This window comes from Pinus tabuliformis, chromosome 7 (genome assembly GCF_031772625.1).
Source record: "Pinus tabuliformis cultivar Carrire ecotype Pingquan chromosome 7, CPIR1, whole genome shotgun sequence".
NCBI classification, from domain to species: domain Eukaryota; kingdom Viridiplantae; phylum Streptophyta; class Pinopsida; order Pinales; family Pinaceae; genus Pinus; species Pinus tabuliformis.
In genome coordinates, this window is record NC_142293.1 from 304979234 (window position 1) to 305051322 (window position 72089).

At 38.5% G+C, this 72089-nt stretch overlaps 1 protein-coding gene across 5 annotated transcripts; it reads right to left on the reverse strand.

Moving 5' to 3' along the window:
- Positions 1-12941: 12941 nt before the first annotated feature.
- LOC149247083 (uncharacterized) lies at positions 12942-34423 on the reverse strand. Of its 5 annotated transcripts, XM_089458118.1 has the most exons (6): positions 33575-34423; positions 33127-33254; positions 32766-32993; positions 32347-32556; positions 32126-32250; positions 31880-31923 (listed from the first exon to the last, which is right to left on the reverse strand). In XM_089458118.1, exons 1-4 carry the CDS (start codon positions 33745-33747, stop codon positions 32444-32446), a joined length of 642 nt encoding a protein of 213 aa, XP_089314244.1. In that variant the 5' UTR covers positions 33748-34423; the 3' UTR covers positions 31880-31923; positions 32126-32250; positions 32347-32443. The 5 variants fall into 5 exon arrangements, 4 of the variants coding, with proteins under 4 accessions (XP_089314244.1, XP_089314245.1, XP_089314243.1 ...); XM_089458119.1 differs by having other exon boundaries at positions 32126-32556; positions 32766-32990; XM_089458117.1 differs by having other exon boundaries at positions 32126-32556.
- Between the last annotated feature and the right edge of the window lie 37666 nt (positions 34424-72089).

Consider the following 72089-nt stretch of genomic DNA (forward strand, 5'->3'; position numbering starts at 1 on the left):
AATAACAAATACTAACATCTCTAAACAATGATTCAATAAGGCATTGTAATACATATGCATCAATGAGACATAAGTATAGAAAAACAAAACACCTTTTGTATTAATGAATATTACAACCCTTTACAAATCTTCACCTTGTAGATGCCTCCCAACTATCATGTCCTACCTTTTCCAAAAAGCAAGCCTTCAATCATTACTCAAGTGCATGGATGGATAATGGATCCTTAGGCACAAAGCAACAGCATGAGGGCATAACTAAGAGACTTAGAGAGTCAACCCAGACTCTATGGGAGGCAATGAATTTATAGGGTAAAGAGGTGGTTTGGGATTTACCAATCTAGGACTTAAATCCATATATGAGGGAGGATAAGCTCTAGGGATGAGAGATAAGAACTCAAAAGTAGAAGTTTGAGACCTTGATCCGACATTAAATAGTTAAAACAACTAGAGAATATTCGAAATTATTTTTTATTTTTACTGAATTCTAGGGGTCGTCGCACTTACAATGAGGGAAACATGCACTGATCAGCATAGATGCTATGTGTATAAGATGCAACATTGCAAGTTGCATGAAGGGAAAGTGTGATGGGGCAAAAAATTAGGGTTTTGAGTTGTTTAACCCAAAATTCTTGAGTTTTTGGAATGTTCTAAGGCTTTATAGGGGATGAATGCAAAGTGTTAAAGGATGATGATTGATCCGGGTTTCAAGCCATTTGATTGGATGTGAAAAAATGACCTGCAACGAAGATTGAAGTGAAAGGATGCACCTGATCAGTTAATCAACCATGCCTCGTGATCTATGTGTGTACTTGAAAAGGAAGCCAAGCACAAATCCCCACCTTCATTTGAGGTGGTTTTTGCCTCTGCAAAAGGAGCATCATCATATCCATTTCCTTTCTCAATAGATTTAAATTTACTGTCCTTTTTGTAGTTCCCTTCCTTTCCGCATTTCCAGCATATCTTTACAGATTTTCCTTGAGATTTAGATCTCCCTATAAATTTATATCTCCCACTTGAGAACTTATTTTTGTTTATATTCTAGGACCGTCCTCTCACAGACAAAACATATCCATTCTGGCTCTCCATATTTTTTCATCTCATCTCCTCCAATAACAAGGATAAGACTATTTCATCAAACTTCAAGGTAGTTGTATTACTACCTATTGCAACAACCAGACTATCCCATGAGTCTGGTAGAGAACACAACACACTGATGTGATTGTCTTCATCTGAAAATTTAATATCAATAGATAACTATTGACTTACCACAGTATTGAAGGCGTTTAGATGATTTTTCACCGAGTCTCCATCTTTCAACCTTAGGTTATATAACTATTTCTATAAGAACAGTTTGTTCACTAGATAATTAGATTGATACAAAGTCCCTAACTTGTCCCACAAAGCCTTTGTTGTAGCTTCCCCTAATACATTCAAAAATATTGAATCTGAGAGACACAATCATATTGTACTCTTTGCCTTCCAATCTAACTTCTCCAAGTCTTCTACCGAAATTCCTGTTGGTGTCATACCTAGATCTACCACAATATACTAATCTCTATCCACCAATAGATCCTCCATCTTGAGCTTCCACAGATCAAAACTTTGTCCATTGAATTTCTCAATCTCTACCTTTCTAGTATTCGCCATATTCTTTCACTGCAAGAATCAATCTCATGGATCTCCGACTATAACAAGGTTTACCACAAGTCTGAGCAAAATACCCCTTAGCAGCAAAGGCCTCCCCTTGAAGTTGAAACTGCTCTAATACCAAATGATTGTTAACCCTGTAAATAAATTACCCGCAAACAAATTATTAAAATAGAAAAATATACAATGGCGAGAACATATACACAGTTATTTTCTATTATAACTCAAACATGGAAAACCAAACTAATTTTTTATTATATTGCTTTCAATATTACAATACATATAAAAGCCCCAAGGGATAGATCAGTTGCTCGAGTTCCTGTTGCTAAGTAGCTCCCCTATCACGGTCGAGGTCACGGGGTCAAATCTCCTCGACACCTTGTAGCGGCCAATCTAGGGTGCTAGATTAGACTATATTTATTATCAACCAGGGTCAGTAAACTTCGAGGCATGCGTCTATAGTCTATAGACATAAAGGATCCCTAACTAAGTGTTTATTGTGATGGGTCACAGTACTTCTTTACAGAAGGTTAAGATATGTTTCCTCTCACCTTAACACTCAGATCATCTAACTTGTCTAACTGTCCTAAGGATACAGCATATCACTAGACTGAGGTTTTGATCCCCTTACAAGGATGCTATGCACAAAAACTCTGTCTAGTTAACACTTGAGCATTCATGACAAATTAAAAGCATATTGAAATCAAAAGCACACTAAAATTTAAATGCATGGAAAACAGAGTCTATGGAGATGCTTCAAAATACAACGATGGATCAAATCTCTTACAAGATATGGTTCAATGATCTTAACGATGAAATTTTCAAGCTATCACCATAAATACCATTTGTGAGAATTTCAAATCAAATTGACAAAATCATAAGCATGAAAATAACATCAAACACTATGCGTTCTATTCAAATTCACAAATTACTAAGGAAATGAAAATGACAGTATACTAGCTCCACGCAGGGCCCATCTGCGTTTCAATGGTACACTGAAGTAAACTCAAATGATGAGAATATTAATGCATAAACAATTCTGGAGTAAAGCCGTGACTATATTCAAGTGCTGTAGATTGTAATTACATCCAAAGTTTTGTTCTCAAACGATATACAGAGATAGTAATCGTAACTGTAATGTTAACAAAATAATACACAGTCTTATCCACCTGTCCCTATCGGGATCGAATGTACATTCATTGAGCAGTTGTTTCCGCTTTTACAAAGGAATGATTTTTTATCATTTCTAATCTAAACCGATTTCCAAAAAGAAACAAAACGAAACCGGTTTTGGGAAACTGTGGCTTTTACTGCCTTTGTAACCAAAACGTTGAGGTTTGACCAGAGTGTACCGCGTAACTAGGAGCTTTTGATTTGCTGTAGAATCGATTTTTCACCATGCTTGTACATTCCAGTTTTCATCCCTATCATTGCTTTGGCTTGCCTGTCATGCCACGTGTCAGATGATAAACCATTTACAGGATGTTGTGATTTCCTGTAACCTTTTTATTGAAAATTCCTAATTTCAAACATAAAAACTCATAAATTAACTTTAATGCAAACTAACAACTATAATGCTATTAATTAATCAATTTCAAGGAATATAAGGGATCTATGGAGGAAAAAGGTAGACAAATGATGATGTTTTTAGAAGGAAAAGATGGTAATGGAATGGTACCAACATCTCCCCCAAGCTTAATGAATTAGCATTTCCTCATGCTAATCCTGATGTGCTGCCTCTAAACTTTGTCCCTGCCTACACCTCTGCTGCTTTCAACAAGGCATCTATGTTCTTCTTAGCTTGGGCATCTTTCTGAATGTGGAGCTCATGCTTTAAACTCTTGTATTTCTCCTTGAGGGCTTTCTTTTGGTTATACCATTTGGTTGCCCACTTGCAAATGTCAGTTTGTTCAGCCTCGAGTTCCTTGATTTGCTCCCTCAACTTCTCATTTTTCTGTTGAGTCTCTTTACTCTGTGCTCTTAGCATTTCATTCTCTTTCTTGATGACTTTTTCCAGCATGTTGGCCTCCATCAGTTCTTCTTTTAACTTTTCAATTTGCTTTTCCAGCCTCCTTTGTTTCTTAATTGTGGGTGGTGACTCTTTTTCTTGCCTATTGTTGCTCTCAACCTCCATTTCGGCTTCTGGTCCAGGTTGTGAGTAAGCACTGCTCTCAATGTCCATCGGTGCAGGTGCATTCGATTCTGGTTGGTCTTCTTGTGGCTGGGTCTTTTGTGCTCTCCTGGATCTTCTTGTATAGGTAGTAAAAATTTTATTTTGCTCCGTTTTCTGGGCATCCTCTTGTCTCATTCTCCTCGTCCTCACACTACTAATGGGTGGAGGTACATTGCTTGATTTGCGCACAGGAATCTCTTCATCAATGTCATGCATAAATCCTGAGTGCTCTTGCTGTTCTTGCTCATCCTCTTCATCTTTGATTTGGTTGGCAGCCAAGAATTCCTTCCACGTTTTTCCCCTTCTCTGTAATTCAAATTCGATGAGGATTTTAATTAACCCAAAATGACATAAGCTTTTGTCTTCATTACCCTTTGTCTTTTGGATAGTTTTTAACATCTTGGTCAAGCTCTGCAAGAGGAAATATGGTAAACTAATGGTGCACTGCCCTTTTAAATGTAACAGTAGTTTGATATGGTATAAAAAGACTATGTTGTAGTGACCCTCACACGTAACAATTTTTTGGATGATATACACCATTTCGTCCCATGGATGCATCAGCCAGCTCCTAGGGACACCCTTCTTTCAGTTAACAGATGAAACCCTCGACCTGGACATGAATTGGGTCCATGATTTTTCTTTGAATTTTTTTGTTTTGGAGTATTTTTCTCCTTCCGGGCTGATCCCCAAGGATTGTGCTATGGTGTCTTCTGAGATTCTGAATGAAAAATTGCCTATCACTGCTTTCTCCCCATTAAATGTAAAGGCAAAATGTTTGGTCACTTCCTCATTGCTCCCATTAAACTTCTCCAAGAAGGGTAGCCATTGTTTTTCTTTTAAAATTGCAATGCAGTCATCGTGGTACTGAGAACTGTCAAATGTGCTTGGCTCTACCCTATTAGTCATTTTGACAGAGAAACCCCTGCTCTAACCCTCTTCGTTTATGCTTACTAATTTAACAAGGGTATTTTGGTGTGTTACCTCTGCTTTTCGCCCTACACAATTGACCTGGTGGCACCCTCTGTTCTTCGAAATCAGCTCCTTCAATGGCTTAAGCAGTGATCGGGTGACTGTCTTTGAATTATGGCGGAGGTCGAAACTTGTGAGCCCGGTTACTGTGCTTTCCTTTCGTAGCACTTGCTGTTCTCGGCCTTTGTTTTTAAAATCACAGGATTTGAATTGCTTAGTATGGAACGCCCTTTTTACAACTGGAAATAAAAATAGAATTTTAACAACCGATTTGACCCATTTCGTTATAATGATAACAGAGCGTACTCATATTTCTATGACAGAGGAGTGACTGTACTGGGTTGTATGAATATTATCATGAGAACGCCGCGAGCATGTATGGAGTACTGGAGTATAACAACAGATAGTTGTCTGCATGAGTCGACTTGGTCGAACAATCATGTTATAACTCAACGAATTCAAAACACAATGAATGAAACCGTGTAACATTTGGCTTTGTAATAGTTCACCACCTGTCCCTTGCTCATTGGTATTTGGCCAAATAAGGAGATGTTGGACCGATAGTAAAGTTTAATGGCCGATAAGGAGTTAATAACAAGGCTGGGAGGGTGGTATAATAGAGGATTTAAAAATCATAGGAGGAGGAGTATAGGGATAGGCTAGAGTGTTGGGAAATGACAGGAATTAGGAATATGACGAGGGTGATGGATATGTGGGTAGTTTTGAAATTGATATCATAAGCAGTCATAGCCATCACATTTAACACTAAAGCAATCTAAGAATTTAAATGTTAAAAATAAAAATTACAATAATACATTACACTTTTATTGGTTGATCAAAAATTGAGTTGGCATGCATAGATAGGACTAGTCTTTCTTGTTCAGATATGACTAATCTTTGTTGTGCATAACAGGTCCCTCTGAGATAAATTTGGATGCAACAGGTCCCTCTGAGATCTGGAGAATATGTGTGCAACTTCTTTGAGATCTGAAAAAAAACTATATATGTGTAGCTTCCTTGATATTTGGTGTTTGATGGAGCTTCTGTGACAAGCAACCTTTGAATCTCTGTTGAAACTTTGTTGGAGCTTTGCTGAAGTAGCTTGAGATATCAGTCTCTAACAGGTCCCTTTTATTTTTGTTGAATAGGTCCCTCTAATGTTGATGCTGGTAGCATGGTCTTCCGAACAGAACAGGTCCCACTGCATACTGCTCTTAAATAGGTCCCTCTGATTAGAACAAAGACAAAAACAACTTCTTTATTGAAATCTGAAGTGTTGAAACAAACTCTTTAAGAATTTACAATGAGGAGATGAGATAAGAACAAAATGTTGATGCTTCTCCCCACTAAAGCTTTGACTTGTCCTCAAGTCATTATTCAATCGATGAATCATACAGGAAACAAAAAGAAAAGGAATTCTTACCAGCCAAAGAATTGGTTTTCAAGTAAGAATTCTGGGTTAGAGTGTGCCAGAGTCTGGTTTTCACATCTAACCCATTTTTATTATTATTTTTTAAATTTTTAAATTTTTTTTTTTTAATTTTTTAAATTTCTTTTGAATTTCTAAATGGAAATGAAATGAACTAAGGCAGAGATACTACAGCTAAAGGTTGCAATATCTCAACCTCTCTTTGTTGAGATATAGTTTGAAGAAAATTTTGCTTGTTGATGGGCTTATTGTAAAGTTTCAAGCGATGACCATTGACAATAAAGGTGTGGCCTTCTCCATCAATAGTAATGAGCTTGACTGATCCATTGTCATAAACTTGAACGATTTCGTATGGGCCCATCCAATGTGTGGTAAACTTGGCTTTATGATATCTGAATTTAAAATCAAAGAGTAAAGCCCAGTCTCCTTCTTTGAACTGCTTCTTCTTGATATGTGCATCATGCCACTGCTTCCTTTGTTTTTGCATGAGGAGTGTTGTCTCCTCTGCTTGCTGCCTCATTTCATCTAGCTGGTTCAACTGCTGAATTCTTTCTTGTTGTGTTTTATTAAGATCAATTCCAAAATCTGCAGCCATCTTAAAAGTATGTATTTGAAACTCAATAGGAAGCATTACCTCTTTGCCATACACCAACTGATATGGTGTAAATCCTGTAGTATTCTTCCACGTGATTCTATAAGCCCATAGTGCATCTTTGAGCTTCTCTTCCCAATTCTTTCTTTTCATTGCCACAGTCTTAGTGATAATTCCTTCCAGAGTTTTATTTGTGGATTCCACCTGGCCATTGGCCTGTGGATGGTAAGGTGTACTTCTTCTGTGCTTGATTTGATATTTTTCTGTGATGTCCTTAACTAACTTTGAAGTAAACTGAGCACCTTGATCAGTCACTATCTCCCTTGGTACTCCATACCTTACAAAAATCTTTTCAAAAAGGAAATTTACCATTGTTTGTTCAGTTTCTCGAACTAGTGCTTTTGCTTCAGCCCATTTTGTTACGTAATCAGTACATACTAAGATGTACTTCTTACCATTGGAGGTTGGATTAATGGGTCCTATGAAATATAGAGCCCATTTTTCAAATGGCTTTAGGTGCACTTGGGGATGAAGTGGCATCTCATTTGTAGCTGTTGGCCTACCCATTCGTTGACAGCTATCACAACTTTTCACGTACTTTTTGGAATCCTCAAAAATAGATGGCCAGTAGTATCCAAGACTAAGAATATTGAATGCTATTCGTTTAGCTGCAAAATGCCCACCACACGGTTCATCATGGCAAGGTTTTAAAATATCAATTATCTCATCATTTCTTACACATCGTCTAATAATCATATCATAACCAGTGTAAAATAAATCGCCATTAATCCATGAGTATCGAGCACTTTGTTTGACTAGCCTCTTCTTTTCCTTTGGAGTAAAGTATGGAGGTGTTCTCCCTGTAGACAAATAATTGGCCAAGTCAGTATACCAAGGATTCACTATTGAAATTGCAAATAGATTTTCATCTGGAAAAGAATCTTCAACCGGAACAACCTCACCTTGATTTTGCAGTCTAGAAAGAAAATCTGCCACCTGATTCTCCTTACCTGGTCTATCTAACACTGTGATGTTAAATTCCTGTAACAATAATAACCATCTGGTAACTCTGCCACTAGTTACTGGGTTATTCATTAAATGCTTAATGGTAGAATGGTCAGTATGTACAAAAACTTCATAACCAGTTATATAATGTTAGAATTTATTCACAGCATGTATGATGGCAAGCATTTCTTTTTTTATGACTGTGTAGTTTTATTCTGCAAGTGTAATTTTTGCTAATGAAATAGATGGCATAGTGACAAGATTCCTCTTTCTGGCCTAATGAGGCACCTACTGCAGTATCAGATGCATCTGTAAAGATGTGAAATGGTAGGTTCCAGTTAGGTCCTTTTCAGACTGGTGTGGTTGACAACTTCTTTTTGAGTGTTTCAAATGCTTGCTAGCAATTCTCATTCCAGTTGAAAAGTACATCTTTGGCTAGAAGCTTAAACAAAGGTGAAGCTATTTTACTAAAATGTTCAATAAACCTTCTGTAATAGTTTGCATACCCAAGGAAACTTCTTACCTCTTTTTGAGTCTTCGGAATTGGAAAATTGACAATGATCTAGATTTTCGATGGATCAACTTTAATGCCTTGAAAAGAAATATAGTGGCCTAATACTATCCCCTCATTTAACATCATAAAAGACTTTTCATTGCTCAGGGACAGATTAGCTTCAATACATCTCTTCAAAACTTTTTCAAGGTTCTCTAATGCATGCTCAAATGAATCGCCATACACTGAAAAATCATCCATGTAAACTTCAACGCAATCATGAACTAAATCAGCAAAAATAGCTAATACAGCTCTCTGAAATGTAGCTGGAGCATTGCAAAGTCCAAATGGAAAAACATTATAAGCATAAGTGCCCCGGGGACAAGTAAAAGTGGTTTTGTCCTAGTCCTCTAAGGCTATCATGATCTGGTTGTAGCCACTGAAACCATCAAGAAAAGAGAATGATGATTTCCCAGCTAGTGTGTCTAGCACTTGGTCAATAAATGGTAGTGGGAAATAATCTTTGAGCGTTGCTTTGTTTAATTGTCGGTAATCAACACAAATCCACCACTTACCATTTTTCTTGGGCACTACTACCAATGGGGATACCCACTGACTGTCAGAGATAGGATAGATAAAAATGACTTTCAACAGTTATTGTAACTCCTCTCTAACAATATCTTGAAGCATGGGGTTCATTCGTCTCTGCGGTTGCCTCACTGGTTTGATATTACTATCGGTATAAATATGGTGAGTGCATGTTTCAGGGTGAATCCTGTGCATATCGGTATAGTCCCAAGCAAATGCTTTTTGGTATTTTCTCAATAATTGAGTCAATTTCTCTTTCCGAGATGAGTCTAGGTGAGTGCCAATATTCAAAGTTTTTCCTGGACTAATCTCTATGGTCTTACTTTGTGTGTTTGTGATAGATTGAATGGGAAAAATGTTGTGGAATGTTGTTTGCAAAGATTGAATGGTGCATGTTTCCTGAAAATTTTGGGCTAAAAGTTCATCTGCAGCATGATATTGGTCATTTCTCAAATTTTCGGAAACATCAGGCTGAGAAAGGAACAACTCTAACAAATCATCATTATTATGTTCTTGAAAATCATAGATTTGGTTTATGCTAAAAACAGATTGAACTTCTTCATTGTCATTTTATTTATCGTCAAGCCATAAATTGTGTGCTACTGCTGGTGATTGTGTTGATGGGTAAAGAGTGAGTTGTTTTCTTTCAGTTCCTCGTGAAATGATCATATTACCCGATCGACACCCTATGAATGCATCAGCAGTTGCTAACCATGGTCTACCAAGAATGATAGGGTGTCCTCCTAAATTGGATTTGGGTTGAAGAACTAAAAAGTCCACTGGATACTCCCAAGAGTCCAGCGAAACAATTGTGTCCTCCAAAATCCCTTCAGGAATCACTTTAGACCTATCAGCGAGTTCTAAAACAATTGTTGTGTGCTGCAAATTTGTGAGCTGGAGTGTTTTCATGGTTTCAAGATTCATGACATTTATTGCAGCCCCAAGATCTATTAAGGTGTTTGGAATATGTATGTTGTTAATGATTGTAGTGACTCTGGGAATACCAGGATCAACATACTTTTCCATTGAGATGGTGTTTGTCATAAGGCCAGCTAAATGTCCAATAACATGAATGGTTTGTGGATCAACCCTTTTCCTAGTGGGCTTCTTAAGGCACAGTTCTTTGATTGCTTTAGTATATATGGGAATGTCTTTTATGGCTTATAGTAGTGGAATTTTTATATAGAAATTCTTGAGCTCATCTAAAACATCAAACTGTGGTATAGACATTGGAAGTTTTGTTTGGACCAATCGGTCTGGAAAAGGTGGTGGATGCAATGGTTGCATTTGTTTATTTTTGGTGTCATCGTTTTGTTTTCTTTGATTTGAAGTTTCATTTTCATTTTCTTCGTTTTCTTCTTGTTTATCAGCTGTTGGAGATTCTTTGTGAAGTACCTTACCAGACCTCAAATTGATATTTTGCAAGGGTAATGTGGGATATGAGGTTCCCTCATCTACATTGTAGGATGGTCTCTCTTCTCTATTATTTGGATTTGATACAGGTTGAGCAGGGATTTGAGTAGGTCTGGGAGATTGTGAGTTAGATGGAAGTTGTAATTGTGGTGGATTTATTGGTGGAGGAGCAGGCAATGCTTGTTGAGTGGGTTGAGGTTGATGTGGGTAAACAACTTGCTGCTGAGGATATTGCTGATATGATTGAGGATATGGCGAGTATGGCTAATGATATTGTTGATATGGCTGCGAATATGGTTGGTATGATTGAGGATATGAATGATATTGTTGAGAGTATTGTTGAGATGGTCTCCATTGTTGTTGTGGGTAATTTTGGTGCTGCCATGGCATGGGTACATTCCATGAATTCTGAGCATACATCTGATCATGTACAGGAAATTGCAAATTTTGATTTGGGAACATACCTTGAGGTGCTGGTTTTGGCTGCCATGGTCTCTTTGCGCCCATGTAATACACATTTTCCATATCTGCATTAGCTGCCACATTACAATTCTGCAAAACCTTGACTTTAGAGCAATGAAATATATCATGGTTTTCAATACAAAAGGCACAAACTTGAATGTTTTCTAATGGGCAGTCCTTTAAGGCATGTTTCTTCCAGCATTTTGGGCAAAAGATAGCCATCATCTGATCTTCCTCTTCTTGTTTCTTCTTAGCTTTTAGAGTGTCAATTTGGGTTCCTAAGGTACTTAACAGATCTGTTTTGAATTCCTCTAACAGGGTCCCTATTTCAGCCCTTGTGACACTTGCTGAAGCAGATTTTGTGGCTTTGGATGATATGGTTCTTTTTCCAATTTTGGCTTTGCTCCTAGAATACTTTTCACAAAACTTGGCAATTTCTTCAAAAGGTAAAGTAGAAATATCACATTTCCCCATCAAATTAAGATCATCTAAGTATTCCTCTCGAATGCCTTTCAAGAATATCGTTCGAATCAAATCAAGAGGCATGGTTCGGTGTTTTGATTTTTGTAAATTGTAAACAAACCGCTCTAAGTACTCCTCTAAATTTTCATCCTCTTGTTGGTTCATCCTAAAGATATCATCTTTGGAATCTTTCGATCTACAATAAGGCTGGTATTTCTTTAGGAATATTCTTCTCATGCCATCCCAATCAGTTATCGCATGTTCACCAAGCCCCATGAACCATCTTAATGCTGATGCTTTTAATGTTGCTGGGAAGAGTCTAAGCCTATGGGCATCATCTGTGTAACCATATGTTCGACATACAATGTCAAACTCAAACAAGAATGAATCTGGGTCTTCTGAAGCCATGCCATAAAAGTTTGGTAGCACAGATGGAGGTATGTTTTTCATTTTTATTTCATCATCTTCTTGTGGTTCTTGAATAGGAAATATAAAGGTTGACTCTTCCTCGTCTCTTCGACCTTGATTTGGTACTGATCCATCTCCTTCCTCAGCCATTTTGATAGGTTCCTCTGTTGATTTAATTTCTTGTTCGGTGTCACTTGTTTCAAAGAGAAGATTAAATAAAGATTGTTGAGTCACTGTGCTACTTTCTCCTTGTATAGAGGATTCAGGGAAGTGTTTCTTCTGTGATTTGTGTGCTAATAGAATTTGCCTCTCAATGAGTGTGAGTCTTTGCCCTGATTTCTGTTTATCCTCTAATTTTTGTATGGTGACTTCCTCAGCTGGTGTTGTGTGTTCAATGTTTCCTAAAGGGTCTGCTCCTGATGGTAGGTTAGTTTTTGGATGGGGGGTTTTTATGAATCTACCTTTATTATCTCTAGATCTAGGCATAAGTAAACATGACTTCTAAATCTATGTTTTTGCTTGTTTTTGTTTATTAAAAAAAAAAAATATATATATATATATATATATATATATATATTTTAATTATTTTTTCTTCAAAATCCTCTAACTACGCCTCCCCGGCAACGGTGCCAAAATGTAGCAGCTAATCTAGGGTGCTAGATTAGACTATATTTATTATCAACCAAGGTCAGTAAACTTCGAGGCATGTGTCTACAGTCTATAAACATAAAGGATCCCTAACTAAGTGTTTATTGTGATGGGTCACAGTACTTCTTTACAGAAGGTTAAGATATGTTTCCTCTCACCTTAACACTCAGATCATCTAACTTGTCTAACTGTCCTAAGGATACAGCATATCACTAGATTGAGGTTTTGATCCCCTTACAAGGATGCTATGCACAAAAGCTCTGTCTAGTTAACACTTGAACATTCATGACAAATTAAAAGCATACTGAAATCAAAAGCACACTAAAATTTAAATGCATGGAAAACAGAGTCTATGGAGATGCTTCAAAATACAACGATGGATCAAATCTCTTACAAGATATGGTTCAATGATCTTAACAATGAAATCTTCAAGCTATCACCATAAATACCATTTGTGAGAATTTCAAATCAAATTGACAAAATCATAAGCATGAAAATAACATCAAACACTATGCGTTCTATTCAAATTCACAAATTACTAAGGAAATGAAAATGACAGTATACCAGCTCCACGCAGGGCTCGTCCGTGTTTCAATGGTACACAGAAGTAAACTCAAACGATGAGAATATTAATGCGTAAACAATTCTGGAGTAAAGCCGTGACTATATTCAAGTGTTGTAGATTGTAATTACATCCAAAGTTTTGTTCTCAAACGATATACAGAGATAGTAATCATGACTGTAATGTTAACAAAATAATACACAGTCTTATCCGCCTGTCCCTATCGGGATCGAATGTACATTCATTGAGCAGTTTTTTCCGCTTTTACAAAGGAATGATTTTTTATCATTTCTAATCTAAACCGATTTCCAAAAAGAAACAAAATGAAACCGGTTTTGGGAAACTGTGGCTTTTACTGCCTTTGTAACCAAAACGCTGAGGTTTGACCAGCGTGGACCGCGTAACTAAGAGCTTTTGATTTGTTGTAGAATCAATTTTTCACCATGCTTGTACATTCCAGTTTTCGTCCCTATCCATTGCTTTGGCTTGCCTGTCATGCCACATGTCAGATGATAAACCATTTACAGGATGTTGTGACTTCTAGTAACCTTTTTATTGAAAATTCCTAATTTCTAACATAAAAACTCATAAATTAACTTTAATGCAAACTAACAACTATAATGCTATTAATTAATCAATTTCAAGGAATATAAGGGATCTATGGAGGAAAAAGGTAGACAAATGATGATATTTTTAGAAAGAAAAGATGGTAATGGAATGGTACCAACACACCCTTGGGGTTAGGCCTTGCTAGTTTGGCTGACGGGTAGATCCCTTCAGATTTATCTACACGGATTTTCCCATGGATGTAGCGGCCACTCAGTGTGCTTGAACCACACTTAAAAAAATTACAATACATATATATACATGTCGAAGCATTTATAAAACCCAATCCATTAACCCTAGATTAGAAAATACCATGGGTGTTACACAACATTTTGTCACTGTCCCTGTACTCCCCATTTCGTGATCCTAGAGGACCTCTACAATGAACTCTACATGCTTTCCCATCATGAAGAAACTCCCATTGTGTCCCTCTTCATGAGCAGAACAATTCCCTTTTGCGTCATTTCCCAAAAACCTTTTGTTTTGCCTAGTTTACAAGATCGACGCTAATGACCTGTGTCCTCCTTGCACCGATATGCAGCGATTACAACTATCTGTATCATTGATCAGAGTGACTGAGCCTTTTTCTAGTCACGCCGATCCTCTTTTGGATACTTTTTTAAAATGGAGTCGAAGCTTCCAGCTCTAAAAGCTTCGTAATGAAAGTTTGGTAGATGGTTAGGCCAGAGGGAGCTAAGGAGGTCAGTTTGGGCTCCTTTCCCCTATTAGGATGGAACTACCTCAAGAGATAAGACCTTCTCTCGTGAGAAGAGGAACCATCTCCCCTCCATCCAAGCTATATAAACCTCCATTTTTCCAAAGCACAAACTAGTGTGATTGTGCTAGTTCTAGTTATCCTTTGGTTGAGGTTTTGATTTTGGAGTAATCAGCAAGTTATTCATAGTTTGTAGCTCTCTAGTTTGTGTATAAGGGATAATTGTGAGTTTGGTTTAGTGTGAAGACTAAAGGGAAGAGCCTTAAGAATACCATTGTTGGGGCCATCCATGGAATGCTAGCGAAAGTGTGAGGGGATCCGAATTTGTCGGAGGAGAACAACAACATTAAGACACCGGTTGTAATCTCTTCTTGAACTAATATAAATGCAAGTATCGATTGATTTCCTACATAAAATGTCATCTCACATGTTTATTGCTTAATGTTTCTTGACCTGTTAAGTAGGCTGAAGACAATTTGTATATTATCACGGTTGTTTTTTGCTGTTATTTACTTGTTTCAGGTGTTTGAAAGAAGGAAACGAAAGATAATTGGAGCAAGGAAGCAAGGTCATCACCAAGTGGGATAAGCGTACTAAAAGGTAGGCCCTCTTAGTTGATTCTTGCTTAAGGAAATCTTCCATAGAATGTTTTGTTTGTGGCTAGAACCGCTCTTGAGCTAGAGGAATTGTTTGTGTCTGCACTTAGAATTTTACCTACACCACAATGGACAGAAACCATCATGCCCAAAACCATGCGCAAAAACAATGCACAAAACCATGGGTAGGTCTGCAAACCTCCCCAGCGACCCCCTCATTGTGTTTGACACAACATAGCAACACATGGGGTTAGTCATGGAAAGAATATAAAACACCCAACAAAAATTATTATGATATGTTGCATAAAATGGTTTTATATTTAGGTTTAGAATGATCATTATCGCACAGTCAATTAAGTACATGTTTTAGTGTGCATCTATTTGAAGCATACAAACCTTGACTTTAACCCTATGAAATCTATACAATTTGGCATATTATTGCACAATAGAAATTTCTCTGTGCAAAATGAATGTTAATTATGAGTAAAAAAGTATTGTTTGGTCTGAAAAATTCAATTTGGCCTTGTAATGAAGTTTGGACATGCATTTTTGTGAAGTAGGCCAAAATTTCCTCGCTTCACTAAAATGTGTGTCAAGGCTTTATTTATTGGCCAATTTGAATGATTCAAATTGCAGACTATATATTTAATTATTTTACACACTTTTCAATCATTATATATTTACTTTGACCCTTAAATATTTATGCTTCATATTTCATACAAAATTCCAAGTTTTGTTTCAACTTGGATTATGTGAAAGTGTTGAAAATGAAACAAGAAAAATCCAGATTTAATTTTCTCTTGAATTAATTTAGGAGAAAAATTGTAATTCCACATCACAAGGCAACTTGTATGAGTTAACTAAGTTAATTTGACTTAGTTGGTTTAGTTAATTCTAGTTGAGGATCCAACTTGAGTTATGTAGAGTGTCTCCTATTTTTTATGAGCCCTCGTTGAGTTCATTTCGAATTGTAATTAATTAATTCAGTTTATCTTAGTTAAAGTCAATTAAACTAGTTCCAACTGATGGAGGAACTAGTAGGAGGTCTAATAGTGGGATGTTGCTTTATGTGTTCAACCAGTTAACTGATAATTCGGTCATAAATAACTCATGCATGTCAGATCTAAGAGTTACCTAGTTGAGATTGGAGTTCAAGGGCAGTGTACTATCAGTTGTATAATCATCCAAATTGTACAGGTGGTGCATGCAGTGAGAGGAAAGCCTATGATGGATTGCGTAATTCCAATTGAGGAATTTCCCTAACTAATAGGGGATAATTACCAAGGAAACAATGCAAGGAAATAAAGACATGGGTGAAGCAGAAAATTGGTTAAGTATTTCCAAAGCTTGTCTAGGAAGCAGTGAGACAGATAGAGATGGTGCAAAGGTTGCTCGGGCTTAAGCAAAGCATTGTAATCTTCTCATACTTTCTGACTAATGCAATATACATATAGAAGGGTTTTTTAGTTGTGGCTTTCCCCAAGAAATCATTGCGTAATGTGTTGATTGAATTCTTTCTCTTATATGCTTCGTGATTTCTCAATCGATTAATTGTTTTTGTTGATGAGTAGAGTAGATTCGAGTCTTTTGTTTTAGAAAATTACATAAGAAGTTTGAATCTACAAGGAATTTCTACATGGTATTAGAGCAAAAATCACACTAGAATAGAAGAATATGAGTTTGTCTTTGTAGGTGAAATCAAATTTGAAGGATCATTCTTCAGATCTAGTAGGATGTCGTTTTATGGATTAAGACTCAAATATGCCCTTGAGGGTAGTTCGAATTATATTGATTAGAAGGATAGGATGGAGGCAGTGTTGGAAGACAATGGGCTGAAGGAATTCATAGACAATGATATTCCTAAGCCTCTAACAATTGATGCTCAAGATCTTGCAGAATGGAAGAAATGTGTGGCAAAGGCGAGGAGGATCATACTAGAAGGAGTTCCAGATCATATTGTCTCGAATCTCCACGGGAAGGATACACCATATGCAATGTGGCAAACCTTGATAGACTTGTTTCAAAATAGCAGTGACCATAGGAAGCTGGTACTGAAGGACAAGCTTTGGAAGATCAATAATGGAGAAGGGTGACAAAATACCACAATACTTGAGCAGGTTCACCCAAAGTTGGATAAGCTTGAGAGCGTTGGTATTACAGTCGTTGAAGATGATCTAGTCAACCTAGCACTTCTAGGCCTTCCCAAGAGCTAGCACAGCTACCAGGATTCGGTAAATGGGAGGGAGCATCTACCAAAGTGTGAGCATTTGTGGTCCAACTTGGTGCAAGAAGAGATAAGGCGGAACACCAGATTTGGAACCTCATCTAAGCATGATGATGAGTATAATTATGCCTTGGATGGAAATACAAAGAAAGGGAAAGGGAAGAAATCCAAATCCAAAGGGGATTCCAATCAGGGTAGCAAGAAGGACTTGTCAAAGATTAAATATTTTCGTTGTCATGAGTTGGGACACTATTCCACGAAGTGTCTGCATAAGAAGGCCAACAAGAAGCCCACGGGAGGAGTCGCAGGTAAAGCTCTAGCTTCACAATTCGAGTTGGATTTCACCCTCATTGCATGCATGGTGATATTGGTGATGGGTATTGTTTGGTATCTGGATAGTGGAGCCTAATTCCATATGATGGGCAACAAAGAATTTTTAGTGACTTGGAGGAGAAGGACCTCCAAATGCACATCGAGATGGGAGATGATGGAAGGCAAAGTACGATCGACATTGGTACCGTTACTTTTTAGAGGGAGTATGGTTCTCCTCTCACATTAAAAGATGTGATGTGTGTTCCAAGTCTGAAGAAGAATTTAGTTTCATTTGCTATGTTGGAAGACCATGGCTATGATGTGATATTTAGCAAAGGAAAGGCTTTCCTTTCTCACATAGCCACAGGACAAGTGAAACAGATTGGTGTTTGGGTGAAGAAACTCTACAAATTAGATGTAGAAGACTGATGCTTTGAGGACGAAAGTAGAGAAGGTGCAAAGTCGAGACACGGTGAAGGTGCACCATGGAGACTTAAAGATCATGCAGTGGATTTCTATAGGACTTCCCAAGGGTGCACTAGAACGGTGAGATACATGCAAAGGGTGTACATTGGGGAAGTACACCAAAGCCACCTATCATGATAAAGATAGTCGAGCGCAAGCGAGCATTGAAATAGTTCACTCATATATGTGTGGACCGTTCTCGACGGCCTCCAAAACAAGACACAGATATTACATGATATTTATAGATGATTTCTCACGTAAGTGTTGGATTTTATTCATGCAAAAGAAATATGAAATGTTCTCTAAATTTTTTGATTTTAAATCACTTGTTGAGAAAGACATTGGCAGGAAAGTGAAGGCTCTCAGGAGCGATAACAATGGAGAATATGTGTCGAATGAGTTCAAGAACTTTTGTGCATCAGAAGGCATTTGACGAGAGTTAATAGCACCCCATAACCCACAATAGAATGGGGTGTCTAAAAGGAATAACATAAGTATTGTGGGAGCTGCACGGGTGATGTTACATGATCAGGGCCTACTGTTACATTTTTGGGTTGAAACATGCAACATAATGGCATATGTGTAGAACAAGAGTCCTCGTCAGCTTCTCGGGATGACTATACCAAAAGAAGATTTTTTAGGGAAGAAACCAGATGTATCACACTTCAATATCTTTGGTTCATTAGTTTACTGTCATGTTACAAAGGATGCAAGGAGTTGAGTTGGGCATATTTGTGGAGTACATTGATACACCTCACAACTATCGGGTGTACCTTCCATCTCATAGGATGACAGTTGTTTGTAGAGATGTGAAGTTCGATGAATAGAAGTCCATGAGATGTTCCCTTGAGAGGGAGCTTCAGTTAGATGCAGATGAGGAGCTTTTAGCTCCAAAGAAAGAACCTCAAGATGATGTGGCACAGCCACATGCAGAGGATAAGAGAGTGGAAGCACCCACTCATGTAAAGACATCTAGAGATGGAAGGAAGCGCACCAGAGAAGATGACAGATTGATTCATCATGCAAGAGAGAATGTGGGAGCACCCACATCACAGTGCATGTAGACGAGGTCACTAGATTGGTACACTAGTTACATGGCTCTAATGAGTGAGATTATAGGTACTGAGCCATCCTCATTTCAAGAAGCAGTGCAACAACCAGTATGGGTTGATGCCATGGTAGAGGAGTATGACTCCATTATTAGGAACAGTGTTTGGGAAGTTGTCCCAAGGCCATAAGACAAGTTAGTGGTAGGTTCCAAGGGGATCTACAAGTTGAAGCAAGTAGCAGATAGGAGTGTCGAGAAGTAGAAGGATAAATTTTTTGGGCAAGGGGTTTTCTCAGGTGGAGGGAATTGATTATGAGAAGACCTTTGCTCCAATAGGGACAAGTTAGTGGTAGGTTCCAAGGGGATATACAAGTTGAAGCAAGAAGCGGATGGGAGTGTCGAGAAGCACAAGGATATATTTTTTTCCAAGGGGTTTTCTCAGGTGGAGGGAATTGATTACGAGAAGACCTTTGTTCCAATAGCTAGGTACTCTTCAATCAAATCTATTCTAGTACTTTCAGCGCAGATGGGATGGAAGATACATCATATGGATGTGAAGACAACCTTCCTCAATGGAGTAATTGAGAAAGAGTTGTACATAGAGCAGCCTAAAGGATTTGATACCTTCAACAAAGAGTCACATGTGTGCAGACTCAAGCGAGCATTGTATGGATTGAAATAATCACCCCCTATTTGGTACACTAGGATAGATAGATATTTCACCAGGTTCGGCTTCACCAAAAGTGAAGTAGATGCAAACCTTTACCATATTGTGGTTGAAGGTAAATTATTGATTATAGTATTATATGTCGATGATTTAATTCTAACAGGTGATGAGAAGCTAGTCAAATCTTGCAAAAAGGATCTTGCAAGAGAATTTGAGATGAACGACCTGGTGCTCATGCATTATTTCCTTGGTATGGAAGTATGGCAAGGAGATGGGGAACTGTTTGTCTCTAAAGGAAATTATGCAGACGAGATACTTAAGAAGTTCCACATGGAGAGCAGCAAACCCATGAAGACTCCTCTAATAGGGAATTGGAGGAGGGAATATGCTACTTCAGGTGAAGTAGTGGAGGCTACTATTTACAGGCTATTTGTGGGCTCACTTATGTACTTGGTGAACACATGATCGGACATGTGTTTTGCAGTTAATCATCTTATTCAAGCAATGGTTAATCCAACCAAACTCTATTGAAAGGCGGCTAAACATATGTTGAGAAACCTCAGAGGCACCACTCAGTTTGGTATTTGGTATAGACAGAAAGAGGGAGTGAAGCTGCAAGGCTTCATAGATGCAGATTGGGCAGGAAGAACACATCAGGGGGAATCTTCAGTATTGGGTTAGCAACAATTTCTTGGTACAATAGGAAGCAGAGATCAGTTGCACTCAGTTCCACAGAAGCAGAGTACATGGCTGCTGGTCAAGCAACTTGTGAGGCTATCTAAATGAGGAAGATTTTTTTTGGGTTATTTGGTCAACAGATGGATCCTACAGTTATTTATTGTGACAATCAGAGTTGTATCAAACTCTCTGAGAATCTAGTTTTTCATGATCAATCCAAGCATATCGACATCTGATATCACCATCTCAGAGATTGTGTAGAGGAGAATCATGTTGTTGGAGTACATTCCTACAGAGGAACATGATGTAGACATCTTGACTAAGGCATTGTCAAGAGGAAAATTTGAATTCCATAGAGGCAGAATTGGGGTATCTAATAATCCTTTTCTTATTGAGAGGGGTTGTTGAAAATGCAACAAGAAAAATCTTGATTTAAATTTCCCTTGAATTAAATTAGAAGAAAATTTATATTTCCACATCAGAAGACAACTTGGGTGAGTTAACTAAGTTAATTTGACTTAGTTAGTTCAATTAATTTGAGTTGAGGGACTAACTTGAGTCATGTAAAGTGTCTCCTACTTTATAGGAGCCCTAGTTGAGTTTATTTTTAGTTGTAATTAATTAATTCAGTTTATCTGAGTTAAAGTCAGTTAAACTAGCTCCAACTGATGGAGGAACTAGTAGGAGGTTTAACAATGGGGTGTTGTTTCATGTGTTCAACCAGTTAACTGATAATTTAGTCATAAATAACCCATGCATGTCAGATCTAAGGGCTACTCATTTGAGATTGGAGTTCAAGGGCAGTGTACTATCAATTGTATAATCATCCAAATTGTACAAGTGATCCATGCAGTTAGAGGAAGGCATGTGACAGATTGCGTAATTCCAATTGAGGAATTTCCCTAATTAATAGGGGCTAATTCCCAAGGAAACAACGCAAGGAAATTGGGACTTGTGCAAGTAGAAAATTGGTTCAGTATTAGCCAAGGCTTGTCTAGGAAGCAGTGAGACAGATAGAGATAGTGCAGAGGTTGCTCAAACTTGAGCAAAGCATTGTAATCTTCTCATATTTTCTTACTAACGCAATATACAAATAGCAGGGGTTTTTCATTGTGGCTTTCTGCGGGAAATCATTATGTAATGTGTCGAGTGAATCCTTTCTCTTGTATACTTTGTGATTTATTGATCGATTAATTGTTTCTGCTAATGAGTAGAGTATATCGAAATCTTTTGTTTTAGAAAATTACATAAGTAGTTTGAATCTACAAGGAATTTCTACATAAAGTTGTGTATAGGTTTTGTTTCTGATTGCAATGTTATTTGTCAGACATGATGCAAGGCTATATTTTAAGGTTAGGTATTGTATAATTATGTAGAATTTATGGATAGTATTGCACTCCTCAAAAGCTAAATCAATCGTTTGATATCTTATGCGTTACCTGTGAAAAGAAATGGAAGACTTTTAAATACCTTGGTATTCCAATATCTTTGAAAGGGAACACTACTAAAGATTGGCATAACATAGTGCCAAAAATTCAAAATAAAATGGTTTCCTAGGGTGCTAGTTGGCTAAATTTGGCTAGAAGAGTCGTCCTGATAAAATCCACCTTATCTTCTTTATATATATTCCAAGGCTTAATCCTCTTTACTCCTAAAGGAATCTTGGGTTGGAAAGGCGAACACAAAAATAAAATAAAAAATCAACTTAGTTAACTAGAGCACAGTTAAAAGTTCAAAAGAGGAAGGGGGTTTTGGTTTAAAGGAACCTGTTTACATATAATTAGCTTTAGGGGAAAACCTAGTTTGGAGACTATTAACAAAACCCTCTAAATGATAGTCCCAAGTTCCACAAAAGAAATATCTTCCTTTCCTTAGAGAGATCCTTCAACATTACATCAAGCCCACAAGATGGCTTCCACAAGTGCTAATATCCTCTTCACAAAGTCTTCCAACAAGATCACAAACGCAAGGTTGATCCTCTCATTATACCACAGAATAGATCAGATCTCGAATCAATATATATGCCATAGATCTCAAAGTAATAGATCAAATCTCGAACCAATATATATGCCACAAATCTCAGACTTCTGAAGATTAGTATTATGAGAAGATCTCAAAACTATGACTTCGTATCATTAGTATAATGAGTAGATCTATAATCACTAATTTTAGATCATAAATGTAATGAGTAGATCTTACAAATCTCAGACCACTTCACATAGAAGAGCATATAAGTAATGTGTATTTGAATTGCATCAAGGAGAGACAATTAACCTCACTATATAGCCATCATGTGATCTGAATGAAAGTTTCAAGACAAACTTTTACAAGAAACAAGGAAGCAAAATAAGACATTAAATAGGAACCTAAAAAGGAAGCCAAAGTGAATGCTAAAAACAATGCCATAAAAGGAGAAAAATAGGGCGTTACACATAGGAAGTTATACATGAAGCTACTTCTAGAGCTAAAGAAGAGATTAAACTGGGTGTTTGCGATATTTAGTGTCGATTGGTTGTGATCAGTGAAAGCGCCATCACAATAAATAACACCAATTTTTTCAAAAAGGTGGAGAAAAATACACTAAAACAGTTAGTGGAAGTAAAAAGGGGAGCTAAAGAGGAAGCTAATCATAGGGATTTGTTGTACTAATTATAGTCTTGAAGCTGGAAGGAATACGATAAGACCTTCCCATCAAATTGAAGGCTTGGAAAATAGTATGGTATTCCCAACATAGTTTCTATAGTCTACTTTAAAGAGCATACAAAAGAAGAGTTTTTGACCCATAGATGTTTTGAATTATGATAGAGGCTTTTGATAAAAATCTAGAAGATGGGAATCATACTATTCTTTGTCATTGGACATATATTCTCAAATCGGGACTTATTATAGGGGATCTTATATCGGGAAACCACAAGAGGAAGCTCGAGAAACAAAGTTACCCCCGACTCATTTGTGTGCAAAGCTTGAGATATAGACAAGAATGAATAAGAGGGTGCATGGGCTAGCAAAAACACCCATTTGCAAAAAACTTATCCCCCATGCAAATATGATGTAGATCATGGAAAAAAAAATGAATTTAAGAGTTTTACAGAGAAAATACCAGGACTATGAGCAATACCGACTGATAACTCGTCTACATATGTCCATGAAATAAAAACACCCAAGAAAACCAATGATAGAGCATTCCCCTGAGGACAGTAAGATCTGAAATACTTCGATTGTGTTCAGAAAATAGCCCTCTGACCATTCACGACTCCAAACAACAGTCGATTAGGATGTAATTGAACCCAATTACTCGACAGCAACGACGTATGAAAAATCTGAGAGCTGAAAAACCCTAAACTCTATCACTTGTCTTACTTCACCTCTAAATTCATAATCCAACCCCAAATCTCATCCACTAAATTAAGGTATTTATAATAATAATTAATTAAAGATTATTTATAATTATTATTATTGTTATTAGTATCATTAATCATTTATAACAATAATTAATTATTATAATTTCTATTAATCATTTAGTTTATTAACCAAAAAAAAAGATAGAATTAACTCATAATAATAATTAGTCATTACAATACCTATTAATTAATTAATTAATCAAATAATTATTCTAATTAAATAAAAGTGTATTAATCTAATGAAATTAGTTATATTATTTATAATAAAATAATGTAACAATTAGTATTTAATTATAATATCGATTAATTAATTAAATCCAATAAAATTACTTATATTATTATAATAAATAAAATAAAAATAAAAAGAATTAATTATCTTTATTAAATGAGTTTAATTATTATTATAATATTTATTAATCAATTAATTAAATTTAAGGTATAATAATGAATTAAAATTTAATAACAAAAAAATTAGTCACATTATAATAACATTAGAATAATAATCCCCGGATGCGGGTGTAATTACTGCGTGTTAAACACAATGCATGCGAAAGAGGCAGCTGTCCACACACTTGGACGGATCCAGCAGTTTACAGAATGTGAAATTAAGGCTCTGGTCACAGCATTTATGGTTCATTCGATTCGAGATCTTCAGACAAGTGATTTAATCATGGCGTGCTCTCTGATGTTTGCAGCGGACATCTGCAATCCGGTTTTCCTCTGCTCGTTATGCTTTCCGCACCCCTGCGCGGCTCAGGGTGTATGGAAGCCCCTCTGGTTTCTTAACCTGGTTCATTATGCCTGTGTCTAGTTTTTTGTCTCTCAAGCTCACTACAATTCTCGCTTCTAAAACTCTCAATTTTGTAAAAGGAATGAAGCTTGCTATCTGCAAAAGTCTTTTTGGCGATGGGTAGGCTACGGCCCCCTCAGAGGTTTAATCCTCTCTGTAAATATTTTTTATCTTTTTTAATAGAATAGTCTTTATCCGGAAGAAAAAAAAAAAAAAAAAAACATTAGAATAATAAGAAATCTATTAATAATTATTTAAAAAACTATTCATTAAAGGATCTTTTAATAATAATAAAAATATATAAAATACAATTTACTATAAAGATTATAATAAAACTTTAAAACATGATTAATAATTATTAAAAAAAAAATTAAGCCGACCTCATCTCCTTAAAATCAAATTATCTTTTTACTATTTAACCTCTCACTAAGCTCTTCTTCTATCATCACTCAGAAATTGTCCTGGTGATGGATCCTTGTTGGGATTTGAAACGTTGAAAAGTATGATTATTACTATGGATACTCTTAGATTCAACTGGAAAGAAATGAACCACAGATGCCTCAAATCCAAAAGAAGTTCATTCTTTATCAAAATGTATTTTTTCTTGAATCTTCCAAAAATGATAAAACTATTTAATGATAGCTTGATCATTCAGATATATTCACTCATTGTGAATACATATCATGAATTTGATAATGTGATTCCACACCTTAAAGGAGGGATCCCTATCTTGGATCAATCTTTGAACTTTCTTTTTGAAGCAACATCTCCACCTCATGAAGTTCCAACCCCTTATCAAATCAAGAAGATCCATTGGATGATGTGATTTTAGAGGATTGAAAGGTTCAACCGTGATGTAACGCCATCTTAAGTAGCAGGGTGACCTGCACCATCTCTAAAAGGTCCACCTAATTGGCTCATTAAAACACTTGAAAGGGTTTATCCTTGTGGAGAATTTTTAGAAAATAATTGTGTAAGGGATTTGTAATTCGTCCAATGTTTCAGGTGGACACTCAACCCATCATCAATGTTCATCCTGATAAAGTTGAAAAGGCAGGAACTAGAGGTTCCAGTAGAGCACATGGAGGTGACTTAGATTATTCATATTCAAGTGTTTTAAATGATATAGATGTTTCATATGATTGTGCATTGAATTTATCTACTAATATTGAACCAAATACCTTTAAAGACATTGCTTCTCATGATGAGTGGAAAGCATCAATGTAGGAGTATAATGCTTTCATCAAGAATGGGACATGGAAGTTGGTGGACCCTCCACTCAAAACCAAATTCATTAGCTACAAGTGAGTCTTCAAAAACAAGTGCAAATCGGATGACTCACGTGAAAACACAAAGCAAACCTTATAGCAAAAATATTTGCATAGAAAGAAGGCATTGATTATGAAGAGACGTTTTCCCCCATAGCAAAATGGATTACCATTCATACTCTATTTACCTTGGTAGCATAGAAGGGATGAAAATTTCATCAAATGGAAATGAAGATTGCTTTCTTAAATGGAGAGTTGAAAGAGAATGTCATCATGTCTCATTTGGAGGGTTATGTTGTGAAGGGAAAAACCATTATCTCATCAAATCCTTATATGGCCCGAAACAAGCACCACAAACCTTGTATAAAAAATTAACTAAGCATCTTCTAACATTGGAATTCAAGCACTTTAATCTTGATGATGCAACTTTGTTGTCAAGAAAGTTGGAAAACTATTGTGTACCTTGTAGTGTATGTAGATTATCTATTGATCACAAAGAACAACGGAAGCTATATTGCATCCATAAAGAAAGAGTTGAAGGCTTTGAGATGATATATTTGGAACACCTTTACTACTACTAAGACATTCAAGTGACTCAAAATCTAAAATACAAATTAATCTATAAAAGTACGTTGGAGAATTGTTGAACAAGTTTGACATGAATGAATGTAACCCTCTCCGCTCCAATGGAACAAAATTCGAAGCTACATCAAAAGAACAAGATGAATTTGAGGATGCAAACAAGTATAAACAACTTCTGGGACATATTATCTACCTTACCTGCACTAGGCAATATATTTCATTTGTTGTTCGGATTCCTTCTAGCCTTATGCAAAACCATGTGAACAACACTAGTCTGCTACAAAATGAACTCTAAAATACTTGAAGGGAACTCAAGACTTTGATCTCAAGTATTCTAATGTGGACGACTTTATCTAATTAGATATTTTGGTTTGGACTTTGATGAGGATAAGGAAAAGAGTGTTAACTTTAGGCTATCTCACAAGTCTTAGATCAATAGTTGTCTCTAAAATGTCATGCAAACATACAAATTCTACAACAAAAGCAGAATATGTGGCAGTTGTAGAAGCAACAATGGAGATTGTTTGGCTTAGGAAAATGTCTAATGATTTGCAAAAGAAACAAGTGAATTCTACTCCCCTTTTGGTTAACAAAACTTCGATAATCAATTTGAGCAAAATGCCAAATTCCATGATCGAACCAAGCACATCAACGCAAAATATCCTTTGATTCCATATCACATAGAGGCAAAGACTATTCATGGGACCAAGGCTACAAGAGATGCATTTCATGAATCCTCTCTTATAAATTTCATGTTTCTATTATTCACAATTACAATCCATCAAATACACAATTATACCATATAAGTGAAAATAAAGAAAAAGTGTGTGGCTTGCTAGTCTTTGAACTTGAATTCAAATGTACACCATATCATTAGAAGGCTCAAGCTTAAGCATATTATGGATTCTTCTTCAGATACGTGTACAGGTTGATAAGGATAAATTCCATAAGCTATAAATATCAAATTTCAATGAGAAAATGAAAATTCAAACCCAACAATAAATTACTTGCTTATGATAATAAATTAACCAAAACATATCTCTTTCACCTTTGGAAAGGTAAAGCATTCATTGTTTACTTTAAAATTCTGCATAAGCCAAAATTTCACTGGGATTCTAATACATTATGTTAATTTTGGAGTATGATTATCTTGACATGAAGATCTGATCCATTATTTCAAGGTTTTCACATTTTAGAAGGTAGAGCAAAATACAATTCCTAAACTAGGTCAAATTCCAAAGGAATGAATTTGGAGCCAAAGGAGTCAACGAGTGAATCACACTTTGTAAAATGAATGAACAAATCACACGACGAGAAAATTGCACCCTAAATATAGAATAATAAAACTTCCAAACAATGAACAATGGTAGGTTGCATTTCAAACAATGAAGGAATGTACGTCACATGCAAACAATGAAGGAATAATCCACATTCTAAATAGCAAGTGTAAATCGCACTACAAATAGTGAACGGGTAACTTGCAATGTGAATACCAAATGAGTAACCAATCAACCAAAATTTAGAGTGGATTAAGGGTAAATCATGTCCAAAAATCAAAGGAAAAAGAATAAATAGCATTCAACAAAAATGAAGCAAAAAGGGCAACTTGTATTTTATTATATTCAAGTTAAGCAAATGTGATGCCTTTAATGAGGAGAGTGTCGTGGATAAGGTTATAACTACTCAAGCTCAAGATCATGATAGGGTCACTAAGTTGCATTCAAAAATATGAAAACTAGCTAACAAAGGCAACTACGGTAATCTCACTTGAAATTGCAAAAAAGAAAACAACTCTTACACTAGGTTTCCCCACAATGTGATTTATTAATTTCCTAGGACAAGATCATGAAGGATCTAATCCTTGCAAATCCTATTGTGGGGAGACCAATGAAGGACCTCTTCTACCCTTAACTTCACATTAGGTTATGATATTAAGGTGCACCAAGCAATTCACCCAACCACAAGGTTCAAAGTAATCTCCACTAGTGTACATTCCTTAGCACTAGTTGCTAATAATTCTAGTTAATGCAAAAGACTCTCTAAATGGGAGGCAATGAACTATAACCTAGCAATAAAAGATAAGCTGAAGAAGCATTCTTTACATTAAATCATATTAGAATGGATGAAGCAATGAGCTTCCTGAAAGAAGAATGGGTTCTCATAAGCACATATGGATATGTTGTGCAGTCAACATATCCTTAGAAATTGTGAATAATAATACTACAAAGTTCACATACACAATTTCTAGCATGCTCTTGCATGTTATTATTAGCATATCAGTAAATAACGGTGTTATATTCTCAACTCTTCCCTCTTTCTCAACTTTCCATGATCATTTTCTCAACTACTCTTGTAAGGACATATTAGCAAATTGCAAGCCTAGGGAAAGATTAACCATATTACAAACCCTACACTGAAATATGAAGTTGAAAAATACTCGAACTCCTGACAAATGAAGCTCTTAATAAAGGTCAAAATGTAACCTATAAATAGGCAAAGGGGCAAACCTGCGGTGGAAGACCTATTTTCATTTTTTTATTTCATTTTAATACATTTCTCTTAATCTTCTCATACTTTAATACTTCACTTGATCTTAATAAATTTCCTAGTAAATAAATAATTGATACATAGATACACAATTTCTTTAATCTCTATACCAGATTCTCTGAAACATTCATTATATTAATTTCTTATTATCAAATTGTATGACATAAAAGTTTCAAAAATTAAAAAATAATATTAAGAGTAATAAATCAAGTATAGGAGGCTACTACTGTTTTAGTCTTGCATAAGCTGGCCAAAAATAATGGCTGAAATGCTTATAAATTTTTTTCTCTTATATAATAAAATTTGAAATTCGCTTTACTTTTTTACTTGGAGCAAAAAATTTCATCCAACAATATAAACATCATTGGAATTTAAATTAATTATATAAATGAAAAAACTACTATCATTCAAGGGAAATAAAGGATTTTCATTATATACCTCAAGAATGAGACTTTGGCGTGGTCCCCTGCCTTCAGTTGCAGATAGTGGCTTTGCAAATGCAGATGAGCCTTCTGCACACCTCTGTTTGATCCCTCCTGCATCAGCCGTGGAATTGCGGGTGGAGTATGTGTTACTCCACCTACTTTGACCTTTGTCAACCAGACCTCCTGAGAAGGTGGATCATCTTCTTGTAGCACTGATTTAATTTGAGGTTTAATTTCAGGATCCCTACTGTCAGAGGTTCTTCCATCAGTTGCTGTTTTGAATTGTCTTCAATTTGGGCATTTACTAACTGATTTTGATTGTCCCACATAAAATCTAGACCGTCCCTTTAATCTCGAACTTCCATTTGACAATATACCACGCTCAGAATGCATTCCCCCTGTTACATGACTAGGACATTGGAATCCAAAGATTCTCTCCAACACCTTGCCCCCATCATAATTACTCCAAACCCTAGAAATCCCACCTGCACCCACTTCAGAAACAACACCGGTTTGTGACTACTCAAGGCCTTTGCCCAGCTTTGCTGCTTTTCGTACTGCCCTGCACATCAACGCTTCTATCTTGACACCGATCCTGGCCCCTATGCCAAATCCCGGTCCAATCTCTAACGACTACCATGCATTAGAATAAGAATCATTTTCTCTCCTTCCCACTTTCATGGAACCCCATTGATAGATCCTCAAAGCCTCAACTTGCAACTCAAGGCAGGTGACGGCGCCAAAGGCTTATTCTTCAGGTATATTTTGTTCCCTACCCTCTTTTCCCTTCAATGTTAGTACTAAAATAATGAAAAACATTTTATATGGAATTGAACTGCATAACAAGCATTAATGCAAAAATTATTCGGTAACAGAAGAAATTCCATTTGCAAGATAATCAACTCCAGCCTACATCTTGATGCCTTAATCTCCAATATTTCTCGTATATTGATTTTTTAATCTCATACATAAAAATAATTCAATAGATACGATTGTGCCCAACTCAACTCCCCTTATACGTTTAAGATGATCCGTATTTATGCAACCTTGGAAATGATGATAACACAGAACACCTTCCTCTCACCCACCATCTTGAATGATTCAGGGACATATAATATCAAAATCATTAATGCCAAATACACCGAAACATATGCCAACTTTAGAAAAGTGACATCTGAACAAGTGCTGTGCATCTTTATGATTGAGACTCGAGAGTACAGACAAATCACACCAACGAAATTCTGAATTACTCATGTGTAAACAGGATGGATGGATGTTACACATTATGTATAGCAGGGTAGCATTGAAGACGCAATTGTCTATAATGCGACTTTTTGGAAGCCTTTCTGGTGGGGTTTTCCGGTCAAAATCAGGCAGCAATTTATTGGAATTGCAAGTTTGATTGGTAGTTTCTGCACAATCAAAGCGTCCCAAGGGTTTTCCAGGGTGCTGAATCCAAATATGCAGTTAAAAAACCATTTTAACTGCAAAAAAACAAGATTTAACCTCAATTTATTCCGCCGGATTCCGTCACCGGAATCTCCAAAAAGTCGCATAGAGGGAGATTAGTTCTGCACATAGTTGCACAAAGACCCCCCAAACGGTTCCAAGCCCCCGCGTCCCGTATGGAAGTGCCTAGGAAGCTTGGTTGGAAGTGGCGCTTCCGAATTCGGAAGCGCCGCTTCTGAATTTTTTGCCGCTTCCTGGAAATTCGGAAGCGTAGCGCTTCAAAGGAGGAAGCGTACGCTTCCCGTACACTTCCGGAAAAGCATTTAGAAGATCGTTTTTTTTTCAATTTTTTTATTTTATTTTAGGTGAGTTTGCTTGTTGGGGGTGGGTCCACCTTGGGTTAGAGTGACCAATGAAGGCAAAAAAAATATAAATATAGCAGATGCTCCTTCATTCTCCTTTATTTTTCATTTTCATCATTTTACTTAAATTTTTAACATTACCATGAAATGACTCAGGATGTTTGAGAGTGGTTCCAGCCTCATTGGACTTCATATGGAGAAAATAGAATTTCATATCCTATTCAAAATTCAGCAGACTTAACAGTTTTCAGGAATTCAGGATCAATGGGATTGTGGCATTTCATTAGATTATATCAAGTATGAAGGTATGCGATTAACATTTAATCAAGAGCACCAAGCCCTATATGTACCCTAGTGTTGGTGGTGTTAATTGTTGAACTCCTTTGTCACGCGGCACGCCCTTAGCAAAAAATTACCTTTCAATCAAGTCAAAATCATCGATCAAGCATGTTAAGCTTTTTCTACCATATTTTAAGTCTTGAATTAGGTAGTTTAATCAAAATTGGGCAATGTTGACTAATATCCCTAGACAATCGAGGTAGAGGCAAAGGCTAGACAAGAAGAGAAGAATCTAGATTCTAGATGGTTGATGCATCTAAATAGTTGATGCTCGAATAATTAATCATTAATGTACAATGGATGTTATATCTATCTTGATTTATGCAAAAATATGCATGTTTTCATGTCTTCTACAATTAATTTGGTATTTGGGATGTTTGTTTTGAGTATAAATGCAAAAAAATATAAATATATATATATATATAGCAGACGCTTCCGCAAATGCTTCGCTTTCTAGATTTTTGGAAAATAACGCTTCAGCGTACCTACTTCCAAAAAACGCTTCCGCTTCGCCCCAGCTTCATACGGTTCTGCGGTCTCTATATTTATATGTATTGTTACATGCTGGCCCAGAACATTCTCACGGCGTGGAGGGTACCTGCAACGACAATAAATGATGGGAAAAAAAAATCAGCTATACTTTGGAAGCACTTCAAAACAAAGTGAAATCCAAAGTTCAAAAACCAAATGATTACTGACAATTACAAATTATAGCTCAAGACAAATAATAACTCAAGATTAGTAACAGAACATAATGGCCAACACCATAAAAATTCTCATTAAATTAATATAAATCTAACCTGCATGGATTATTGAATATGCTTAGAAGCCCCATATTTTCAGAAAACGTAACAACTGTGCCAGAAGGTCAAATAACCCATCTCACACCGTTCGATGCAAGCAATATAGCACTAGCAGCCTTCTTCTGTACTCATAGAATGTGACTTAATACTAGATATAAAATATAAAAAAAAAAAAAAGCAAAACAACTACCCTCCAACGATTCAGCACTGTAAATCACCTGTGCCGTTGCATCTCTTTGTTTCTGTATCTTATCTCCTCGTTTCTTCTTTGAAGGGTCCTTACAGGAACATATCCAATATAAAATCCCGGAAAACCTATACAGTTATGCATACCTGAGCTGCTTTTTCTGCCTTTTCTAATTGCATCTTACGTCTCTGAGCTGCTTCTGTTTTCTTCGGCCGCTGTGCTACCTCCAATAATTTTTCCTCTTTTTTGTCAAGTAAAAGATTTAGTCAAACTGCAAGAGATGCCTTTATAACGTCTTCATGAACTCGTGTTTATGCTTATATGCATTATAACTTATGATAACTACATCAAAACAAGACAACAGCTAACTAAAAATTGTTTTGCTTGCACTGAAAAGTACATATATGACCATAAACATGGCAAGCTCAAAGGCAGAGCACCAGGGCCTACTTCTATGACTGGTATGAGGTAATCCTTCTGGAAATTCAATCAGATTTGCTCCTACTTCTGAACCAGCATCCTTGCATGACTGCATGGTCCTTTGCCGTGCAGTAAGAGTAACATCCTTGTTATCATCAGCGGTTGAATTTCCAACTCTTTTTCTTCTGCTCCTCTTCATCACTCCTTCAAGATCAACAAATGTCTTTTCCACATCTTCATCACCCAATGCAGCAGCTTCTTTAACATCATCATGATAAATATATCCTGAATCAGTTTGATATTTTGACTTTTTCCATCTTCTTTTATGTCACTATTCACAACGCTTTGAAGATCCAAGGGAAGGTAAGCCTACGGTGATGAATGACCATACCATGTTCATTAAGAAACGAGTTATGTGATTCTCCCGAGTTTGGCCTTCTCGACGAAAATATTCGCGGCTTCTTACGCCTTTCACGCCATTGAAATACAGTCGCTCGGCCGGCTCCATACCCACGTACTCTGCAACAAAATCACCAACAAACCTTAAAAACTCAACAATAAAATCCTTATTTATTAAGCAAATTCTGCAAACGCTCGGGAATCAGAATCCAAAACATACAGATATCAATCACAAAATTGCCCGAAGAGCCTTACAAATTCAATATCAAAATAAACCAAATGGCGAAACCCTCAAAGACTCTCAAACCCTTGAAACCTTAGACACCATTAATCAGCAAACGCCGAACCCGGTATAATTAATAGCATGATAAACATGTAGAGCGACGAAGAGAGAAAGCGAGGCACAGAGATTAGAAAGGGTAGGGAATTACCATGCATACCCTTTAGAAGGATTCGTTAGTAATTCTTGGTGAGAAGAAGCAATTATTGGATAATGAGGATTCGTTAGTAATTCTTGGTGAGAAGAAGCAGCACTGCGTAGGGGCCAAAAATGCCCCACGAAACCCTTACTACCAAGAAATATCAACGACAATTCTTCAACTTCTTGACCCATTAAAGCTAAATCAAATCCCGAAACGCCTCTAAAATGGCATCAAAGCGCTGACCTCAAGCCCTAATCCAGTTATTTCGCTCCCAGAGGAGCCAGGCTTCGAACCTTGGGTTTAATAGAATGGGTAAATCAGTAGGCAAATCCTGCTCTCTATTCTTCTCTCATTTTTCTTTTCTGCATTTTCGGTGCCGGCTTGTTTTGTTTCGAGTTTTTCTTCGAAGCCACAGCAGAGCTAATTGAATCTGTAAGATGCTTATCATTTCATTTTTCATTTTTTATTTCCTGCATTTTCGGTGCCCGCTCTCAGTTTCAAGTTTTTCTTCGAAGCCACAGCAGAACCAAATGAATCTGTACAGAGTCATTCTAAAAATCTTGAACGGTTGACAGCACAATATGCAGAAGTTGTATTTCTGCAAGATTTTCTCACTTGCCATGTTGGTGCAGCATAGCTCTTGTCAGGGAGACATTCCTTTATAGGTCTACAAGGATAACACGCGATGCTTTACTACTTCATGCCCATCTCAACCACAGTGATTCCCACAGGACGAGTCCACACGCACTGGTTTTCTGTTCGTAAGGCCGTCTTTCTATAGAAGGGCAACCACATGATCTGGAGGACAGTGAAGAAGAATCCCATGAATGTGGTGATGGGAGCTCAGAAGAGTTAGATTTTATAGTTGTAAACTCTAGTGTGATGACCATGTCAAGCAGAGGGCATATTTTTACTGAGCAGTTTGAAGGTAAAAATAAAAGTAAAAAAGAGACCAAGGTTATAATGACCGTGTCAAGTAAGGCATCCTGTCTCATAAAACTTAAAAAAGTATTAAAGATATAAAGAATTTTTTTTTATTAATTAAGTGGATAGGTATGTTTATTTTAAAATATTGTTTTGTGAAATTTAATTATTAGTGATTTTTAAATGAATGATAGAATGTTCCTGATTTAAAGTTTTATAATATTTTAAAATATTTTTGATAATATATATTTATTTCAATGGTTAAGAATTTTATTATATGTTTTTTTTAAATGTATATATGTTTAAACAAGCATAGCTCTATTTTTATTCTGGATCTACCAAACGCTGAGAGGGATCAAATCTTTTTTCACTCTATACTAGTTTACATATCATGATATTTGATCTCTCTAAGCTCTTAGTAGATTTAGAGTAAAGATAGATCTATGCTGGTTTAATTCCCCTCTTTAAATAGGCTACCTTCTATGTGAATACTATGGGTCAATACCATTGGTTCTCAATACCATGGGTCAATACCATGTGCCATCTTTATTTTTATTAGTATTAATATTAGAGTTAATAATAAAAAAATTTGCATGGTATTAATAATAATTTGGCCCATGGTATTTGGCCCATACCCTTAATCTAAATAAAACCTCATTTTTTAGTGTTCATAAATATAAAGTGAATTATGGAGTAAATATAAAAAAATGTTTTATTTATTTCCCATACTTCTGGTTTATTTATATTTTTATTAATTTACCATACCTCTTTTATAAATATGGTATTTGGCCCATGGTATTTAACCCATGGTATTAAAATGGTATTTGGCCCATAGGCTTCACCTAAATAAAACATCCTATTTTTTTAGTCTTCTTAAATATAAAGAGGTTTATGGACTAAATATAAAAAAAGGTTTTATTTATTTATCATACTTCTAGTTTAATTATATTTTTATTTATTAAAAAGAGGTTTTATTTATTTACCATACCTTTGGAGTAAGTATAAAAAGAGGTTTTATTTGTTGACCATATCTCAAGTTTATTTATATTTTTATTTATTTACCATACCTATTTTTTTAGTGTTCATAAACATCTTTATATTTTAAATTTATATTGTGTTTATACATAATAATAATTAGATTGATTTCTAAATAGAGCTTACATTAGATTAAAAATGTTAAATGTTAAACATTACATGTTAAATGTTTACATTTACGTTTAGGTTTACATGTTTATGTGAGGTCTACCCCATACTGGGCAGAGCGCCTTGCCCAATTACATATTAATTTTTTTTATTTGTATTTTACAATTCAAATTTAATGATTAGTGATTTTTAAATGAATGGCATAATGGTAGGGATTTAAAGTCCTATAATATTCTAAAATATTTTTGATAGTATATATTTATTTTCAAAGTAATTATTTATGTCTTTTTTTTCTTTTTTAATTGAATTTATTAATTAAAAAAAACATATGAATAAAAATAATATGAAATGGGTTATGGTTTTTGTGGCATGTTGTATTGATGAGTCATGGTATTGGCTCATGGTTTTATAACAAAGCTTATTTACATATTAAGAATATAAATGATAATGTGGGAGTGAATCTCCAAAGTTAAAAATTTTATTACATGTTTTTTTTAATATATACATGCTTAAATTACATATTAATTTTTTTTATTAGTAATAATAATAAGCAATTTAAATAAAGTTATAATTTTGTTAATTTTTGTAATTTGCAACTTGAAGTGTATAATTCATATAGTTGAGCTAGTTAATTGTTTTATTGGAATGATATATTATTAGTTTTCTTTTTTTAAATATTTTTTATTAAAATAATAAGTATTATACATTCATTTTTAGTATTAGAATAATAAGTAGTATAGATTCATCTTTAAAATTATTAAAGGTGAAAAATAGATTAAATACCTTGAATTTTTTTTGTAATTAGGTTGAGCCTAGGTTAGGGTCATCTTGCTTATTGGTTGGAAGATTCTTAACCATAGATATTCACTCCCACTTTACCATGGATAGTATCAATTTGTAAATAAGCTTTGTTACCATCCCATGGGCCAATACAATGGTTTATCAATACCACATGCCCAAAAACTATAGCTTCTTTCACAATCAAAATATTTTATAAATATTTTATTTTAAATTAATTATATAACATTTTTTTAATTAAATTTAAAAGCAAAAAGGTTATAATTACTTTTGAGATATATATCTCAATCCTCTATCCTCACTATACTAAAAATATTCCCACAAAATTTAATTAAGGTTTTAATAAAATTATAAATGAGAATACTTTATATAGAGATGTGAAATTTATATAATATAAATAATATTATTAAGGACCTACATAGATCCATCTTAACTAAGCTTCCAAGCGATGAAAGCAAGCAAGGTCACTAACAATGGATAACACATGATTCTTTTATGTTTTTCATTATTCTATTTTCTTAGACATGATTGATCCAAAATATATAGGTTTAATATTTGACAACCAATTAAGTTTTTTTTATTTAGATACTTTCTTGAATGATTAAATTTAAGAGGGGGGGAGAAGGGGGGAGATAGTGTTAGAGTTAGATGGTGGAAAGAGAGAGAGAGGGAAGAGAGAGATGGGGGTAGAGAGAGAGGTAGGTGGGAGAGAGAGGAAGGAAGAGAGTGAGGAGAGGGGAGAGAGAAGGAGAAAGGAAGGGAAAGAGAGATGGAGTTGGAGGGGGAGAGAGTGGGAGGAAAAGAACAAAGATATATAGAGATAGAGGTGGAGAGAGAGAGGGAGTGACAAGGGAGAGAAGGTGAAGAGAGAAAGAGAGGGAGACAAAGTGATGGAGGGGGCCGAGAAAAGGGGAGAGGGAGGGAGATAGTGACAGAGTTGGAGGGTAGAGAGAGAGAGAATGACGGGGGGGAGAGACAAATGGAGGTGGAAGAGGAAGGGAGAGAGAGGAAGGAAGATAGAGAGGACTTGAGAGGAGAAGGAAAGAAAGATGGAGTGGGAGGGGGGTAGAGAGGGAGGGAAGAAGAAAGACATAGAGAGAGAGAAAAGTGGAGAGAGAGAGAGAGGGAGTGACAAGGGAGAGATGGAGAAAGAATGAGGGAGAGAGGAGAGCGAGAGGGAAGATAGAGAGAAGCGGGGAGAGAGAGGGAGAGAATGTGAAAGAGAGAGAGAAGGGGAAGAGAGAGAGAGGGAAGGGGAGAGAGAGATATAGATATGGAGAGAGTGTGTGTATGTTTTGGGGGTGAGATAAAGAGACAAAAAAAAGAGATAGAGATATAGAGATATAGTTGGAGGGTGAAGAGGGGGAAAAGAGAGAGATAAGGAGGGAGGGAGGAAGAGAGATAGATATGGAGAGAGAGAGCATGTGTGTTTGGGGAGGTGAGATAAAGATATAAAGGAGAGATGGAGGGAGATATAGATATAGATGGTGGGGGCAAAAGACAGGGAAAAAGAGAGAGACATAGAGAGGGAGGGATAGGCGAAGAGAGAGAGAGATAGACACATAGATGAAGGGGGGGAGAGAGGGGATAAGAAAGAGTCACATAGATACAAATATAGATATTATATAGTATTATATAACTAGCCTAGATCCATCTTAACCCTAGATCTATCAAGCACCAAAAGGGATCTAATCTCTTGAGGTGCAAACCTTTCCTCAAGTTTTGCACTCAAAAAAGAGGTTTGCACCTCCAAAGATTGATCCCTCACGGTGCTTGATATATTCGGGGTTAAGATGCATATAGGGTGGTTTTAAGGTTTTAATTATCTTATAGATAAAGAGGATTAAAGTCTTGTCGGAAACAATTACTATTAGACTGAAAATAGCAAAAAAAAAAAAATCAAAATTAAAATACAATAAATTTAAAACAAGATTATGAGCTAATTATATTGATGGGGATGTCTATTTTGGATTAGGGGTTACACCATTTTATTTTAGTTATCAATAATTACTAGGGTAACCATATAAATTAAATGTTTGTGAAAAGTTGATAGGCATCAATCCACAATAAGCATTATCTCACATTGTCCAAATTAAAAATAAAAAAAAAAGTCATAATAATTAACTAAATTATAACTTTATTTTAAACTAGCGTATATCCATCTTAACTTTGGATCTAAGGAAAATTTTAAGAGCTAATATTGGCAAGTGGACTAATTTTCTATGCTTTTCAAAAAAGAAATTGTTAATTTTCATTCTTTTCTTAAAATTATTCGCCCAAATTTTAAAGCATAAAATTTTCATACATTGAAAATCGGAAAAATTTTAAGTCTGTATAAAATCATTAGAAATTTAAAAAAATATTGTCAAATATTTTATACTTTGCATATTAGGAACTAGCCAAGGTTTCTAAGTTTTAACATAAATTTCCATTATTAAAATTCTCCCTCTTTGTATCTATATGAAGAGCCCAAATAAATCATATATCTAGAAGTGCAAATGTTTCCTCAAGTTTTGCAATAAAAAAGACTTGCAATCTTAAGAGATTTGATCCCTCTGGGCTCTTGGTAGATCATGAATTAAGATAGATCCATTCTCGTTAATATTTTTAAATGTTATATATCAACTCCTTATTAAGACTAAAATAAATTACATATTTTTTTCACAATGAAAAGTAAAGATATGAGAAAATTTTAAATTTAAATTACTTTGTTTTCCTCTTTATGAAATTGATATAAAATTATGTTATTATATCACTGTAAATGACATATAGCATCGGGTTTTTTCATTAGTTTTTCCCATACAACCAAAAATTTTCATATTTGCAAGGTAAACTTTCAAGTTTTTGAGTTTTTATGGTTGATGGTGTAGGTCCGTCGACACATACATGCCCACTCCAAATTTTGAGAACGGACGTCAGCAACAACGAGCTCCATTAATGTATATATAAAATTGTTATAAATGTTGTAGTCTATCGTGTCATGCCGACAAACAATAGTCAACATAAATGTGATTCATCTTGGGCGACATCAAACATTAATGCAAAACCGAGTAAATGCAGTCAGTAACATCATTATCCGTGACATAAATATTAATCGTTTGTGATGTCCTCTGCAATGGGATCATAGGCGAATGTTATTTCCAACCCTATAGCATTATAAATGCGTGTTGACAAGCGAGGGAAATAACGCTCGTCCTCTCTCTCCACACTCCATTCATTTGTTCACGTGTTGTGGAGAGAGAGGGTGAGCGCTATTTCCCTCGCTTGTCAGCACGCATTTATAATGCTATGGGGTTGGAAATAGGAATCGCCTGGGATCATAATGATTTTTTGAGAGGTGGTGGCTGCAAGTGAAAAATACACAGTGAACTAGAAATTAAAGAGGCTTGAAACGTGTTTATTCCAATACATCTTGAGGACCATATCGGGGTTCATAACTAAAGAAGACATTTGAACCGTGACCTATCATGTTGTACCCATATTCTCACAAAGAATTTTAACTTTGCAAACCATTGGAAGAACTAGTCTCGTGCTCACAAAAGCCAAGTGAAACTCTTGACAACTAATGTATAAGTGGATTTAGTAAGTAGTTATAGGTGACCTATCATGTTGTACCCTTATTCTCACAAAGAATTTTAACTTTGCAAACCATTGGAAGAACTAGTCTCGTGTTCACAAAACCAAGTGAAACTATTGACAACTAATCTAGAAGTGGATTTAGTATGTAGGTATAGGTATGAAGAATTTATCTTTGTGTTTGACATGCAAATTTTAGACTTGTTCATGTTTGTTCCTCATTATGTAAGAGTTAATCCCTCTCATGGCTTTTAGTTTCATTTTTCTTTGAATTTATCTTCTCTACCATCTTATATGTATGATATTTAGTGCTCAGTGTATTTGAAAATGCATGTAAATCTTTTGTTGTTTTTCATTCTTCAGTGTATAAAGGCTCTCGCCTTAAGTCAGTATTGCTTCATGGTTCTAAGATTAGCCATCTCTACCTAGGGTCAGGCATATGGATGAGTAGCTCTCGAAACGAAAGAAGCATTATGCCTATCGTGCGTGTTAACCAGTGTGTCTTCAAGAAATGTGAAGTGGGTATGATAACCATCAACCATATTTCCCTATGTATTCACCCCCACGTCCCATTGATACAAAAACAATGCTTGACTCTCATGATAAATTGCTTGGTCAAATTAACATGTGATCTTAGTCAATACAAGTTATACTCTTTGCTTGGTCAAATTAACATATGATCTTAGTCAATACAAGTTATACTCTTCTTTTTGTTCCATTATGCTTATTGCATTATATCTCTCGACCACAACTGAAAGAGAAATATTGGACATGTCCCACATTATGCACCATTTTTTAGCTATGTTGGGGCTCTATGCGGTGACTTCTAGTCCAAAGTTTTCCATTTGTCACGGTTGTCTTCAAAGAAAACGCAAGTTTGCTTCATTGCTCTGGTTAGCCGGTGCCAGTGAATGAATGGGGATTTACCTTGCAAGGTTTGTTTGCGTGGAGCTATGCATTACTAATTTACCTTGCAAGGTTTGTTTGCGTGGAGCTATGCATTACTAATTTTAGTATTGTTATAGATTGAGTTTAAATTATCAAATATTTGGAGAGATATGGTGAAATTCAAAATTTAACTTGTTGCATGTTGCTCTCAATTTTGGAATTGCACACTATTGATTAGGATTTGTCAAATTCTTGACACCTATCCTTGGCCAAACAACCATACATGCTACATATTAAAATTATTGTTTACACTATTTTCCTAACATGTAGCAATTATGATTTTTGGAACATATTGTACAAACAAGCAAGTTTAAGTAAACCATTACCAACATGAGGTGAGATCTCAACTCAATATGGCCATGACAGTAAGAGACTTGGATAATATCAGTTGCAAAGTTAAATAAGGTTAACTAAATATATTTATGTTTAGTCATGATACATGTAATTTAATCTTTGAATTATTTTTTTGAAGAAGTCACTGAATTGATCTTAAAAAGCTTCACTATGCATAATATCTTATATGAGATATGCAATCACTCTTTTCTATTTTTAGTGTTTATATTGGTAATTTTTTATAGTTTTACTCTTCTTATAATGGAATGTTTTTCTTACTATGCATAGTATCTTGTATGAGATATACAATCACTCCTTTCTATTTTTAGTGTTTGTGTTGTTAATTGTTTATAATTTTACTCTTCTTATTATGGAATGTTTTTCTTAGTTAATATTTTGCAACTTTATTGTTATTCTTTGTTTATAGTATTATGAGATGTTTTTTTTTTATTTTTTGGTTAATTAAGTAAACATATCATTCCAACTAAACAAACTAAACGCTACATGCACAATATTCATTTATGTTAAAAACAGTGACATGCCACCACGTGGCTCTTGTTTAATATAGACATTGAATATTATATTAATGGCTAACACTAAAACATTTTGTTTGTATTAATATATTTTTGTTTTACACATATTATAAGATTAATAACATTATTTGTATATGTCATTTGTCAACTCCATATTTAATGAAAAAATTATATATCTCTCTCATACTAAAAAGTAAAGTATTTTGTTTTTTACTTTCAATTACTTTATATTTCTATAGAAAGTTAGATGTAAAATTAAGGTCAAAATTGAAATATTTTATTTATGGAGACATTGATTTTTTTTTTGTCATTACTATTTTCTAATTTGTTAATATAAGTATTATTTTATTAATTTTTAAATGTAACATTATTGGACACCATCTAGTTGTAAAACACCTCTCAACTCAATCAATTATTATTATTATTAATTACTAATAATTACTAGCAATTGAAGACATTAAAAGCATTTACTAAAGGTCGGCGATTGCGCGAGCTGCTATAGAGCACATCTGCGTGCTGTTACAGAGCACATCTACGTGCTGCTCTGCCGATATGGCCCCAGGAGGGGGCCCCAAGGCCGATCCACCTCTTCCGCCTGAGCTGATGGCATTCAGGAAACTCGTAGTTGCCTGCAACAAATGCCCAGCCAATGAACACCAGTAGAAATTCGTCAAAAGGTTGGAAACCATCCCCACGGTTGCCCTACCGACTGAAGAACCCTGTAGATTGGCTCTAAACCTAGCAGAACGAGGGCTCATAGGCCAGTTCACTGGGCTCTGGCCCTCTCCCAAAGTCGTGGATGCCTGGGTGCAAAGGAACTGGAGATCTCTGGTAAAAGAAGGAATCAAAAGTCATTTAGTCGGCAAGGGCTTCTTCGTGTTTGTCTTCGACTCGATAGAGGACAGGAATCTCATATTCAGAAATGGCCTGTATTTCATGGGCCCTCAGGGTCTGTACTTGAATCAATGGACCCCAGATTTTGACCCGACTCAGGATGTTCCCTCGGTTGTCCCTGTTTGGGTACACCTGCCTCACTTACCTCTACACTGCTGGAACCTAAAATCTTTAGAAACCATAGGCAATAAGCTCGAAAAATACATAGATCGTGCAGAAAGGAAGGACCAGTACTCTTGCACGAGAATTTGTGTAGAAGTCGACCTGGAGGAAGGCCTCCCTGAAGCTATAAAGCTCACGGTGGTTGATTGGTCTCACATTCAATTGCTAGATTATGAGAAACTCTCCTTCAAATGTAGGCATTTCCACAACTACGGACACTTTGCCAGGCATTGCAAAAAGAAAATAGAGGAAGAGGCTGAGAACTTGAAGGGAGAACAATGGATCCAGGTCCAAAAAACAACACCAGCTAAATAGAACAACAGAACCAAAGGGAAAGGAGGGCCCACTGGGAGCAGAGCACCTCCCTTGGTGCAAGGGGAGGGAAGCACAGGCCCTCCAAGAGCAGAGACCTCCAACAATCCCTTTGAAATTCTCAGCACACCAGAAGAACCCCTAGCCCCAGCAGCTGAAGAAGAGGTCGAACAACAGCCCATCACAATGGTAGAAGATAAAAGATCGGAGGAAACAGAATCTCTACAAGTTGGACCTCCAAAAGGTGCCTTTATTCCCCCATCCTATGCAGATATGACAAGCAAGAAGCTTACAAAGAACTATGGATCCTCGGAAGATGAGACAACTGAGAGGCCCTCGAAAAGATTTGGGAGGAAATCTCATAGGGAAACAAGGGAATAAGAGGCTGAGAGACAAAAAATGCAAGGTAGCCAACCCATGATTGAGATTTCCATCGACAGAAATACTAGAACCAGGCCTCCCAAGGGAGGGTCTGCTCCCCCCTCTGCCAGTAAATAATGCGATTAGTCTCTTGGAATTGCAGAGGCCTGGGGAATCCCTTAAAAGCTGAAGAAGTGAAGAACCTTTTGAAATTAGAATCCCCCGAGATCCTCATGCTCCAAGAGACTAAAATAGAAGGGGATTCCCTTCTCTATCTCAACAAAGCAAAATGGAAAACAAAAGATGGAAAAGCAGCAAGTGCAAGGGGTACATGTGGTGGGCTCGCCACTTTATGGGAGGAAGACAAATTCCAGCTTGAGAGCTCCTTCCAAACACAACACTAGATCTATATCGAACTTCATCACCTTGCAAGTAAGATCATTTTCACCCTCTTTAATCTCTATGTCCGAGTCCTCTATGCAGAAAATAAATACTGCTGGCAAACCCTGTCTGATTTTCTAGATGCTTACTCCCCCAAGAATATAATTCTAGCAAGAGACTACAATTTAATCTTTGAGCCAAAGGAAAAAAGAGGAGGAAACAACAGTAGAGACGATTTCCTTCCCTTCATGGAAGACCGGATTAATCAATGGGATCTACTGGATTTTAAGCCAAAAAAAGGCCTCTACACTTGGTCAAACAACAAAGTTGGGGCAGAACACATATCAGCCTGACTGGACATATTTTTACTTCAAAGCACTTTCCTCTCTGAAAAGAAGATTATGTCCACTAAAATTCCACCAAAGTTGACATCAGATCACAAACCCATTCTTTTGATGTTCGAAGAGGAGGAAAATATGGGGTTCATCCCCTTCCGGTTCAGTCCCCTCTGGGCTCAAAGGGATGGGTTTACATACACAGTCTTGAAGGCTTGGTCCATCCATGTTCTTGGATTGCCCAGCTATGTGTGGGAACAAAAGATAAAGGCCACCAAAACAGCCTTGAAAGAATGGATAAAAAATCCCTCAGTCTCCCCCACCAGTCTTAGAAAGCAGACCACCAAGCAACTATTTTATCTGCAACTGGATATGGAGTAGCATGACATTACCTATTCAGAAATTTAGAATGAGCAAAAAGCCCAACTCAACACTCTTTGATCCTTCAAAGTGGAGGAAGAATCCTTGAGGCTCAAATATCGTAATCTCTGGCTCCTGGTTGGAGACAAAAATATTGGCTTTTTCCATAAACAAATTCGAGCTCATCTTTCTATAAATCACATTGCTGAAATTACCTCCCTTGATGGGACTGCACTCAAAGGCACAACTCAGTTAAAAGAGGATGAAACCTCTCACTTCCAGTAGTTGTACAAAGAATAAGGTTTGGACGACAATGAGGAATCAACAGACTTCCTCTCTCACGTTCCAAGAATGGTAAATGAGGAGGATAACTCAAGACTCCTGGAGCCCTTCACCGAAGATAAAATCAGCAATGTCATCTGGAGGATGGAACCAGACAAAGCTCCAGGACCCTATGGTTTTTCCATACATTTCTATAGAATTTGTTGGGACATCATCAAGGCTGATTTAATCTGAATGATCAAAGGCTTCCTCCAAAAAGCCAAAGTGGGAGGAATCAAAAATTCCACTTTCCTAATGCTAATCCCAAAAGAAGCCAACCCGGTGGCTTTTGATCGATTTAGGCCTATTTTGTTGTGCAATGCATCCTAAAAAATTCTCTCCAAACTTCTTGCGAATAGAATCAAGCCTCTACTAGAAAAACTCATCTCTCCCAACCAAGGAGGGTTTGTTAAAGGCAGACATATCCTGGATAATGTGATCCTGGAGCAGGAAATCATTCATTACAGCCAACAACGTAAAGAGTAAGGAATGCTCATTAAGCTGGGTATGGCGAATGCCTTTGACCAAGTAAGGCACTCTTTCCTCCTCCAAGTTCTTTCTGCTTTTGGCTTCAGCTCTGATTTTATTAAATTGATTAAAACATATATTGGAGAGCCATGGATATCCCCTTTAGTAAATGGCAGGTCGGCCAATACTTCAAAGCTTCAAGGGGTATTAGGCAAGGCTGCCACTGACCCCCCTCATGTACATTCTGATGGAAGATTCCCTAAGCCGAAAGCTGACAGTAGAGAAGTTAAAAGGGACACTTCCAGGCATCAGGGCGGTGAGAGAATAGACCCAATCAACCATGCCTTGTTCGCTGATGACTCTCTGCACATGAGAGGTGCCTCCATTAAAATAGCAAGGGCTTTTGATGACGTTATTCAAAGCTTCTGCAGAGTTTCTGGAGCTCTTTTCAATACAAGGAAAAGTGTTGTGTATGGTTGGGAAATAGATCATCACATTGTCCATTGGATTGCTCAATCCCTGGGCTTCATGGGCTTCGCTTCTAGGGATAAACTCAAGTACTTAGGCCTGCCTTTAACTCTGGGAATCAGCAAGGCCCCTCACTGGCTGGAAATTATCAGAAAAATCAAGGCAAAAATGATTGCTTGAGGCAGCCAGTGGCTCACCACATCTGGGAAGCTTATCCTTATAAAATCTATCCTCTCCTCCCTTCCAATCTACCAGCCTTCATTTCTATTGGCTCCAAAAATGATCATCGAGCAGCTTTCTAAGCTGATTCAAAACTTCCTGTTGCAAGCAGGAAATGGGAATCAAAAAAAAATTCACCTGGTCAGCTGGGACATAGTGAAAAGACCAATATCAGAAGGTGGTCTTCAAGTCAGAGATCCCGGGTTGGCCAACCTGGCTTTGGGAGGAAAGATTCTTTGGAAAATATTCTCAAATCATCGACATCTGGTAAGCCAAGTTCTCATTAAAAAGTATATGCATGGGCTCTCAATAAACAATATGGAAGAAGGAGCCTCTTGCAAAGGAACCACTCTATGGAAGCTCTGCAGCCATGGTTGGGATTTCTTTAAAGACCACCTGTATAGAATTCCTAGAAACAGGAAAAGAATCGAGTTGTGGGAAGACAAGATCATGGGCCTCCAACCCCTCAAATTCGCCCTTGAATTTGAAGACCTGTGGGACTGGCTCATTCAACAAGGCATCCACAAGCTGGTAGATATATCTTCATGGGACTCTGATGGGAATTGGATTGGCTGGGCTCTCCACCGCCTCCCAGATAGGCTTCTTCCTCAACTTTGCCTCTTCCTTGCTGCAATCTTGGGAATGGCTCCTGTGCACCTCCGTTCAAAGGGCATTTGGGGTTGGGGGAAGATCAGTACTTACACAACATCACAGGCCTTTGTAGCACTCCAAGAACATCAACCACAGATCCACTCTTCGTCGCTATGGAAGCACGCCTGGGATCCCCTTGGCCTCCCAAAGATAAATTTCTTCTGTTGGGTTCTCATGCATAGAAGGGTCCTAACAGGAGATAACTTAGCGAAACGAGGAATTATTAGGCCCCATAGATGCTCCCTTGTTACGGGAATAAGTCCCCTAGGGCTTTGGGTCAGAACCCCAACAGAGCAAGAGTAATCTACAACAAGAAACATGCATACAACTCAGGCAACATGCTTAAATAAACAACCTATGTATGGATGAACATACCCGGATGTCCTTCGTTTGGGTAGTTCCAGCAGGGTTCAGACCCTCTGCAACTCCTGATGATCCCCGAATCTGCAAATCAACCAATCCAAGCATACATAGCAGCATATAGATAAAGCATTCTAATGAAATCAACTTTATATCATATAAGTAAGATGATTAGTTATACATCTAAATTACATTCATACATGAGTTACAACAACATATGATGCATAAACAAGGTCAATCTCAAGAACAAGACAACATTTCTTTTTATTGTAGAAAACTATAATAAACATGGAAAGAGTTCACTTGAGTCTCCTTCTTCTGGCTCCAAGTAGAATCGTCCTCCAGGTCCATCCAGTCCTAGTCTTCAATGGCCTCCTTCCATAACCAATACCATGATATCTCAATCAAGTGGGAGAATATCAACATTCAAGGAAACAAAGGTTTCCTGAACTTGGGGAGAAGCACAGAGATACTTTAGACTTGATCAGGGGATAATCTCAGTATAGTAATTCTATCTCTTCTCTCCTCCCTAAGGCCTTCCCACAGAAGTCTTATTTATACTTCTCCCAATTAGTTTTTTAGTTGGGAAACAGTTGGGAATAGTTGGGCCACGGGCACTAGGAGGTAATCAACAGGTAAAACCCGTGAACTCCGCCCATAGTTAAGGAAATTTAATTTTTTAAAGTTTTTTAAGACATATACGCGGGTTGGGTACTGACTAACTCGCGTGTACATGCTTTTATCATAGGGAAAAGTAGCATACAGGGAGTAAAACACTATTTTTTAAATATTTGGACCAAGTCTGGAAGGAGGGGTTGCCCTAGGCCATAAACCAAGCATCACAAATACCAAGGGTGATATTTGGAGCTATAACAGATGCCCCCTAATATATGAGGTCAGAAGGGGTACATGATGGCTGAAATGTATTAAGTATATGGAAAGGAAACCTGTTGAAAATTGAGAAGGACTTCACCAGATTTCAGCCTACCAAGCCATCAAAAAGAAGATCAGAAAGAAACAGTTGTCTGAGGCGGGCATACCCATGCTCAGAGAAAGTAAAGCATGTCCGCATATCAAGTACAAGTGGATCCACTATGTATACAAGTATAAAAGACTGAAAGTACATAATGAATCATCTGATCGTGATCGAACAAGTACATGTCTGAACATCACATATATAAAAATATGATCAATGAAGCTGATCACTGATGTCAAAAACTGATCCCAATAGTACCAAATGAACATGATGGAATAAGATGATACTACATCACAACTCGAATGCCAGCATATAAGATGTCGTTGTGAAGGACTGCAACATATAATGTGGATGGTGTCAACTAGTAGCAACAGGAGCAATTGACAAGTGAACCAAAGAATGTTGATGCAACCCGAGGTCTTCACCGACTGCCATGGTACATCTCTACACAATGGGCATAAATGATCTGAAGTCGACCATGGGAGAAATCTTTTGATTACCGGTCATTGATGTATACCGTAAACAAACGTGAGACTACTCACCAATAATGATAATGAGAGTCAAGGTACCCAGTACAATCTAACAAGTGTGAATAAATGAGCTGAAGTTGAACACCTGGAAGAATCTATCAATCAGGAGACAATGATGGATTCCCACTGTCGATAGCGAAGGATCTGCCACTGATGACTACAAACCCCAAGGTACTACCAAATGGACTCTAGATCTTTGCCCGAGAGCAATGAGTTGTAGTCGATAGGAAAAGATCCACTAGAAGGAAGGCATTAAGACATCCTTCATCAATCTAGCACGAGTGTAACCCGTAGGCCAATAATGTGGAAGGAATTAGATGAAAAAAGATGTAGTAACCCAACCAAAGCACATTTCCGGCGTACACAAGATGTAGCTAGCACACAATAGAAACCCTCTGAACCAACCAATAATGAAAGCTAACAAAGAGGCGAGGAATCCACCAATAGGGTCAAATGGAAACCAAGGCACTGCATGAATCTCAATGTGTGATAATGAAAGCTAATGTCTAACACAAGGGAAACCACTCAGTCAAAGACCCATGATATTGATCGATGTTGAGCACAAGGTGACCTATCAATAATGAAAATAGGGCCAAGGTGCGGCTCTAGGCCTACCCTCAGAGTAATATGTTGTCGTCAATAAGGACAAGACCCACCAACAAGAATTCAATGGAGACCTTCTCAAACTGGCACGAGCAAAGGACCAATGTAATTGATGTGATGACAAACAAGACACTGACAACCAGGGATGGCTGACTGAAAAATAGATCAAGAGACACCGCAAAGAGGCCGACTCAGGCTTACTTCCCTTGAACAAAAGCATGACTCAATGATGACTATGTGGCAGCATATGATAACTCTGTATAAGTTCATCATGCAGGAGGCACGAGCGAACTCTCCATATGATTGGAAGAGATAACCAATTGGAAGAGAACTGACTCAATAACAAGGTTAAGGCGTACCTAAGTCAAATTAAATCCTACCCAAAATGGAGGAGAGACGTTCTTTTGAGTGCTTTGTTCAAGGGTGACACAACTGACTCTAACTGCCAACAATATATGGAAATGTTGTCCCGTTCCCGCTCTTTTTGGAATATATAATTTTTTTGTCTTTTTCTTTAAGCTGGAAAAAGAATAAAAGAATTCTATAGTACAGTGGAAAGAACAAGTGTCAGTGAAACAGATGATCTAGTTCCTAGGATGGGAACAATCCTATGCTCAATGCAGGGAGGCAAAATTGGTCAAGGACACTCAAAGGGATGTTCCTTCCATGGATCAAAGGGTGTGTCAAGTTGCAGAAGCTAAGTGATTACAAGTTTGAGTTTGCAAAAGACATGGTCAAATAAGTGGCTTAAACATGAGTCCAAGTGAAGCCGACTCAAGGCCAAAAGGTGCAAATAGTCAAAATGCAATGCAGCAGTACAACTTAACACAAAGGAGCCTCTAGGGTATAAAGCTAGAACGAAACGAAGAAGCAAAGAGAAATGAGTTTTCAATGCACAAGTCATGGCGGGACTAAAGAGGACTCTCGAGTCTACTAAATATAACAGCATGGGCAACAAATGTCAATGAGGTGCTAACTACGATGCCCATGTAAAGGATGCCTCTACCATCATGTCATGATTTAAAAAATCGGCGAGTGAAAATGGTTTACTAACCATAACACGATGGGATCGACCCTATGGCTAGTGTATTGACAAATGGAGGCTAGTATGCAAGATGCAACGAAAAAAAATGGTTTCCCTAACCTATATGCTAGTGACTAAATGATACCTACCATGATGGGTGAGCGGTCATGGAACCGATATGAAATCTCGAAGAAGCGTCCATAATACCCTGGAAAAATAACCTATTCCTGACAATCCAAGCTCACAAGTTAAAAGATTCATGAGACGAAAAAAATCAAGTTTTGAAAAAATTTGACATTTTCAAAATTATAAAATGACCTTTTGACTCACCATTTGTGACATTTGTGTTGAGAGCAAAAGCTGTGGAGAAAAAAGAGAAAACTTGCCCCCCAAAGAATTGGACTGTTCAAATTGGATCAAAATCATCAAGTAACCCCCAATTCAAGCTTGCATTACTTTATGATTGTTTTTATAAATTTTTATTAAGGTTTGACTGTAGGAATTTATGTTAAAAATTTCAATGCGGTGTATATGCAGGTTGGATGTTATCAACCCGCGTATACGAAGGCCCTACATGCGACTGTGTGTAAAAGGAACTCGTATATATGCGGTTTGAAATTTAAACACAAAAATCTAACAGTTGAAACTCAATTTTTTTTTAGGATGACAATCACATGGAGAGAGAGGGAGCATACAACAATTGATAATGAAGTTATGAATGATCAACATGCATTAGATGCATTGAGGGGATGTGGCTTGTTGAAATTTTTCAAAATTCCCAACATGAAAGCCAACACTCGTTTGCTTGAAATGCTAATCCACTATTGGAGTGTCGAAGATGATGCATTTATGATTGATCAAATGCCCTTGAGGATAGAGGTGGAGGATATTTACTTTATCACTAGTCTCTCTCGGAGAGAAGTTGTACATTCGACTGGCCAGACATGAGGTTGTCCTTCAGTGGAAGACTACGTACACATTTACTATCCTGGGCATCCAGAAAAAATTGGAAGTCATATTCCAATAAAACATGTGGAGAGCTTATCCCTGAGGATTCTACTGTTCACCATAGCCAGGATAAACAGATCAGCCTCATTGCACCAAGCTTCACAAGTATCCATGAGCTTGGTCGTGGAGTGCCTCACCACTGTTTTTAATTGGTGTACACCTCTTCTTACCAATATGAAGAGCCATTTGTCCTCCATTCAGAAATGGCAGACCAAAAATTTTAGATATGGGACCATTTTATGCTCCTTCTTCTTCGAGAAGGTGCCTGGACTACGTCCCAAGGTATCAATCTCTATCAGCAGCCCCCGAGATCCTCAGATGGGTAGGTGGGCCGATTTGATGAAACACCTTGGAGGCGGGGATGTGCTGAGGACTACCTTTGATGATGAATTCTTCTCTTGATGGGAAAAAAAAATCATTGTTGTGGACGACTATCAGTCATCTCCCTGGCAATGGTGCCAAATTGTTATCCTCCACAATATCCCAAGGTTGAGAAAGGAGATCGAAGGAGGTAATCTCAAACCACTTAGGGTTCAACAGCTAGCCCTACTAAACCAAAGAGGGATCTCTCTATGAGCTCACATCCAATGATGACTGGAGTGGGAAAAGATATTATGCTAGATATGTTTAGCTCTAGAGTTTTCAAGATTTTAGGGTTTTGTTGGATCAGGAGTGAAATTTAGGGAACTAGGTCAAAAGATCAAAGGTTTCAACTGCAAGGGATATAAAGGAGCAGGGTATGCATGCCTTTGTGATACATGGGCTTTTTTCAATGTAGTGTAGGGTGGAAAATAAAAGATCAAAATGAGCATGGCAGCATGAATTCATTTATCAGAAGACAAGTGACATAAACATGAAGTTCCTAACAAAACAGAGCTTAAAATTAAGAATTTTGTTTAAAACCTCTTAGGAAAATCACTGGAAAGCATAGGCATAGAAAGAAGATGGATTTATCATTCATATAAAACTATGACGGAGAGAAAAAATTATCACAAACTCACAACACAAGAATTTTTTAATAATAGTTGCAACTGGTCCTTCGATTTTCTTCAAAAATGAGAAGTACAAGTTCCAAGAGTTCTACTTACTAATGTCCAACCTGTTCTATGACTGAAAAATAGATACATATAGACTAAAAACCATCTTCCCCTCTCTCAGGGTTGAATCCTTCAGTTTAGGAACTAATTTCCTGAAGTGCTCAACAAAACCCTAATGTCTAGGGAGGTTAAAACAAATCCTCCTTTTAAACTTTGACTGAACTACTCCTCATAAATGAGGCCTAAATTTACATGAAAACAACCCTAGCACGCTTATTTACCTCTCATTACATCTTAATTACCTCAAATATTAGTAATTACATCATGAAAACTTGAAACTAGCTGATAAAACTGAGAATCATGAGTTTCAGGAAAAAAACGTAGCGAATTCAGGAAAAAGTGCAACGTGCCAGGAGAAAATGCAGTGAAATTGGTATAAGTGACTTTTGAAGGCCTTCCCGATGTCCAAATCTTGATCTGAAAAATGATGGATATAGATCTAGGTTTCTGCTACATGATAGAATCCTCAAGCACTTAAAAAGGCTGCTCCTAGCCCTCCAAAACTAAATTCTCCTAGAGGTACTCCAAAAACGCAGCAAGATTTTCAAAAAGAGGGAAGAGAGGTGATTTTTGAGTGGTTTTTGGATTTTTTCACCTACTAGAACTTGCTGAAAGTTTTCTCCCAGGGGCTAGAAGTTATGTGCAAGTGATAACAAATCCAAATATGCAAGCCAATTTTCATTTGGAGCTCCCCATCAAAAGCGCAATGTGGGGCACCCTACGTTTTTGACCTAGTGACTGTCTCAAAAATTGCCAAAAATTCACAATTTCCCAAAATTTCTTCAAAGTTCTTCAAAATTAGTCCAGATTTGCTCCATGAAGACCTGAGATGGTATGTTATGCTATGAGGGAAGCATCAGCAAGAAAATCCAACTTAACCTTCTCTTTTGCTTGATGAGGGTTTCCTTGAGTTTTTCCTTCAACTGCTTAATCTTGACTTTGGAGACTTTATTCCTTGTATAGTAATGAGTTGCCATGTGTCTTTGCAATTTTTTGTCTCCGTTGGCCCTCTTAAGGTGATTTTCCAAATGGAAATTTATTTTGTCAAGCCAAAACTCCCTATTTTGATTGATTTCAGTTGCAATTAGGTCAACTTAAGACATTTTCTCTTTTGGTGGGGATTGTTCTCTTTGTTGCTGAAGTGCCCTTTAGAGGCCTCTAGTCCTTGGCCTCTTCCTTGTCACCTTCTCTTGATGTTCATCTACATCATCTATGTCAACTACTGCTTTTCCCTTTACATCTTCTTTGGTAACATCAACCTTATTCATCCAAGAGTAGTTAATTTACCTTCAACTGCTTATTCTCCTAATCTAGGAATGAAATCATGAAATTGACCTTAGACAAGTTGTCCTTAAGCTCTTTGATCTCAGCATCTTTCTCCATGATGACCTGCTCTACTTTCTTATGCTCTTCATTAACCTTCAAGTCTACTATATCAGTGTCAAGATGGAATGGCTCCTGATCTTGCAAAGGTGCATCATGTTGTGATGGTGATCCCTGTTCTGCTGATGTAGGCTTAGCCCCTTCCACAATGTTTGGAGCAAACACAAGCCTCCTTCCTCTCTGATATGTTTGAGTCACCTCAGCCCTAATTATCCTCTTGACTAAAATTCTGCTAGATGAGGCAATCTCCATATGCTTGGATGGGGATGATGGTGTACTTTGGATAGTAAACTGACTAGCAGAAGACAAAAAGAAATTTGACTGAATGAATGTCTCCCAAGAGATGTTTATTTGTGAAAGCTGATGCAATACAATTTTTGATGAGGGCATGGTGAAAAATGTTGGTTTGATGATCACTTTGTCTATGTTGCATCTTCTTTGCCATTTTAGCCAAGCTCTTGTAGAGGTAGTATGATAGGTTAAGTGGTTTTACCCCTGTAAAATGCATGAGCAATCTGACATGATACTTGTACAATCTCGAAAATTTGCCCTCACATGTAAAATAATTCATAATGATCCTCATCAATGGAGAAAACTTATCAAGGATCTGTCCAAAAGGAAAAACTTTCTTAATGGTGTCTTTGTAGTGACCTTTGATGAAGGGTTTGTAATTTTGCACATCCAAGTCTAGGCTCTTAAACCACTTTTCTCCATTGTTTTGTATCCCTGTGGCTGCTGCTATGGATTCAGTTGAAATTGTGTAATATTCCTAATTAGCCATGGCTAATTGGAATATTTGATTTTGCTCAATTGCCTTCTATAGCTATTTATAAATAAAAAGGTGAGGAGAGGGGGACATACTCACTTCATGAATAAAGACACTCCCTAGTAGCACAACGTCGTAACTTAAAATGTGAGCCAAGGGGGGCTAAAGAACCACGTAGAGGAGGGGCCCACATAGACACTTGGAGTGACTGCACAGATGGTGAGAAACACGTGGCAAGAGGAAAGCTATGTTGGAGGAGGTGAGCCTTGGGATTGAGAGAGGCCAACGCTGTAAAGGAGAGAGGAGCCTCCTCATTTTGGCATTCGATTATGTGCATTTGAGCTAGTCACTTCGACTTAGAGTACGCTGGCTATTTAGCTAGTCTGCAGCACTGTTTAGTGCATTGAGTGTCTCCGTTCGGAGATCTCACCCTTACCCTCGGGGGACTTCAAGTGCCTACTCGAGCAAGGTAATTCCATTAGTATTTTTGCAGTAGTTTCATCAGCATTTTGGTAGGAGGATTGAGGATCTTAGATGACTGCGCAGTCTTGAGAGGGATGATGCAGTTCTTTCTAACAGGAGTTCTGGATTAGGGTTTTGCAGGGGGATTTGTGCTGGGAGGTTGAGCAGGGGATCAGCCCTTGCATATTGGAGGATTTTGGCTGAGTTTCAGGCAGAATTGTGGTGGGTTTATTTTAGTGGCAGCGCAAAGCCTTGAGGGATTGCGTGGGTCCTCAAGGGGGTGATTTTCAAGGGTCGGCCATTTCAGAAAAGCTTTCTGGGTTTTACTGGGTTTCTTGAGTAGAGTCCAATTCCATAGTTTCAGCATTTTCTGGGGAGGGGAACAACCCCAAATCCTCACTTGATTTCCAGCAGCAGCAGCAGCACGGCAGTTCTCCAGCAGCTTGGACGTAGTTCAGAGAGAGGCCATTCCTTTGCTATTCTGAGTGTATTTCTTCACTTGCCTTGTGCAAGTCGAGGTGCCATCTTTCTGATCATCTCCTATACTCATTCTATTACTCAGTATAATAAAATGGCTTAGCATTTCTCTTTGCATTTCTTAAGTATCTGCTTATGGTTATATTGTTATATGTTGCACCATTGTTATTTTTATCTCTTTGAGCTTCCCGGCTACTATACCGCTTGTGTGTTTTCTCCTATACTCTTAGATAGAGTTTGGAAAGGGCCACATAGCCTTTAGATCTCGTCCTCTTTTCAGAGGTGACATATCTGGTAAATGCCCTCCCAGTCCATCTCTGGTTGGAGTTTGCTTTTGTTTGAGGAATATTCCTGATAAGGGATATTACAGTGGTATCAGAGCATAGATCTGGCTCAGCCTGTGGAGCTAGAAATCTATGACACCGGGGGAAAAGCCCTACATCTGTTACAGAGGTAGGAGATACAGAGACGCTGGGCATAGGTTGGAGAACACATACGGAGAGGGAGACTATGTTTCGGTGGTGGATGCAGAATAGGAGGAGCCTATGGTAGACGCGAGACAAGAGGAGCCTATGGTGGACGCAGAGTAGGAGAATCCAATGGCAGACGATGACGGGAAGAGATTTGTGGACATGCTCCTTAAATCAGTACAGGATCTGTTGAGGCAGATTGAGGTGATGGGGCAGAGATTCACGACAGTAGAGGCTAGACAGCGTGAGAGCCCACGGGTTTTCCAAGTTGGTGAGGGATCGGGTGCATCCCCCCATTTGCCAGAGCAATGTGATAATACTCAGCAGGTGGCCTCACATGCCCCTACATGCTCTACCATGCCCACTTTCTTAGGAGCAGACACGGGGGCCGAAGCCCAGCAAGAGGCAAAGCCCAGTCATATGGGTGATTATTTTGCAGAATACCAGACCTATGGGCAGGAGTTCAGGGAGGCTCTCTCATTCAGAGACTTTGTTCAGCTCCAGCGGGATAGTAGACCCCGTGACCACCACAGAGGGTATCAGCATTATCATGATGGTGAAACCCACCGTGCAGCTAGTAGATTCCACTTGCCTATGTTCGATGTTCATCAAATAGTTCCGCAAAGTCTTGGGTGGAGAAGCTGAACATTTACTTCCAGCTTAACCAGATGTCAGAGACAGAGGCCATCAAGGTGGCAACATTACATTTGGATGGTGAGGCCCAGGATTGGTGGTTCCATGGGATGGTTACACTCGGGCATTCCATTGTGATGACGTATGCCGAGTTCACCAGGAGATTGATGGAGAGGTTTGATCGAAGGGATCCGGAACAACACTCTATTGCGCTGACGAGGCTCAAACAGACGGGGAGCCCAGAGACTTACATTGCGGACTTTTTGAGGGTTTCAGTGATGGTGCTAGATCTATCCACGGCACGGAGGATCTACATGTATGTTGAGGGGTTAGTAGAGCCACTTCGGGGTCTAGTCAAATCCGCTAGACCAACCACCCTTCAGGATGCTATTAGCAGGACCTGGGACTTACAAGATGTCTTACCCAGGACTCGGACACCTTACTCCTAGCGACATGCTTTTTAGCCTAAGGGGAAGGATGTGAGGATTCCACCTCCGAAGGGGAATACAGGACGAGTACAGATTGATGATGATGCCAGGAGGGAGTTGAAGAAGAAGCGGTTGTGCTTCACCTGTCAGGAGCCATGGGCACCGGGACATAGATGTGCTACTGGCAAAGCACATTTTATTGAGGTCTTCTCCAAGAGCAGCAGGGAAGAGGATGAGGGGGATGATGTGGAGGCAGGAGGTAGTCATGACACACAGGATCAGTTGCCACCTCCACCACCACCAGTGGGTGGTGTAGCTTTTGCACCTACCGGAGGGGCCCTTGCAGCATTGCGAGGAGTTCCCAAGTATTTGACGTTGCGCGTACGGGGGACAGTACGTGGCCAACGGTTATCAATTTTGGTTGACAGTGGGGCAACCCACAACTTCATTGATGCACAAATGGTTGAGCGGAGAGGTATACCGACAAAGAGCTTCGATGGATTTTCAGTTTTGGTCCCAGAAGATCAGACCATGGTGTGTGCTCGTTATTTTCCAGAGTTATCAGTGATGATGGGCACCTACACACTAACTGACCACTTCTTTGTGGTCAATATTCCAGACACCAACATAGTACTGGGTGTTCAGTGGCTCATCACTCTATGGAAGGTCACTACAGATTGGAAGGCCCTAGAGATGGAGTGGGATGATGAGAAGACAGGGAGGCCTGAGAAGATACAGGGACAGCACACATACCCGCCTCAGACTGTTTCAGCCCATTGGATGGAGGCAGTCTTCTGGAAGGGAGACATAGAGTGGGCAGTAGAGCTACGTGCATCAGAGACAGGGACTATAGGGCAGACAGTGCACCTGGAGATACAGTCCATCCTTGACCGGTATGCCATAGTATTTGGGGAGATTCCGTCGGGACAACCACCGGACCAGGGGTTTGAGCACACCATTGAGCTTGAGAAGGGCATACAGGTAGTGATTACTAACCCTTATAGGCATCCCAAGGCCTATTGAGATGAGATTGAGTGGGCCATTCAGGAGTTGTTGTCTCTTGGGCACATTCGGCCGAACATGAGTCCTTTTGCTTCTTCTGTGGTGTTGGTGAAGAAGAAGGATGGCACATTGAGGATGTGCATTGACTACAGGGCCCTGAACAAGAAGACCCTAAAGAACAGGCACCCCATACCCAGGATCGATGAGTTGATGGATGAGTTGAGAGGAGCCCAGTTCTTCTCAAAGATTGATTTGAGATATGGGTACCATCAGATTCGCGTGAGGGAATAGGATAGTCCCAAGACCGCCTTCAGGTGTCACTATGGGCACTTTGAGTTTTTGGTGATGACCTTTGGGCTAACCAACGCCCTAGCTACATTTCAGTGTTGCATGAATCACATCTTCTGCAGTCACTTAAGGAAGTTTGTGTTGTTGTTCTTTGATGATATCCTCATTTACAGCAGGACTTGGGAGGAGCATCTCCAGCACATTGAGACAATATTGCGCATCTTGGAGGAGCATCTCCAGCACATTGAGACAATATTGCGCATCTTGGAGGAGCAGCAGTTCTATGCCAAGCTCTCCAAATTTGAGTTCGGGTTGACGGAGATGTTATACTTGGGACACATCATAGGAGTGGATGGAGTGAGGGTCCATGAGGACGAGATCAGGGCCATCAGAGATTGACCGGAGTCGAGAAACGTGATGGAACTTCAAGGATTCATTGGCATTTGTACTTACTACCGGAAGTTCGTCAAGGGTTTCTCACAGCATACTGCACCCCTGATAGATTTGACGAGGAAGGGGGCATTCAGTTGGTCGGATACAGCGCAGCGAGCCTTCGACAGGCTCAAGGAGGTTATGAGCAGCTTCCCAGTGCTTGTGTTGCCAGATTTTATGCAGCCATTTGTTTTGGAGTGTGATGCGTTGGGAAAGGGGATCGGCGTAGTGTTGATGTAGGAAGGTCACCCTATAGCCTTTGAGATCTAAAAGCTCCTTCCGCACTAGAGGTTGTATTCTATATACGACAAGGAGATGCTGGCCATCATGCATGCATTGGCTAAGTACCAGCAGTATTTGGTGGGTAACAGGATCAGGGTGAGGACTAACCACAACAGCCTCAAGTTCTTTTTGGAGCAGAAGCAGCTACATGAGAGGCAGCAGAAATGGATCAGCAAGATCCAAGCATATGACTTTGACATTGAGTATGTCAAGGGTAAGAACAACGTGGTAGCAGATGCCCTTTCACGTAGGCCAGCCACGTTGTCTCTTATGAGATTGGACGCAGAATGGAGGGCTTGACTCTTAGTAGAGTACTCCAAGGACAGATTTGCATGTGAGGTTCTGGATGGGTAGGTGGTGGAAGACAAATATAGGGTGGTCGATGAGATCATCTACTACAGGGACCAGATCTTTTTGACTGAGGGATCTTAGCTCAAGAAGAAGATACTTCAGGCATCACATGATTCACCATTAGCAGGCCATTAGGGGTTTACCAAAACCTACAGGGCCATTAGAGAGAGGTTCTCATGGAAGGGCCTCAAGGAGGATGTACTCCAGCATGTCCGGGAGTGCGACGTTTGCCAGAGGAACAAGGGGGAGATGAGCCATCCCGTAGGTTTATTGCAGCCTCTTCCCATTCCGGAGGGGAAATGGGAGAGTATTTCGATGGACTTCATCACAGGGTTGCCCATGGTGCAGGGCAAGTATTGTATCTTTGTCGTCATTGATCAACTGACAAAATACACACATTTTTTCACCATATCCGCACACTACACAGCAGCACAGGTGGCTGAGCTGTTCTTCAGAGAGGTATTCAGGCTACATGGTCTTCCTAAGACCATCATCAGTGACAGGGACAGTCGTTTCATGGGTGGATTTTCGCAGGAGCTTTTCTGGTTAGTGGGGACAGAGTTGACACCGAGTACCAGTTATCACCCACAGACGGACGAGTAGACAGAGATAGTTAACAAGTGGCTGGAGGGCTACTTGCGTAACTATGTCAGTGGGCAATAGCGAGCATGGCTGAAGTGGTTGCATCTGGGGGATTATTGCTACAACACTACACATCACATGTCCATCGGTATGTCACCATTCTATGCTTTGTATGGATATCATCCTTTATCTTTTTCTGACGTGATGCTTGGTGCTAGCAAGGCTCCAAGAGCCAAGATTTGGATCCAAGAGAGTTAGGATATTCTCCGAGCTCTCAAGGATAATATGGCTACAGTGCAGAACCATCAGAAGCTGTATGCTGACAGGGGTCAGGTGGAGAGACAATTTTAGGTAGGGGACCTGGTCTACCTACGATTATAGCCATACCGACAGTCGTCACTGAAGCAGAAGGGGGCTGAGAAACTCAAGCCTCACTTTTATGGGCCATACAGGGTGATATGCAGGATTGGACAGGTTGCATATGAGTTGGAGTTTCCCCAAGGCAGTAAGATTCATAACATTTTTCATGAATCATTCCTGAAGAAGGCATTGGGGTAGCATGTGACAGTGACAGATGAGTTACAACCCATGAATGATGAGGGGCATTTGGTGTTGCAGCCAGAGGCTATTATTGATACCAAGGAGAGGCGGCTACGGAGCAGGACAGTCTGGGAATTCTTGGTGAGGTGGAAGAATTTACCGGATGAGGATGCCACTTGGGAGAGTGAGAAGATCTTACAGCATCCATCACTTTAATTGTTTGAGGACAAGCAACATTTTGCCGGGGGAGACTGTAATATTCCTAATTAGCCATGGCTAATTGGAATATTCGATTTCGCTCAATTTTGCCTTCTATAGCTATTTATAAATAGAAAGGTGAGGAGAGGGGGACATGCTCACTTCATGAATAAAGAGATTCCCTAGTAGAACAACGTTGTAACTTAAAAGGTGAGCCAAGGGGGGCCAAATAACCACGTAGAGGAGGGGCCCACGTAGACACTTGGAGTGACTGCGCAGATGGTGAGAAACACGTGGCAAGAGGAAAGATACGTTGGAGGAGGTGAGCCTTGGGATTGAGAGAGGCCAACGCTATAAGGGAGAGAGGAGCCTCCTCATTTTGGCATTCAATTATGTGCATTTGAGCTAGTCACTTCGACTTAGAGCACGCTGGCTATTTAGCTAGTCTACAGCATTATTTAGTGCATTGAGTGTCTCCGTTCGGAGATCTCACCCTTAGCCCCGAGGGACTTTGAGTGCTTTCTCGGGCAAGGTAATTCCATCAGTATTTTTGTAGTAGTTTCATTAGCATTGTGGTAGGAGGATTGAGCATCTTAGATGACTGTGCAGTCTTGAGAGGGATGACGCAGTTCTTTCTAGCAGGAGTTCTGGATTGGGGTTTTGCAGGGGGATTTGTGTTGGGAGGTTGAGTAGGGAATCAACCCTTGCATATTGGAGGATTTTGGTTGAGTTTCAGGCATAATTGTGGTGGGTTTATTCCAGTGGCAGCGCAGAGCCTTGAGGGATTGTGTGGGTCCTCAAGGGGGCGATTTTCGGGGGTCGGCCATTTCAAAAAATCTTTCTGGGTTTTTCTAGGTTTCTTGAGTAGAGTCTGATTTCATAGTTTCAGCATTTTCTATAGAGGGGAACAGCCCCAAATCCTCACTTGATTTCCAGCAGCAGCAGCAGCACGACAGTTCTCCAGCAGCTTGGACGCAGTTCAGAGAGAGGCCATTCCTTTGCTATTCTTAGTGTATTTCTTCACCTGTCTTATGCAAGTTGAGGTGCCATCTTTCTGATCACCTCCTGTACTCATTATATTACTCAGTATAATAAAATGGCTTAGCATTTCTCTCTGCATTTCTTGAGTATTCCTAATAAGGGATATTACAAATTGTGAAGCTAACCCCTGCAACAGTGACCTTATCTCTCCTAAGGTTAGTGGAAAACAAGCTAGTCAACTTGACATGATACTTGACTTGTTGAACTTGCTCACAGAACCCTAAACACCCTACATTCTGAAAGCATTGTTTGGAAAGTGAGGAGGACATCAACTCGTGGGTGTTGAGTGGTTAATACCTCGATGCTTGACCTCCCTTGTTATAAGATTCCGTTTCTTCCTCCATGTTGCTAGTTTACAAGAGAAAACCCTAGTGGGAAAAATAAGGGAAGTGAGTGAGGGGATATGATGAAAGGTTTAGGGAAGGGAAATGAGGGTAGGAAAATTTAGGGAAGTAGGTAAGGGTGTTAAGGAACTTTGGGAAGTAGAAAGGGATGAAATGAGTGTAGGATTTAGCCTAGGGAATTTTTATACAGTCCTAGCTATGAAAACTACCAAAAACGCAATGTGGGGGCAAATGGAGGATATACACCATAAAAAATAATAAAATAAAAATAAAAATAAAAATACAAAGAAGAAGAAGAAGAAGAAGAGTAAATAAAGCTAATAGGAGGTATCAAGGGACCTTAACTTACTTGTAGACCGCTGATGAAGAATTCAATTTCCTTTGAAAACCCTTGAAAACAATTTTATGGCTTTTGGAGTGAAAACACAACGTGGCTGCTGAAAACGTAGCGTAGCTGCTGAAAATGCAGCGTAGCTGCTTGGAATCACCTTTTGGAGTATCCTTTGGCCCTGAAAATGATGAGGAAGTGCTCACTGGTGAGTGAGAGCTCTTTGTTAATGAAATGAGTGAGAGAAACGAATTGTGATGGTCTTTTATAGCTTGTGGACGTCAATTTCTTCATAGTGGTGGGGTGGCCCACCATATATTTTTCACTTTTTCTTTGAAAACTATGTAGCTTTGGAACATTCAATGCAGCTTTGGAACATTAGAACTTATTACATCATATTTGAAATAAATTACACTTTGAAACAAAATCTTTTTGAGCAAATTCCCTATTACTACTCCTTCATTTGCCAGATTTATGAGTGTAATGACAGATTTTGATGACTTTGACCCTAATGACTTAATGGTGACACTTAGCTGAATGAGGACTATGATGATATGAATGAGATGATGATGATGACCTTTCAGTGATGGCACGTCCAACTAAGTGATGGCAATGGCCGAAACATGAAAATTTTTTAAAGGAGCAATAATAGACCTAGACACACTAGCTAGTGACCAAATATTTATTTTGAAAGCCTAATGAAATGCCAAAAATTTGACTCGAGACCCTAAAAAAAACCTTGTAAGAGCATATTTGATCACTGGTGACTAGCAGGACTAACAGACACTAATAGGTATCATATTCTCAACTCCTCTCTCTTTCACATTTGCATTTATTTTCATGATATCTTCATGCATCTTACTTTTAGTATTCCCCAATGGGCTCTCACATAGCATCCTCCAATAATCTCTTGCATGGCAGAAATGGCACTTAAGTTAGAGAAAATATCATACTCTCTACACCTTTACCTCCTTTAATTTCTACATTTACTTCTTTATTTACTATCATAGATTAGGCATTGTCTTTTGTTTTCATAGTCTGGTTGTTATTTGCTTGCATGGTTCTTAGATATTGCTTTCTCCTTCCCACCCTTTACACATTCTTCATGTTCTCCGTTAATGCATATCACCTTTCTTTATTTGTAGTTTTGTTTGACGTGGTTATTCCTAAGTGTAACATATGTGTAGTTTTTCTTTATGTTAATATAAGGGCATCATAGTCTCCATGATTGTTTTAAAATTAAACATTACATAATGGTAGATTCCATACTTATGTTGTGGCATTATCCCATGCTACCTTTTCTAGTGGGCATGTCCCCTTTCATGCACCATTGCTTTTGTATTATTATTATTATTATTTTTTCTCCTTTTTTTTCCTTGCCTTTGAACCTACTTCATATGAACTCACTTCCTTTCCATTCTATGAATGATAACTCATACCATCATGGAACTATGTAGTGTATGGATTATACACAACATATTGACCATACACATAGCTTACAACACACAAACCCCATAAGTCACCTCGAGGAGGTGGGCTTGTAAGTTTTTCTTTCTTTTACTCACTTCAAACTCTACTTCTAAGGCCTTCATTGTCTTCTTCTCTTCAAGATCTTCTCAACAAGGTAAATATTATCCCATTCTAAGCCCAAGACACTAAGATATGGTCCTTAGAAGCTTTCTATACTAGTGTCATATCAACATGTCCTTAAATCTGACACATTGTAGATGATGTGGAAACTAGTGGAAAGTGTCACCTTAAGGTTGTGCCTCATTGACACTAGGACAACCTAATCCTACCATGTCATCCCTTACCTTCCTCATGAATTACTTTTTTTTATTATTTCGATAGGCGGGTCTATTTTGGAATAGGGCTTCCAAAAAATTTTAATTTAATTAACAATAATTCTTAGGTGGATGGTAGAGGTTTAACCTCCATGGAATATTATAGAATATTATTAGTAGTATACACAAATTAAAGGATAATATTTATCTCCAAAGTAGTTATGCCATTTTTTCCCTTTTAATTGAATTGATTAATTAAAAAATGTAATATGAACAAGTGCCATATGAAGCAAGTTATTATTTTTTGGTCATGTGGTAATAAGAAACCCATGGTATTGTAACAATTCCTAATTACAGATTAAGAATTTCCATTGTAAAGTGGGGATAAATCTAATGGTTAAGAATCTTGTTTTATATTTTTAAATGTATATATGTTTAATTTTTTTCCCAATGGTATATATGTTTAACTTATATATTAATTATTTTTATAATTAATAATAATAACAATAAGTTAAAATAAAGTCATAATTTAGTTAGTTTTTCTGATTTTTTTAATTTTAGCAACCTGAGATGTATCATGAAGTAAGTGTTTTGATGTTTGTTATGGATTGATGTCTATCATCATTTATCAGTCATTTAATTTATATGGTTGTGCTAGTTTATTTACTTGGAAGGCTCCTTAGTACCTTTCTTCATGTAACATCATTATTTTATTAACTAGTCCAACAATATAAATTAAATGGCTGGTAAATGAGCATCAATCCATAAGAAGCATCAAAACACTTCACAATCCATCTCATGTTGCTTAAAAAACAAAAAACTAAATTTGTGTAGCCATATAAATTAAATGGTGAGTAGATGCCAATAGGCATCAAAATACTTATTTCATGATACATTATTATTATTATTATAGAAGTTAAACATACTTACATTTAAAAGGTAGGCTTTGTCATGATACCATGGGCATAGACATGTCTTTCCGCTAATTATAACTTTATTTCTAATTATTGTTCTTATTAATAACATGGAACAAGATTCTTATCCATGGAGATTTTTTTTTTTTAACAGAAACGGTTGAATTTTGTTAATAAGAAGAGGTTGGGCAAGCCAAACAACCTCGAGAATAGACAAGTGTGAGAATTCAAGTGCAAAAGAGGTCACCTATCCTTGCTTGGCTATGGTCCTCTTTTCTTTGAAGCTTTGGTACATTCCTGGGTTAAGTTAAAACCCACATACACTAAGATCTACGGGCCAAAATACCAACTCGTAAAATTAAAATGATTTTGATTAAAATTTGTCTTATCCCCCATACCCGGCCCCACTACAGAGTTAACCCTCGCCGATCTTGACACGTGACAGCCGTCAGATCTTCTCCTGCCTAGATCCGACGCATATCGCATCCAATTCTTTCTGAACCTTAATTCTTCAGGAGCGCGCGATATGGGTGGTTTTATATTTCCACGCATCGGCCCCTAAGAGGAATCGCATCCGATTCAAAATTATTGCGAAGCAGCCAAGAGCGGTGCGAACAAACCTGCCTACCACTCTTGGTGAAATATCTCCCCTTATTTTTCAAATCGCGATGGCCGTTGGATCAACTCCGCTCGGATCCGATGCTTATCACATCCCTCGCAAACCGAGATTTAACCAGGACCCATCTCCGTGCCCAGCCCCACTGCAAGGATAAGACCCCGCGATGAAAAGCACACGATAACCATCAGATCTTACCCTGCTCAGAACCGACGCTTATCATGTCAATTTGTTTTCTGACCTTTATCACCTCAGGGGCACGTGAAATGGGTGGTTTTGTCCTACCACGTGTCGAGCCTGAGTCGAATTGGTGATACGAGAAAAACTGCCCAGCAGTCAGAAGCGGTGTGATGAAAACTGCTTACCACTCCCCACATCTTTAACCCCCCATATTTCCCAGCACACTATGATTGTCAGATCTTCCCCCACCTTGAGACTTCGCATCTTGTCCATCAAAATCATCCTTTGAGTGTAATCCATTCGGAACCCTGCTTTTACTCCTATCTCAGCTTACCCATGAGGAAAGTCGAATGCCTGTGAACCCGCCTATTAGGGTCCAACACTAATCCCCTTATTTATTTAATAGGGTCGAGTCATAGTTATAGTTAAGTAAAGAGTCAATAAAGCCCATATTAATAATTGTAAGTGGTTGACCCGCATTTAAAGAAGGGACCACAGTTAGTTGCAAATAGGCCATGGTATTAGATAGATGGTATTAATAAGAACCATGGTACTGACCCATGGTATTGCATGTATGAATCTTATATAAAGGATAGAAACTCCCCTTGAGGGGTGTCGTGTCTTATTTTGTAATTGAGCCTAGCTCTATTGGAGGTTGCCCCCTCAAAGAGGCAAGTGAACATTGCTTTCCTTTCTGAATAATAAAATACATGCTATTATTTCTTATTGTTCTGTGTTCTGGGTATATTTCTTCGCATATTTGGTATTCTGGCATTTTCTCGTAGGTCAAGAGCATAACAAGTGGTATCAGAGCACTTTCCAGGGCCGGTGGGATCTCCATTTTTAGCAGAATTTTTTTTGGCTAGAGATGTGTTCCGGCGTCTTTAAACCATGGGATCTGTCGTTGAGCGCAGAAACCTGTGGATTTGGGGAGGCATGCACGTAGAAAATACAAGAGGTGGTCACGCTTGTTAGACTCCCTTGTAACCCCTGTGGGTACCCCTTCGAGTAGTAGCGCATTAGACATAACCACGCACGGAGTGTCTTCCAAGTACCCTCTGGGTATATCGGAAGCCTCCTAGGCTCTTGAAACCTCGCCATAGATAAACCATCGGCCGTCTTGCTGCTATAGGACACCGAGAACATCACTCGGGGAGATTACTCGTGCGTATGATAGGGTAGTCGGGTTGTACGGCTAAGGGTACGGTTGATCCTCCTTGGTTAGTGCCCTAAAAGATTGGGCCGAGTACTACTATCGGACCCTTATGTATATTGTGATTTGTAGCACCTGACACTCCTTGAGACCCTAGTTCCCTTGTCTCTCTCTTGATCAAGCATCATCATAGCTCGATCAGATCTAGCAGGTTGGGTTCGGACGCCGCAGCAATAATCAGTTCCGCTACTTAGATCTATCAGATCTGCCATTCAGATCCAGCAGTTGGGTTCAGTAGCAGTCACAATAGTTAGATCCGCCATTCAGATCTAGCATCAAGGGTTCGATCACTGCCACATTTCTCCTCTCTGTAGTTGAGGGCTTTGCAGACAAATTTGAATATTTGTGTGGCTCTTATACCTGGGCAGGATTCTCGCAGGACATTGGGCAGAAGCAACTTTTCAAGGAATCAGCTAGTGCAGTATTCCTAAGCGCAGAGCAAAACTCCTCTCGAAGTAAAAATAAAAATAAAAAATTGAGACACTCCTGGGACGCTTATAGGAGACTTAGCCCATAAGAATCAAGTCGACGAGCTAAGCAAGGTGGTACCATTCACTTGTCAGCGTCAAAAAATCGGGTGGTCCCAAATTTTTTCTCACAATAACGACAAGTGCACCGGATCGGTGCATGGTACAAACCAGAGCTCAAGCTATGGCCAATGAGAAGATAGACTCCCTTGAACATAGGTTGGAGGAATTAATGAAGTAACAGGCAACTCTCACAAAGGGCAAGCCAGGCAAATAATCGGAGGCATATGATTTTAATGAAAACATTGAGGGCGAGTCTAGCCATTCTCTTCACTTCTATGGAAACCACCAACAGTCCCAGCTGCGACCACCCAAGCTGGACATGTATAAATTTGATGGCTCTCATCCGGCCACGTGGCTAGAACAAATGGAGCAATATTTCACATTGAATCACATCAGAGATGATGTGACTAGGCTAAGTGTGGGTAGCATGTACTTGGACCACAAAATATGGCAATGGTGCCAGTGGCATCAATGTTTCTATGGAAGGCCCGTGACTTGGTAGATATGCGCAAAATCCATTTCGGATCACTTTGACCATGAATCTAACTTTTTGGGTCATCTTACTAAGCTCCGACAGATAGGAATAGTGCAAGAATATATTACAGCCTTTAAATCCTTAGCCTTCCGCATAGGAGGTCTACAAGATGAGTTCTACTTGGAATGTTTTGTCAGTGGTCTCAAGGACACCATACAAGCCCATGTCCAACTGCAACACCCAATCTCATGGCTGGATGCTTGCAAAATAGCTCGTGAAGTAGAACGCACGTTATTGACCCAGTCGACTCGTCCAAATTTCATAGCCAAGGGTCGCCCCACCCAGGCTCCAAGCACTACCCAAACACTTAAGGTTCAAAAGGTGTCACCAGCGGAAATGGTGGAAATAAGAAAGCAAGGATTGTGTTACTACTGTGATGAGAAATACTCCCCGGGGCATAAATGCAAGGAACCCAAATTCTTTCAAATTGATGCTATTGATCACAGTTCATCGAAGGAAGCTCCACCATTTGAGGAACCAAAGGAGGAAGATGAGGACAACCAGCCGGAAAATGCGCTCCCAGCTACACCTGAAGAACCATTTATCTTGCTTCATGCTTTGGCAAGGATTTCTTCTCCCCAAACTCTCAAAATCAGAGGTTTTATTAAGCATCGCCCTGTAGTAGTCTTGATTGATAATGGTAGTACACATAACTTTATACATCAAAGAATCACTGAAGCGGTGCATTGTTTTGTCAGATTAGTCTCTAATTTCTAGGTCCAAATTGTTGATGGGGGGACAATGAAATGTGAAGGCCGTTGTGAAAATGTCAAACTTCAAATGGGGGATTATCACCTAAAGACCCACATGTTTGCCATACACATGGGTGGGTGTGACATTGTCTTGGGTGTTGAATGGCTCTGCACACTCGGCCCAATCACAATGGATTTCTAGGAGTTATATATGAGCTTTAAGCAGAATAACCACACACATACCCTCTGCAGACTCCAGGCGGGTGCTCCCTCTATCATCAGCTAGCATAGGATGGAAAAATTGTTAAAAAATGGCCACCATGGAGTTATAGCTTAGTTTAATGCCATCCAGACCTTCGAACCCACTTCTCTTCATATTCATCCTGAGATGCAACAGATCTTAAACAACCATCTGCCGGTCTTTGACAAGCCTCATGAGCTTCCACTTTCGAGAGGGGAACATGATCATAGCATTACTTTGGTCCCAAGGGCACAACCACCAAATGTGCGCCCATATAGATATCCATTTGCCCAAAAGAATGAAATTGAAAAAATCATCAAGGAACCCCTGGAAGCATGCATCATCCATCCTAGCATTAGTCCTTACTCATCGCCTGTGGTCATCGTGCTCAAGAAAGATGGGGAGTGGCGTATGTGTCCAGACTTTAGGGCCCTCAACAAGCTGATGATCAAAGATAAATTTCCCATCCCGGTTGTCGATGATTTGCTAGATGAACTAAATGGGGCTCAATTCTTTACTAAGCTCAACCTTGGCTCGGGCTATCACCAAATTCGCATGAAAGAAGTAGACATTCCAAAGACTTCTTTCCGAACTCATGAAGGCCATTATGAATTCCTGGTCATGCCATTTGGTCTTTGTAATGCCCCATCCACTTTTCAGAACCTCATGAACCACCTACTCAAACCATATCTCAGAAAATTTGTCCTTGTTTTCTTTGATGACATCCTCATCTACAGCCGCACCTGGGCAACACATCTTCAGCATGTAGATCTGCTCTTGCAACTGCTCCGGAAGCATAAATTATTTGTCAAGATGTCCAAGTGCTCTTTTGGCAAGGAAGAAGTTGAGTATTTGGGCTACATTATGGGGTGTGAAGGTGTCAGGGTGGACCCCAAAAAGATCCAGGCAATTCAGGAGTGGCCTCAACCAAAGACCTTGAAGAGCTAGAGAGGCTTTTTGGGTCTCACCGACTACTATCGCAAATTTGTCTGCAATTATGGTCGCATTGCTCGACCCTTCACTCACCTTCTCAAGAAAAATTCATTTATCTGCAATGATGAAGCGCAACAGGTATTTATAGCTCTCAAACATGCCATGTGTTCCACTCCCATATTAGCACTACCCGACTTCACCAAATCTTTTGTGATTGAATGTGATGCTTCAAGTACGGGTATTGGGGTGGTCTTAATGCAGGAAGGTCGACCCTTAGCCTTCACTAGCCAACAGCTAAGTGGGAAAAATTTGGGATAATCTACCTATGAGAAGGAGATGATGGCCATCTTACATGCAGTGGATACCTAGCGACCATGCTTATTGGGGCGGCGTTTCCAAATCCGCACAGACCATCAAAGCCTTAAATATTTTTTAGAGAAACACCTATCATCACCACAACAAAATAAATGGCTCGCCAAAATGTTGGGATATGATTATGAGATAATTTACAAGAAAGGGTAGGAAAATGTCATAGCAGATGCTTTATCATGCCAAATTGAGGAGGAAAGCACCCTGATCGCAATCTCCCTTCCCATTCCAGAATGGATTGAAGAGGCTCGTAAGGAATGGTTTTCACATCCTTTGCTCTCCAAACTCATTAATAAATTGCAGGCGGATCCAAATTCCACAGTGGGCTACTCTTGGTAGGATGAGATTCTTCATTACAAGGATAGAGTAGTGATATCATCAACATCCACCCTCAAAAGTCGCATTTTGGTGGAGTTGCACTCATCTCCCACTGCATGCCATTCAGGCTTTCAGAAGACTTATGCTCACACTCAATGTTCATTCTTTTGGACAGGCATGAAAAAGGACATTCTTACTTTTGTAGCTGAGTGTGACATGTGTCAGTGCCACAAAGGAGAAACAGTCAAATCCCTAGGCACATTACAGCCATTGCCCATCCCAGCCTCAATCTGGACGAAGGTTTCTATGGACTTCATTACGGGTCTTCCGAAGTCAGGCAACAAGTCAATCATCATGGTGGTTGTGGACAGACTTTCTAAGTATGCTCATTTTTGCGCCCTACCCCACCCTTTTACACCAGCTTTGGTGGCTCAATCTTTCATGGACCAAATTTTCAAATTGCATAGCATGCCCACTTCCATTGTGTCTGATCGTGACCTGATCTTCACCAGTAACTTTTGGTAGGAACTCTTCAAGCTACAAGGTACCCAACTACAACTCGGTAATTCCTATCATCCCTAAACTGATGGTCAAACTGAAGCAGTCAACAAATGTCTGGAGACCTACCTTAGGTGTTTCACTTCAGAAAAGCAACATCTATGGGTACAATGGTTACCTCTAGCCGAATGGTGGTATAACACTAACTATCATGACACCACCAAAATGAATCCATATGAAGCAGTTTATGGTCAACTCCCTCCTTCACCTACTTATTATATCCAGGGATGCTCGAAGGTATAAGTAGTGGATCAACTCCTACAAAACCGCACAACCATGCTAGCCCACCACAGAGAGAATCTCCATCAAGCTCAAAACCACATAAAGCAATAGGTAGATCAACATCGTTCAGAACGCAAATTTCAAGAAGGGGATCAGGTATTCTTGATGCTGCAACCATATAAGCAAACATCCCTCAAAGACAAGGGTTGTCAAAAATTATCTCCAAAATTCTACAAACCGTATCAGGTACTTCAGTGCATCAGAGAAGTAGCCTACAAGCTAGCTTTGCCACCCAGTGCAAAAATCCATCCTGTCTTCCATGTCTCATGCCTCAAGAAAGTGGTTGGGAACCATTGCCAAATTCAAACCAGTCTATCGGAATTGGACGAAGAAGGCTCAATCTGGCTCCAACCTGAACAAGTTCTTGACATGCGAGAATGGCACCTACGTGGCCGCACGATCAAGGAAGTCCTCGTCAAGTGGAAAGACTCCTCTCCAAAATATGCGACCTGGGAACTAGCCACTATCCTTCAGCAGTTTCCGCAGCTTCAACCTTGAGGACAAGGCTATTTTTATGGCGGAGGGCATGTTAGGGTCCAACCCTAATCCCCTTATTTATGTAATAGGGTCGAGTCAT

Excerpts from the sequence above, each read along its gene's own strand:
- LOC149247083 (XM_089458118.1), bottom strand. The coding sequence starts at position 33,747 with ATGGGTCAAGAAGTTGAAGAATTGTCGTTGATATTTCTTGGTAGTAAG. Across the intron at positions 33,255-33,574 it reads CTAACGAATCCTTCTAAAGG|AGTACGTGGGTATGGAGCCG; the intron begins GTATGCATGGTA and ends ATTTTGTTGCAG. Across the intron at positions 32,994-33,126 it reads CTCGTTTCTTAATGAACATG|AAGCTGCTGCATTGGGTGAT; the intron begins GTATGGTCATTC and ends ATGATGTTAAAG.